Genomic DNA, 72,089 nt, shown 5'->3' with positions numbered 1-72,089 from the left:
ATACAGTGGTGGACCCAGCAGGGCAGTAGCTTGGACCATTGGTCAACTATGCTTATGGCCACCCTTGCCTCTCCCTTCCCATACACACTGACATGTATTAAAAAGCAAGGATCTGTGTCTTGACTTAGTAGCCAGGACCTGGGACCCCCATTCTGATACCCCTTGACCATTTCCTAAGCTCTGAGATTCTCTGAGTCATCATTTAGGGTTTTCCTAACAGAGTTCTTCCTGGGCTGTGTATCCTGCTTTTTTCTGTCTCCAGAGAAAAAATAGGGATCAAATGTTCTGGTTCTATAAAAGGATTTCTAGGACAAGGACCTGGTCTGCCTATGTGAATAAAAGGGAGAGGGACTGAGACAGCACACTGGATTCTTGGCCTCTGGTAGTCTGGAACTAGGGAGAGGGATTAGGTAGGCCCAGAGTCTGTGATCAGAATGAAAGCTGTGGTTGAAAGAGGCAGATGGAACATTTGCCAGACCAGACCACCGGTGATCATAGAAGTTGGGCTTGTCATTACAGAGGGAATACACAGAGACTGGGAGGGCGATGTCACATCCATATGTTCTGATCACTGCCCAGGCATCCTGACCTACCAAGGCATGCTCCCCTCCAGGTATCCCATGTGTTCCCCATCTTATCACCAAATAAATCCTCAGCTGCAGCCAGTGTCTTAAATTCTTTTAACCAGATAAAGCCTTTCATTTCATAATTAGAAAAGTATTAAGGTAATCCTTTAGTTCACTACACCGTGGTCAAATGACTGGCAACTAGGTATCTGTCCCTTCTCTGATTGGGAGTTCTTTAAGTGCAGAGACTGCGTCTTTTTACTTTTTCAATTTACAGCACCTAACAAAATGCCTGGTACAAAGTTGATTCTCCATAAATTTTTGTTGAATTGAATGGAATTAAATTGATGCAGATACTTCTGTGGGAGGTATAATAGCAACCAAGGTAGCATCACATGAAAGTGGATAAATGTCTGAGTGCAAAACTATGGACATTCAGATATCCTGAATCCAAATCTTAACTTTAGCACGTTTTACCTATGTGACTGAAGATGAATGCTTTAATCTTCCTGCATTTTAATTTTCTTATAAAATGAGGTCACAGCATCTGCTCTGAAAACTCAGCACTCCTATGAATTTCAAATGATTAAAAAAGGACTTTGAGAATGTAAAAGTGATGAATAAGGTTAGATATTTTAAAATTATTTTGTATGGACTTAGTGGTTAGTTTAAAGGCAGCCAGTGCTTGGAGCCAGGAGAAAGTATGGAGAGAGGGGTTTTAGGGACACCAAAGTCTACCTGGGCATGGGGGTATTTTAGGTCATGCAGCATTGAAATTGCCAGTTGCAGGAAATTGTGTATTGTTTTTAAAACTGTAACTTGACAAAACATGAAGTAATTCATGGCTCACATCTAAATAAGCAATTCCCCTGGCAGTTCTTAGGCTTTCTCTAAATAGCAATAAATACTATTCACTCAATGCATTGCTTTAATAGTAAAAGCCTAAAAACAACATAGCCACTGTTTTTATTGCTAAAGACAGGTGATTGACTGAAGTAATTTACCCTATTTTTACTTACTTTTATTCAATATATTTTAACATTTACTTGTACATATATGTGGCATACAATGTGTTGTTTCAATATATACACATACTACACAATGATTCACCTAGAATAGATAGCATACCACTTTTCCTCCTCATCTGTGCCCCCCCCCACCATGTCCCCAGCCTCTGGTAACCATTGTTCTACTCTCTACTTCATTGAGAACCACTTTGTTTTTTCCCTTCAGATTCCACATATGAGTGATATCATGCAGTGTTGGTCTTTTTGTGCCTGACTTCACTTAACATGATGATTTACAGTTCCATCCATGTTGCTGCAAATGATAGGATATCATTTTTTCAATAGCTGAGAAGTATTCCATTGTGTATATATACCAGAGTTTTTTAATCCATTCATCTGTTGATGGACATTTAGGTTGATTCCATCTCTTGGCTATTGTGAATAGTGCTGAGATGAACATGGTTGTGCAAGTATCTTTTTGATATATTGACTTCATTTCCTTTAGGTATATACACAGTAGTGAGATAGCTGGGTTGTAGGATAGATCTATTTTTAGTTCTCTGAGGAACTTCCATACTGTTTTCTACAGTGGCTGTACCAATTTACACTACCACCAGCAATGTAGGAGAGTTCCTTTTTCTCCTCATCCTTGCCAGCATTTGTTGTTTTTTATCTTCTTGATAATAGCCATTCTACGTGCAGTGAGATGATATCTTATTGTGGTTTTAATTTACTTTTCCCTGATGAGTAGTGATGTTGAACATATTTTCATTTGCCTGTTGGCCATTTGTATGTATCCTTTTGAGAAACGTCTGTCCAGGTACTTTACCCATTTTTAAAATTTATTTATTTTTTCCTATGTTCAATTTTTATTAATAAAAAAACACAAACATATTTTTTTGTATGAGGGCACTTCAAAAAGGTTGTGGAAAAATAGAATTATTGTGAAGTACCCTTATATTTGAGGATTTTCACCTTAATCTGAGTCAATATTTTATTTTATATTTTGCATATAATTATGTTTCATAAAGTCAAAAAAAGTTTTAAAAACCACATTCATCTCATAGTATGTTTGATTTTTGTTTGGTCTTTTACAGGATGGTTTTATTTACTATTATCTTATGATTCTCATCCCTATTTTTACTCTCCTAGGATACTATTCTATATCAGTCTATACTATTATTATTCTTTGCATAGTACTTTTTAAATTGGTTATGAATATTCATGAGATACAAAGCTGATCATCAGCACTCGTGCCCAAGATGTGATGGCCAGATCCATACTGGCAGCATGCCCATTACCACGGATTGCAATTATACCCCATGTCCCCCATCCAATTATCCCCAACCTTCCTTCCCATTCCCTCTTCCCCCACTCCACTTTGTATCCTGCTTTCTCCCTCTGGAAGTCCAGCACACCAGCGTGGTCTTTCTTTCCTTCCTTCTTTCTCTCTTAGCTCCCACTTATGAGTGAGTACATGTGGCATTTATCCCTCTGTGCTTTTCTTATTTCACTCAACATAAGTTTCTCCAAGCTCATCCATGTTATTGTGAATGGGAGAATTTCATTCTTTTTTATGACAGAGTAGTATTCCAAGGTGTATATATACCACAGTTTCCTTCTCCAGTCATCCATCGATGGACATCTAGGTTGGTTCCACATCTTGGCTATTATAAACAGAGCTGCGATGAACATGGGAGTGCAGGTATCCCTTTGACATGATGATTTCCATTCCTTTGGGTATATATCCAGAAGTGGGATTGATGGATCATATGGAAGATTAATCTGTAGTTGTTTGAGAAACCTCCATGCTGTTTCCATAGTGGTTGTACTAATTTACAGTCCTACCAAAAGTGTAGGAGAGTTCCCTTTTCTCCACAACCTTGCTAGCATTTGTTATTCACCATCTTTTTGATTATAGCCAGTCTAAATGGGGTGAGGTGGTATCTCAACGTGGTTTTAATTTGCATTTCCCTGATGACTACTGATGTTGAGCATTTTTTTCATGTACCTGTTGGCAATTTGTATGTCTTCCTTTGAAAAATGTCTATTCTGCTCCTTTGCCCATTTTTTAATTGGGTTATTTGGGTTTTTTTTTTTACTGTGTAATTGCTTGAGTTCCTTGTATATTATGGATTTTAATCCCTTGTCAGATGCATAGTTAGCAAAAATTTTCTCCCACTCTGTAGATTGTTGTTTCACTCCGTTGATTGTTTCCTTTGCTGTGCAGAAGATTTTAATTTGGTATAGTCTCATTTGTTTATTTTTTCTTTTGTTGCCTGTGCTTTCATGCTCATGTTCATAGATCTTGTGCCCAGACCTAGTTCCTGAAGTGTTTCACCTATATTTTCCCTTAGTAATTTTACAGTTTAAGTCTTTAATCCATTTTGAGTTGATTTTAGTATACGGTGAGAGATGCATTTCTTAGTTACATACTTCTGTATATGGATATCCAGTTTTCCCAGCACCACTTATTGAAGAGGCAGTCTTTTCCCCAATGTATGTTTTTGTTGCCTTTGTCAAATATCAGATGGCTGTAAGCCTGAGGAGTGATTTCTGGGTTCTCTGTTCTGCTCCACTGGTCTGAGTGTCTATTTTACGCCACTAGCATGATGTTTTGGTTACTATAGTTTTGTAGTATAATTTGAAGTCAGGTAGTGTTATTCCTCCAGCCTTGTTTTCTTTTATCTCAGGATTGCTTTGGCTATTTGGGGTTTTCTGTTGTTCCATATGAATGTCAAGATTGTTTTTTCCATTTCTGTGAAGAATGTCATTGGTATTTTGATGGGGATGGCATTGAATCTGTAGATTGCTTTGGGTAGTATAGACATGTTCACAATGTTAATTCTTCCAATCCAAGAGCATGTAATGTCTTTTCATCTTTTTGTATCTTTAATTTCTTTCATTAGTGGTTTGTAGTTCTTATTGTAGAGTTCTTTCACTTCCTGGGTTAAATTGATTACTAGGTATTTTATTTTTTTTATGACTGTTGTAAATGGGTTTACTTTCTTGGTTTCTCTTTCTGTTAGTTCATTATCAGAGAATACAAATGCAACTGATTTTGGGGTGTTTATTTTGTATCCTGCAACGTTACTGAAATGATTAAGCAACTCTAGGAGTTTTCTGATAGAGTCTTTAGGTTTTTCCATATATAGTATCATACCATCTGCAAATAGGGACAGTTTCACTTCATCTTTTCCAATCTGGATGCCCTTTATTTCTTTCTTTTGTCTGATTGCTCCGGCTAGTACCTCCAGTACTATGTTAAATAGAACTGGTGAGAGTAGGCATCCTTGTCTTGTTCCTGTTCTTCAGGGAAAAGCCTTCAGTTTTTGCCCATTCCAAATGATACTGGTGGTGGGCTTGTCATAGATGGCTTTTATTGTGTTGAGATATTTTCCTTCTATACCTAATTTGTTAAGAGTCTTTATCATGAAGGGATGTTGAATTTTGTCAAATGCTTTTCCAGCATCTATTGAGATAATCAAATGGGTTTTGTCCTTGAGTTTGTTGATGCGATGTATCACATTTATGGACTTTCATATGTTGAACCATCCTTGCATACCTGGGATGAATCCCACTTGGTCATAGTGTATAATTTTTTTAATATGTTGCTGTATTCTGATTGCTAATATTTTGTTGAGGATTTTAGCATCTAGGTTCATCAAGGATATTGGCCTATAATTTTCTTTTTTTGTTGTATCTTTATCTGGTTTTGGTATCAGAGTTATGTTGACCTCATAGAATGAGTTTGGAAGAGTAGCATCTGTTTCAATTTTTTGGAATAGTTTGAGCAGAATTGGCATTAATTCCTCTTTAAACGTTTGATAGAATTCAGCTGTAAAGCTATCTGGACCTAGTTTTTCTTTGCTGAAGATTGTTGATGACTGCTTCAATATCGTGGCTTGTTATTGGTCTGTTCAGGTTTTCTATCCCTTCTCAATTCAGTCTGGGTAGTTTGTATGTGTCCAGAAACTCATCCATAACTCCGAGGTTTTCATATTTGTTATCGTACAGTTGTTTATAATAGCCTTAATGATGATTCACATTTCTGTGATATTGGTTGTAATGTCTCCCTTTTCATTTCTGATTTTTGTAATTTGGTTCTTTTCTTCTTCCTCTTCTTCTTCCTCTTCTTCTTCTTCTTCTTCTTCTTCTTCTTCTTCTTCTTCTTCTTCTTCTTCTTCTTCTTCTTCTTCTTCCTCTTCCTCTTCCTCCTCCTCCTCCTCCTCCTCCTCCTTCTTCTTCTTTTTGTTAACCTAGCTAATGGTTTGTCTATTTTATTTATCTTCTTAAAAAACCAAGGTTTTGTTTTGTGACCTTTTCTATCATTTTTTGGGTCTCTATTTCATTTAGTTCTGCTCTGAACTTAATTATTTCTTTCCATCTACTACCTTTAGGATTGGATTGTTGTTGTTTTCTATTTCTTTGAGGTGTAGTGTTACGTTGCATATTTGAAGTCTTTCCATTCTTTTGATGTAAGCATTTATTGCAATAAATTTCCCTCTTAGTACTGCTTTTGCAGTGTCCCACAGGTTTTGGTATGATATGTCTTTATTTTCATTAGTTTCAAGAAATTTTTTGATTTCCTTTTTAATTTCTTCTTGGACCTATAGGTCATTCAGGAGCCTATTATTTAGTTTCTGTGTATTTGTATAGTTTCCAGAGTTTTGCTTTTTGTTTATTTCCAATTTTAGTCCATTGTTGTCTGAAAAGATAGTTGGAATGATTTCAATTTTAAAAAATTCTCTGAGACTAGTTTTGTGACCTGATATGTGGTCTATCCTGGAAAATGTTCCATGTGCTGATGAGAAGAAAGTATATTCTTTAGTTGTTGGATGAAATGTTCTGTATACATCTTCCAGGTCCAGTTGGTATAAAGTGTTTAGATCCTATGTCTCTTTGTTGATTTGTTGCCTGGAAGATCTGTCTCATACTGAAAGAGGGGAATTCAGGTCACCCTCAAGTGATGTATTAGGGCCTACTTATTTCTTTAGGTCTAAGAGTGTTTGTTTTATATATCTGGGTTCTCCAGTATTGGGTGCATACATATTTATGATTGTTATGTCTTCTAGCTGGATAGATTCTTTTATCATTATATAGTGGCCTTCTTAGTCTCTTTTTTTGTTTTTTGTTTTAAAGTCTATTTTATCTGATATAAGAATAGGTACTCCTGCTCATATTTGGCTTCCATTTGCATGGCATATGTTATCCATCCCTTCAATTTTAGTCTGCGTGTGTCTCTACAGGTGAGGTGGGTCTCTTGAAGGCAGCGTATCCTTGAGTCTAGCTTTTTAATCCAATCAATCAGTCTGTGTCTTTTGAATGGGGAGTTTAGTCCATTCACATTTAGGGTAGTTATTGACAAGTATTGTTTAATTCCTGTCATTTAATTGCTTTTAGTTTAGATGATTTAAATATCTTTTGATAATTACTTCCATTTTTATTCCTCCTCCTCAATGTTACCTGGAAATTTGAGGTGGCATGATTTTAGCTTCTTTCTCTTTCTCACTGGCATTTTTGTTTGAAAGCAGGTTTTGCTCTTTCTTGTGTATTTGTGACAGTGATCATCATTATTCAGATTCCAGATGAAGGACTTCTTTGAGAATTTCTTGTAGGGCTGGTTGTGTGGTGGTGAACTCTCACAATTTTTGTTCATGTGGGAAATACACTATTTCTCCATTATTTCTGAAGGAGAGCATTGTTGGGTAAAGAATTCTTCGCTGGAAATTTTTTTCTTTTAGTATTTTGAATATATCATTCCATTTTCTTCTGGCCTGTAGGGTTTCAGTTGAGAAGTCTGCCGTTAGTCTGATGTAAGTTCCCTTATAGGTGACCTGGTGCTTTTCTCTTGTTGCTTATAGAATTCTCTTTTGTCTTTGAGATTTGCAAATTTGACTATAATGTGTCTTGGAGAGGATCTTTTTGGACCTTTGAGCTTCCTGGATCTGATGGTCTGCATTTCTCCCTACACCTAAGAAGTTTTCTGTTACTATTTCTTTGAATAGGTTTTCAATACCTGTTCCTTTCCCCTCCACTTCTGGAATACCCACAATTTGGATGTTAGAGCCCTTGAGGTTGTCTGCTATCTGTCTTAGATTTTCTTCATTATTTTAAATTTTTTCCTTTTTTTTTTTGTCTGCCTGGGTTATTGCAAAAGACTGTTTTCGAGATCTGAAATACTTTCTTATGCTTGCTCTAGTCTGGTGCTCAAGCTCTCTGTTGTGTTTTTTATTTCATTGAGTGAATCTTTCATTTCTAGGAGTTCTGCTACACTCTTTTTTAAGGTATTAATCTCTTTGTAAATTTCCTCCTTCATATTCAGGGTATTTTTTTCTTGTTTCATTGTGTTCTCTAATTGAGTCTTCTTTTATCTCTTTGAGTTTTCTTAAGATCATTCCTCAGGATTCCTTTTTGGGCATTTCAGGGATTCCTTGTTCTATGGGGTCTGAAATTTGAGTATTACTGTAATCCTCCAGTGGTATCATTTCTTCTTGTTTGTTTGTAGTTCTAGTATTTTTTCATTAATGTTTGGTCATCTGGTAGAGGATTTGCTTCTTCTATTACTCTGGGGTTGGCTATGAGGATAAAGATTTCCTCTATTTGCAGGCTCTACTGGTGCCTCTTCTAATATCAATGTAGTCAAGTGAGCAGCCTGTAGAGCAGTCTGTAGAGTGGCACTATCTCCTACTGTGGTGGTGAACTCTCCTTGAGGTGACAGTAGGTGTGACAGTGGCTATATTAGACCACCTTGGCTCCTATTCCAGAATCTGTGGCCATAGACTGAGCCCCCAGTACCACGTGGGTCTTGGTTCACCTCTGCACCTGCTGGGCCTATGGGAGTTTCCCTCCGGGACCTAAGACTGAGCCCTGGCACCACATTGGTCTCCACTCACCTTGGAGGCTGCTACAGCTCTGGGTGCTTCCCTCTCAGGCTTCAGACTGAACCCCAGTGCCATGAGGGTCTCTGCTTGCCTCCTTTACCCATTCTTTAACTTAGTTATTTTTTTGTTACTGAGTTATTTAAGTTTCTTATATATTCAGAATATTAGCCCCTTGTCTGATGTGTGGTTAACAAATGCTTTGGGATCAACACCTGGGGTCCTAGACAGGAGCCAAGGGCAGCCACCTCTGCCTGGAAACAGGCAAGACAGCACACTAAAAACACCATTCCCACACAGGTGGCCCACCAAAGCCATCACCACAGCCATGGCTGATGAAAAAGCAGCTTGACATCACAACAGTAGGCACAATCACCATCCAGGCAGTCTGCCAGACACTCAACTGCATTGACACAAGGAGAGTCACAAGTGGAGACAAGAAAAAGAGAGGATGTCTGTCTCCTCAAAGCTCACTCCAGAGTAATAGAAGAAGCAACTGCTCTACCAGATGATCAGACGTCAATAGAAATACAAAAATCCAAGAAAATATGACATCCCCAAAAGAAGACAGCAATTCTCAAATAACAGACCCTGTAGAGCAGGAAACCCTTGAAATGACTGAAGAGGAATTCTTAGCAATACTCTTATGGAAACTCTCCGAGATACAAGAAGACTCAGACAACATAATGAAACAAGAAAAATAATCCAGGGCATGAAGGAACAAATTAACAGAGAGATTAATACCTTAAAAAAAGAATGTAGCAGAACTCATGGAACTGAAAGATTCACTCAATGAAATAAAAAGCACAACCAATAGCTTAAGCAGCAGGCAAGAAGAAGCAGAAGTAAGAATTTCTGTTCTTGACAGTTTTTTCAAAACAACCCAGGTGGATAAAAAAAAAAAGAAAGAAGGAAAAAAGAATTTTAAAAAATGAAGATAATCTAAGAGAGCTAGTGGGCAACCTTAAGCTCAGAAACATTCACATCACGTGTGTTGCAGAAGGGGAGGGGAAAGCAAAAGGCATGGAAAACCTATTCAATTTAGTATTAGTAGAAAACTTTCCAGGTATAGGGAGAGACATGGACCTTCAGATCCAGGAAGCTCAAAGATCTCCAAACAGATTCAACCCAAAAAGATCCTCTCCAAGACATGTTATACTCAAACTGGCAAAGCTGAAAGAAAGAATCTTAAAAGAAGGAAGAGAAAAGTGTCAAGTCATCTCTAAGGGAGCCCCTATCAGACTAACAGTAGACTTCTCAATAGAAACTGTACAGGCCAGAAAAAAATGGGATGATTTATTCAAAATATTAAGAAAAAAAACCCTGCCAGCCAAGAATACTATACCCAGCAAGGCTATCCTTTAGAAATGAGGAGAAAATAGTGTATTTTCTAGACGAACAGAAACTGCAGAAGTTCTCTACCAAACAACCAGCCCTGCAAGAAATTCTCAAGGAAGCCCTGCATCTAGAATCCAAAAAATGATTATTGCTGCCACAATATACACAAGAAAGAACAAAAATACAAATGAGGAAGAAAAGAAATAAAATCTTACACCACAAAATACCATAATGACAATGTAATAATGCCCCTACTTTACTTCTGATTTTAGTAATTTTAGTCTTCTATCTTTTTTTCTTGGTCAGTATAGATAAAGGTTTGCACATTTTGTTGATCTTTTTAAAGAATCGACTTTGGTTTTGTTAATTTTCTCTATTGTTTTTTTAATTCTCTATTTCATATGTTTCTGTTGTAATCTTTGTTATTTCCTACTTATATTTGCTTTAGTTTAGTTTGCTCTTCTTTTTATATTTTCTTAAGGAAGAAGTATACATTAAAAAAAAAACAACACAACAAACACTTTCTCCCATTCTGTAGGTTGTCTCTACTTTGTGGATAGTGTTCCTTGCTACAGAAGCCTTTTAGTTTGATGTAGTTCCATTTATGCATTTTTGCTTGAGTTGCCTGTGCCTTTGTGGTCTTGCTCAAAAAAGGGTTACCACGAGGCTTATAAAAGATGTTATATTTCTAACAAGTTATTTTAGATTAATAACAACTTTAACTTTGATATCTAAGAAAAAGAAAAAACAAAAGCCAACTCTGCACTTTGGTGTCATTCCCTCCATGACACTTTTTGACACTTTCTTGTTTCAAGATACATATTTTAATATTGACTTTCTCTTATATGGTTGTCTTATATGTTAGTGTCTTTTTAGGTTTGTCCTTTAGTCTTCATACTAACGATGTAAATGGCTTATCCACCACCCTTCCAACATTGGAGTATCCTGAGGTTGTCTGTGAATGCTTTACAAATGAGTTAAGTGCCTGCAAATGTTTTCTTGTTGCTCCTTAGTGTCATTTTCTTTCAGATGGAAGACATTTCTTTAGCATTTCTTGTAAGACAGGTCTAGTATTAATGAGTTCTCTTAGCTTTTGTTTGTCTGGGAAAGACTTTATTTATCATCTGTATTTGAAGGTTAGTTTTGCCGCATACAGAATTCTTGGTTGACAGTCTTTTTCCTTCAACACTCTGAATATATCCTCCCATTCTTTCCTGGCCTTTAGGATTTCTACTGAGAAATCCGCTGAGAGATGTATTGGGGCTCTGTTGAATGTTGTGTCTCTTTTCTCATGTTGCTTCTGGTGTTCTCTCTTTGTCCTTGGTTTTTATTAACTCGATTATGATGTACCTTGGGGTATTCCTGCTTGGATTGAATTTGACTGGTGACCTTTGAGCTTCCTATACCTGGATGCTGTCATTTTTCTCCATACTTGGGAATTTTCGGCCATTATTTTCTTGAATATGCTTTTTAAGTCTCTTCCTTTTTCCTCTCCTTTGGGTATGCCAATTATGTGGAGGTTATTTCTCTCGAAGGAGTCCCATATTTGCTGTACTTCTATTTCATTTTTTTCTTATTCTTTTTTCTGATTGGATAATTTCATGTGTTTTATTTTTGAGCTCAGTTATTTTTTCCTCTGTTTGATTAAGTCTGCTATTGGAGCTTTCTATCAAGTTTTTCAATTCAAATAATGTATTCTTTATTTCTAGAATTTCTTTTTTAAAAATTGGTTCTATTCCTTTGTCAAGTTTCTTATTCTGCTCCTGAATTATTTTCCAGATATCATTTAATGTTCTGTCTGTATTTTCTTGTGTCTCCCTGAACATCCTTAAGAGGGTTATTCTAAATTGTCTGTCAGACATTTCATAGATTTGCAGTTCTTCTGCATCCATTGTTGTTGCTTTGCTTCATTTGGTGGCAACATATTTCTCTGCTCTTTCTTGATCTTTGTGTCTTTTTGTTGATGCCTAGGCATTTGAGGAGACTGCTACTTGCTGCTGATTCTCTGGGGAAGCTTTTGGTACAGATCATTAATTACTTCTGGGTCAGGGCAGTGTGGAAATTCTGGTCCAGGACTGAGTCTTTCCTTCAGGTTGCACCCCCTGTAGTTCTATCACCCTGACTTATTTCCACTGAGACCAGCTGCCCAGGCTGCTCCCAATATTCCCCTGGTGGGCCAGCCTTTCTCCTGCACTTCAAATGCTTCCTGTGGGAAATGTCCCTTGCGATAATTCACCAGCCTCTCAGTGGCTCTTTTTTCTCCAGTTGGTTGCTGCACTTGCTCTTCTGTGGCCAGGGAAATCCTGCCATTGGTCTTTATGGCCTCTGGGTTGGTATGGTGCATTCCAAAGCCCTCCTCTCCCTGCAGACTCTAAGAAGGTTTACATGAAGTATGCCACTGGCTTTTTCCAGCTTCTATCCATGTGTAACAGGTAGTTCCAGCCTCCGTACCAGGCTGGCTCAGAACAATAGGTGCTATCTGTATACCCTCTCACTACTACCTCTCATGCCTTCATGAATTCCACAGGTCTCTCCTGCTCTTCCCCCAGCTCCAGTGGTTCCAGGTTGGCAGTCTTTGCTGTTTAATAGTTGCAAATTGGTTACTTATGGGAAGATGAGATGCTGGGAATTCTGTATCTGCTATCTTGATGACATCACTTTCCTTGAAGTAACCTACTCTTGTTTAGCCCTTTATTATTTACCAAATGTTTAAATGCACACTACTATTTTGATTCCTCAAAATTGCTTAGGAAAAGGAAAAGATCAAAGAGTTTTTGTGGCATCTCACCAGTTATTAATTCAGAGCTCTTAAAGAATTCTACAATAAAAAATTGGATTTTGGTTAAAAGCTTGAAGTCAAACAGACCTGGTTTAGTCCCAGGCCTTGCACATGCTAGCTGTGTGACCTTGGGTAAGTAAATAACTTATCTTAGACCCAGTTTCTAATTCTTCAAGGGAAGGCTTAAATATTACCCAAATATTTACTAGATAAATGCAGTAGCTCTGCATTCAGAATTCAAAGAGGGAAAAGGATCTTGAATTTGGTATGAACTCCAAGGACTTCCCTAAGCAGTGCTGATATTCACTGTAGGTGGAGTGAGGCATGTAAGGTTCTCAACACAGAGACGGTCATGTACTAAGCATCCAATAAATATTCACAATAAGCTTTACAAATTTGTCATTTACAAAGTTTTCATATATCTAATTCAGTCTTCCCAATAATGCCATAAAGTTTCACTTTACAGATGAAGAAACTAAAGCACAGGGATCTTATAGTTTGCTCTAGTTACACAGCCAGTCAAATGTCAGAGCTCATCTGTTCCTCTCAGTTATTGCCTCTCCCTGTCTGAGTAAGGGGAACTTGTCAACAGCAGTGGCCATTAAGAAAAAGGAGATGGAGGTGGAGATACAGCAATACAAATAATCTACTAAGGAATGAGAAGATAGAGCCTTCTGCCATAGGATGAGTAGAGTTACATAGCACAGACTCTAGGTTCTATATTCTCTTTTCTTCAGCTTCAGTGAGCAAATCTATGACCTGAGAATATTCCTAAGCCCTTTATAAATTTACAGAAACCATGATATTTAATCATTTGTGTCCAACATGAGTATTAGGATTAGAAATTAGAGAAAACAAATCCTATTGGTTAGTTATTTTGAGTAGAATTTAAGTATATTTATTTCCCATTATAGAAGTTTTATTATTATATTACCTAAAATTTAAAAATGATATAGGCCTATAATATTGGTGACAATATAGATGATTTTATTTTTCTGGCATAATCTCTATTATCACCCCAAAGCATTTGAGATCACCACCCCTTTTTTGTTTTTTACTGTGTGCAATTCTACCATGGTTTTAAACCCAGCTTTATACTCTTTGCAGGTGTTTTTGTACTGCAGTGACAGGAGAGGTTATCTTTGGTGGTCTGTGAGGAGATTGAGGTTCATGATAACATACTGATGTGCAAATACATAGGGAAAGTTAATTCAGGTATCAGAAGATGGGCATCAGGCACCTGCCATGAGGTGAAGAATAGTGGAAAGTGGCTGATTTGGAACTCAGTTCAGGATCACTCTTAGAGATAGGCACGAACTCCATCCACATAGGCTATAACGTGGTAAGATAAGAAACATGAACCCTGAATACAAGATGAGATGGGAATGAGAGGTTAAGAGGAAGAATATGAGGGAAAAGAAGTTATAGAATTTACTTTAATTCCTGAAAGAAAGGAAGATGTGAAGTAACCTTTAAGTCAACGAAAGTCATCAAGGAAGGAAGGAACACAGGATATTTAAAACATCCAAACAAAAATTGAAAAAATGCCAGGAGTAAAACAAAACCTCTCAATAACAACCCTAAATGTAAATGGATTAAATTCCCCACTCAAAAAACACAGATTGACTGATTGGATTAAAAAGCTAGACCCAACTACATGTTGTCTACAAGACACTCAACTCACCTATAAAGACACATAGAATAAAAGTGAAGGGATGGAAAAACATATACCATGCAAATGGAAACCAAAAATGAGCATGAGTAGCTATTTTTATATTGGATAAAATAGACTTTAAACCAAAAACAATAAAAAGAGACAAAGAAGGCCACTATATAATGCTTAAGGGGTATATCCAGTTAGAAGACATAGCAATCATAAATATGTATGCACCCAACACTAGAGCACACAGATATGTAAAGCATGCACTCTTACACCTAAAAAAAGAGATAGACCTTAATATGATAAGAGCTGGTGACCTGAACACCCCTTTGTCAGCACTGGACAGATCTTCCAGGCAACAAATCAACAAAGGAACACAGGATTTAAACTGTACCATAGACCAATTGGACCTGGCAGATATTCATAGAATATTTCATCCAACAACTACAGAATATGCATTCTTCTCATCAGCATATGGAACATTCTCCTGGACAGACTACATGTTAGGTCACAAAACAAATCTCGACAAATCTTTAAAAAGTGAAATAATTTCATTTATCTTTTCAGATCACAATGGATTAAAAACCCATAACAAGCAAAACCCTGGCAACTATACAAATACATGATAATTAAACAACATACTCTTGAATGACCTATGGGTCCGAACAGGGAATAAAAAAATTCTTGAAACAAATGAAAATAAAGACACATCATACGAAAACCTGTGCAAAACTGCAAAAGCAGTACTAAGAGAGAAGTTTATTACAATAAATACTTACATCAAAAGAATGGAAAGACTTCAAATAAACAGCCTAATGCTACACTTCTAAGAACTAGAATAAAAAGAACAAAACAATCCAAAAGTTAGTAGATGGAAATAAATAATTAAGATCAGAGGAGAACTAAATGAAATAGAGACCCAAAAAACAAAACAAAAGATCAATGAAACAAAAAGTTGGTTTTTTGAGGAGATAAACAAAATAGACAGACCATTAGCTAGGCTAACTAATAAAAAGTAGAGAAAAGACCCAAATAGCAAAAATAAGCAATGAAAAGGGAGACATTACAACCAATACCACAGAAATTCAAAGAATCAGTAGAGACTACTATAAGCAACTATATGTCAACAAATTTGAAAACCTGGAGGAAATGGACAAATTTCTGGACACATACAGACTACCAAGACTGAACCAAGAAGAAAGAAAAAACCTGAAAAGACCAATAAAAAACAATGAGACTGAAGCAATGATCAGCAGTCTCCCAACAAAGAAAAGCCGAGGAGCAGGTGATGTTACTGCTGATTTCTACCAAATCCTTCAAGAGGAATTAATACCAATTCTCTTCAAACTATCCCCCCAAATTGAAGCAGAGGCCATTCTCCCAAACTCATTCTATGAGTCCAGCATCACTCTGATACCAAAACCAGACAAATTTACAATAAAAGAAAGAAAACTATAGGCCAATATCTTTGATAAACACAGATGCAAAAATCCCCAGTCAAATATTAGCAAACAGAATACAGCAGCACATCAAAAAATTATACACCATGATCAAATGTGATTCATCCCAGGGATGAAAGGATGGTTCAACATATGCAGGTCAATAAATGTGATAAAGCACAACAGCAAAATCAAGGACAAAAACCATAGGATTATCTCAATAGATGCTGGAAAAGCATTTGACAAAATTCAACATCCCTTCATGATACTCTCAGTAAATTAGGTATAGAAAGTATCTCAACATAATAAAAGCCATATACAACAAACCCACTGCCATTATTATCCTGAATAAGACAAGGATGCCTGCTCTCACCACTCCTGTTTAACATAGTATTGGAGATACTAGCCAGAGCAATTGGAAAGAGAAAGAAATAAAGGACATCCAGATTGGAAAAAAGAAAACTGAACTGTCCCTGTTTGCCGATGGACATGACCCTATATATAGAAAAACCTAAAGACACACACACACACACACACACACACACACACACACACACACACAATCTTAGGACTGATAAATGATTTCAGTAAAGTTGCAGGATACAAAATCAACATGCAAAAATCAGTAGCATTTTAATAGTCCAATAACAAACTAACAGAAAAAGAAATCAAGAAAACAAGTCCATTTACAATAGTCACCAAAAAAATAAAATACCTAGGAATAAAGTTAACCAAGGAGTTCTCTACAATGAGAACAACAAACCATTGCAGAAGGAAATTAAATAGGACAAAAAAAGATGGAAAGACATTCCATCTTCTTAGATTGGAAGAATTAACATTGTGAAAATGTCCATACTACCCAAAGTGATCTACAGATGCACAGATTCGCTAGAACCCCCATCAAAATACCAATGATTTTTCACAGAAATAGAAAAAAAAAATCTTAACATTCTTATGGAATGACAAAGACCCCAAATAGCCAAAGCAGTCCTGAACAAAAAAAAAAAAAAAAAAGCCAGAGGCACACCACCTGACTTCAAATTATACTACAAAGCTATAGTAACCAAAACAGCATGATACTGGCATAAAAGCAGACACACAGACCAATGGAACAGAATAGAGAATCCCAAAATCAATCCACATATTTACAGCCAACTGATCTTTGACAAAGGCAACAAGAACATACATGAGAGAAAGACTGCCTCTTCAATAAATGGTGCTGGGAAAACTGGACATCCATATATAGAAGAATGAAATGATCTGTACCTCTCTCTGTACACCAAAACCTACTCAAAATAAGTTAAAGACTTAAATATAAGATCTGAAACTATAAAACTCCTAAAAGAAAACATAGGGAAAACACTTCAGGAAGTAGGACTGGGCAAAGACTTCATGAATAAGACCCCCAAAGCACAGGCAAAAAAGAAGAAATGAGCAAATGGGATTATATCAACTAAAAAGCTTCTGCACAGCAAAAGAAACAATCAACAGTGTGAAAAGACAACCTACAGAATTGGAGAAAGTATTTGCAAACTATGCATCTGACAAGGGATTCGTATACAGAATATACAAGGAACTCAAACAACTTAACAGTAAAAAAACAGAAAGAGAAATACTGCATGTCTTCACTCATAAGTAGGAGCTAAAAGAAAGAAAGAAAGAAAGAAAGAAAAGAAGGTACAACAATCACAGTAATTCATTGAACTTTCAAAAGGAGAGAACTGAACTGAGGCCACTAGAGGTGGGAAAGGGGGAGGTGGAGGGGTGTTAGCCAGAAATTGGTAAAAGGCCTCAAAAAATGATTACATTGTATGATGTTGAATATCCTGATTTGAGCATCACATATTGCACACAAGTATTGATATTCAACACTGTACCCCACAGATATGTACAATCAATTATGTTTTAATACAGAAAAAAATTAAAAATAAATAAAAGGAAAGCCATAGAAGACAGAAAAGACTTATGGTTAGGGAGGAAAGAATGCAGGTGTGGTCATTTGTTCACTTGCTCATTCCTTCATTCACCTACTGAGAATTTTTGAATACCCACTCTGTACTCAGCCCATCCCCAGGGACTTCTTTTTGGGAGAAAATGAAGGCACAGTCCCCACCTGCAGGGGAGGCATCTATCTGGAGAGGCAGTACAAACCCACTCAGTAACTGGAGAGCACTTAAACAGTAACCTGTGGATGAATTCAGCAAAACCTGGTATCTCTGCTGAGCAGCCACAAAGTGAAAAGATGGATGACAGTCAGGGGAGGATAAGTTTCAAATACGCTAATAATTTGCCGAAGGAGTCTGTGGAGTTCATGTAAACTAGATACTAAGCAAAACATCTGTTGTCAGTAGGTCTTTTGTTAGCTTTCCTCAATGATATAGACATGAGAAGATCGCTTGAGTTTTTCCCTTGTCCAGATTTAGTGACTTGTGACCAAATGAGTCCTAGCGTATAGACAGTTCTGGCAAACTTAGCTTCACCCAGTGAAGAAACCTCATTCCTTGCTCAGAAAGCCTGCTAGTTATGATTTAATGGATGTAACGCTAGCAGAAGGCCAGAAGTCTTTAAGATGCCTCTATTACGGGACCAGGAGCACAGAATTGTGAGGGCCACAGGCAGCTCCCTATGTTTGACTTCATCAGCAGAGATGGTTTCGTACATATCATTTGTAAGACCCTTTGTCAACACTAGGTTATGGTATTGAGAAGAAGAGTCAACAAGCCTAGAAATATGCATTGTTCAAATCAATAAAAACCTACTGAATTGAACTGAGGCAGAATAAGAGAGCTTCCAGGTGCCTTTTCCTCTCCAAATGACTTTTTCTGTGCCTAGTAACTGAATGCTTCAGTTGACATCATGCCAAGGTTTAACTGTTAGCCATATATTTTCTAGATAAATGACACTAGTTCCCCACTGGATTTCAGAGGGAAAAAGATCTTGAGTTTGGTATGGGGCCCTGAGGACCTTCTTAAATAGTGCTGACAAGTCTCCGGATGGGTTAAGAACATTCTTGATGTTAAGAACTGAGAAGTCTAGCCCCACAAGTGTGTGCACACACTACCAAATCTTATGAGAGCATTTGGTAACAATATATTTTGTTATGTTTTTAAGATGTCTTCTTGGGTGGCCAGAATATTAGCCATCAGCTGTAGGCTGGGATTGGGTGATAAAAACTCCATGGCTTTCATTCTGAAACAGAAATCAAAGTTAAAACAGAAATCAAAGTCAAATAGAATCTATTTCCCCTAGTCCGATCCCCTCCTTCTGTCCCCTACTTATATATTTTCATTGCCCTCAGGGTCACTAGACCTATTTACATCTCGTCTTAAAGGCCTTTGTATTCGAAGGTCTTTGCCTATCTGTATTCTATATTTTGGCATGAATGGTTCTAGATAATCTAATCTTATATTAGATTTGGACCTTCTTACAAATAAGGCCAGCTATCTCTCTGGTTCTTCAATGCTCTTTCAGGATCTTGGGGGAAATGGAACAATTCTGACATGAAGATTTCCCAGCTCCTTTCCCCATCACCAGCACATCCCTACCTACTGACTGAATGATTTGCAAGTAAGCTATGAAGAGAACTTCCCTGTCAGAGTCTTTTAACTATATATACAGATATTTTGCAAGAGCAGCACAACAGAAACAAGTTCAAAAGGACAGAGGAAAAATGCTCCAAATCTGTGGCAAGCAGGATTTCACTGAAATTTACAGGGTTCCTTGGATAAATCTTTGATTCATACACTGATTTCCCAACACTTTGAAACGATTTCAAGTGGTATTAAAAGTAATGAAAACTTTTCTCTGTAATGAAGAATTAAAAATATCTACTTATATAGACTTTGAAAAATGACTGTTGCTTAAGTTTGTTTTCTTAAGTTTAGTGCTTTTTTTTTTTAAATTGGGAGGATGGTTATAAGAAACGATGCATTCTCTCTCTCTCTTTCTCCTTCCCTCCCTCTCTTTTCTCAACTGCAAATGAAAAACACACTTTATGATTTAGCCAAAGGAAGTTAAGGATGGGTCTTTGGGGAAAGGAAGTAGTGCAACCGGTTATCATGTTAATCTTCCACTGTAAGAGTTGGGCTCAGAGCCAGATTTGCTGCTTATACAAATGAACAGAACTTGAATGGTTAAAAAAAAAAAATCCCCCCAGTCCTCAGATCTGGTGCCCGCCTGTAAGCCAGCTTGACATGTTTTCTAGTGTACATCTCCTTCACACATACTAAATACCTAAAGTGACTAGAGATAAAAGTTAGCTTATTAGATATGAAATTCCTCCTCATTTATTCCCCTTCAGTAAGTGTCTCTGTGTAACCATGAACATAAACCACCTCAAAATTCTGCTTCTGTGACAGTTCTTCTGGACAATTCTCCTCTTGGTCTCTGCCTCAATTCTCCTATCTGTTAATGGGAACAATAAAAGGCAAACTGAAGGTGGCATTAAGAATATGATATGATGATTTTATTGGCACGGAAGTAGGGATGTGGATTAAGTGGTGGGAAAAATGCTTCCCATTTTCTATTTGATTCTAGGCTTAGTCATTGGTTTGGGTGTTTTTGAAATTCCTCTTTCATCAGGTCTCAATTTCTTTCTTTGAATTGAGTTTGATAACTTAGCATAGTGATGATAGTATAAGAATACACTATTCTATGGTTGAATTATCCTAAGATTAAAGGAATGATTTTAAAAAAAGAGGGTTAATTGAGGAACTCTAGGAGAGGGTGTGGCATATTGAAGCAACAGTAGCCTGGGCATCTAGCATTCTAGTTTGTCTCTACCAGTAACTGCAGTGAGTCTTTAAGTAGGTCCCTCCAAGTAGATTTTCTCAAAATGACACAATAAAGTTGTAGCAAATGACCTCTAAGGTCCCTGAAAGATTCAATTGAATTGACATTATTCTGTCTTCCAGCTCTTGGTTCACCATAGCTTCATTCTTTGTTTCATTCAGCAAATATTAAATGTGTACTATGTGTCAGGCCTACTCTAGTGGGTGGGAATTCCACAGTGAACAAAACTGATCAAATTCCTCTTTTATGAAGCTTACAGTCTAATGTGAATAGACAGACAATTAGTGTAGAAACAAATACATGTATATGTCGGTGGTGAGAGATGTTATGAGGAAAATAGAGCACTTATATCTGAACAGAGACTGGCAGTGGTGGCGGAGGCAGAGCTTTCTTAGAGTGGGATCAGAGAAAGTCTTTTATAAGATGACATTTGGACAGTATCTTTAAGGAAGTGAGGGAGCAGGACCTGCAGATATCTGAGGGAAGAACAATCTAAGTGGGAGGAATAGTAGGTAAAAACATGCTAAGGTAGAAATATGCTTTATTTGCTCAAGGATTGGCAAAGACACCAGTGGCTGGATCAGAGTGAGTAAGAGAAAAAGTGACAGAAGGTGAGCTTGATAAAGGTGAAGCAACATTATTTATACATCTTCACATTAAAATTTTAAGCCAGTATAATTTTTCTGCTTTCTTTTTTCTATATGCTAACTTATTAATTGCAGAATAATTAACAGATGGTTTACCTAAGACAATTGTAATTAGTTGAAGTTCAAAAAGTTAAAAGTGGTGTGGTCTAGTGCCTGGGGAAGGCTAAGTACAGCTTGTGTTGTACAGTTATGTCTTGCCTTTGGTGAGTTAAGTATTTTAAGAATGGAAAAACGAGGTTCATAAATGTGAGTTAAACGTAGAAAGACATTTGAAAAGAGGAAAAGTAATTGATAATTTTCCTCTTTTATGTACCAAAATCAATCAAGAATAGGTAAAGTTCACAAGTTAAAATAATTTCCATGTATGAGTTTAAAGATGATTTATCATTCGGCTTTCTAAGAAACTCAACTCGTTTTGATGTCCAATAAAGGAAATAATTTGATAGTGAAAAAAAAAAAAAAAAAAAAGAAGGTGAGCTTGGAGAAATGTGCTGGGCTAGGGCAGATCAGTGCTTTTTCTAGTTTTTCCTCTGACTCAGATGGGTAGCCACTGGACAGTTTTGAGCAGAGGGGTGACAAGACTTTATGTACTTTTTAAAAGTGTCACTTGGCTGCGATGTTGAGAACAGACTGTAGCAGAGTAGTGAGACTAGTTAGGAAGCTCTATAAATAATTCAGACTAGAGATGATGGTGACATGGGTCAGGGTGGTAGTTGTGGAGGTGGTAAGAAGTGGTTGGATCCTGGATCTATTCTGAAAGTAGAGTCAACAGGATTTACTGATGGGTTGAAATACAGTATGTGAGAGAGAGAGGAGTCAGGGATGACTCCCATGTTTTTTTGTTTGGACAACCAGAAGATTGGGGTTGCTATTTTTGAGAGGCATAAGACCAGGATTTGGATTGAAGAAAATGAAAAGTTTGGTTTTAGGCATGTTAAGTTTGAGATGCCTAATTACATATCCAAGTGGAGATGTCAAGATGTTAGATATTCAAATCTGGAGTTAAGAAGAAAAGTTGAGGCTATCTATCTATCTATCTATCTATCTATCTATCTGTCTGTCTGTCTATCTATCGTCATTGTATTGAAGCCATGGGACTGGATGAGATCATCTAGGGCCTAGGCTAACAGTTCTTAACCTTGCTTGCATGTTAGAATCATTGCGGAAACTTAAAAAATGTATGAGATCAACTTTCTTTTAGCTTCCACACATGAATAAGAATAATGTGGTATTTATCTCTCTGTGCCTGCACATTGTATACCTGTATTCAAATACCACATTGTATCCATATATATGTACAGATACTATGAGTCAATTAAAAAAGTAACATTATTATTATTATTATTTTATTGTTTTTTTTGTTTTTAATAAGCTTAAAAAAATAACATTATTAAAAAAACTTACTGAAGCAAAAAAAGGTATGGATGACCAGGCCCCATCCTAGACCAATCAGACCATAAGTCTGGGGGTGGGTCCCAGGCACTGGGAGTTTTAAAAAACTCTCCAACTCATTCTAATATAAACCAGAGTTGAAAACCACTGTCCTACAGTGAATGTAAATGAGGAAAGGAAGAGTCCTGCTTCCTGTTCCCCTGCAGTGTTTGGAGATCAGGAAGCTGGGAGACAGCAGCAAAGGAGACTGAGTAGGAGCCAACAGTGAGGTAGCAGGAGAGCATTGTGTCCTGGAAGTCAAATGAAGAAACTGTTTCAAGATGGACAGAGTGATCATCTGTGTAGAATGTTACTCAGAGATTAAGATAAGGAAGGAAAAATGATCACTGAATTGAATAATGTGGAGGTCACTGGTGAACTTGATGGGAGCACTTTTGATGTTGTGGGAGTGAAGCCTGATTTTATTGTTTTAGAGGGAATGGGAGGAATGTATTGGAAACAATGAATAGGGGTACAGAGAAATGAAGTAGAAGCTGGTGGGGTGCTGAAGGCCCAAGGAAGCATTTTTTAAGATGAGAGATATTACAACATTTTTGAATAGTGCTGGTTAAGAGGGATGAAAACCAGATGATGCAGGAGAGAGAGGTGACAATTGCAAGAGTGGAGTCCCTGAGAAGTCCTGAGGGAGTAGGATCCACAGCACAGGTGAAGGGGTTGATCTTAGATGGGTTCATCCTTTCTGGCAGCAAAGAACATAGACTATGCAGATACAAATGTGGATAAACTGGTGGATTTAGCAGTGGGAATGTATAGAAATGTTGGGACTTTTGTACTTGGATGTTTGGAACATATTAGATTAGTAAGTTACATAAAGTCTTTAAAATATGGATGTTGTAGCCTTTGGAGGCATACAAATAGTCAGCAATGTCAGAGAAGCAGGCAGGCAGTAAAACAGTGCTACATTAATATCACAAATATTTAAATATCACGTTTTAGAAGAACCTTCAATAAATAGGAAATGTTTTTTAGCATATCCTTAAATGAATAAAACATTTCCCAATGGTATAAATAGTAATGCTCCAAGTTAAAAAATACTTACGTGTATTTACATGTAGAAAAAGATAGTACAATCTTATCTGTTCCATCTGGATAGTGGGACTGTAAGTAACTTTTCTTTTCTTCTTTGTACTTTTCAATATATTATTAGCTTTAGGTAATAATTGTGTACTTAGAAAAAACCCCCAAATTATACAAAGTAGAATATATTCAAAGCAAAAATACAAAAGTAGAATTATTGTTTCCACTTCAGAGTTGTTATTCACAATGGAAGTATAAATAACAAAATATAAAATCTGACTCTAAGAATTGGATTAAAATTTACAATGAACTCATGCCAAAAAGGAAGTCTACCCATAGATTCTAGTTTGGCTTATTCATGGAAAATACTTGATGACTAAACCAGTACCCTATTCAGTTATCTTTCATCTCGGAAAGGAATTATAACCAAATCTGCCATAAATCAAACTCTGGATTGTAATTGGGGATTGAACTTTTGTTTGTTCATTAATATAAAATCTTTGGTGTACTTGTTACCTTTGTTAACCCAGGACGTGTTTCTACTTCCTCCTACAACAATTTTGGGATTTTTCTGAGATGCTCTCTCCTACCTTCCTTTTAGCACCAATTACAGCACTGCTTCTGGACTAATTAAGTCACTACAAATAAGAGACTGAACCTTTTGATTTCATAGTCTTTGATAGTAAAGTGGAGCTAGCACCCTGAACTGACCTCCCTAGGTTATGTCATGAATTGAGGGTACATATATCATTCTGGCTAACTAGTTGTTGGATGTCACCTGCTTTTAGAGGCCTGATGCTCGTGAGCAATGAACAATTCTGCCCAGGACTGGGTCTAATTGATTCTACAATAGAATCCAAGTGAAGTACAAGAATGTACCATAGACATGAGAAGGCTTGGAGAACTATGTGTACAGAGAGACTTTTGCAGAACTGACTAGGAAAGAAGTACTTACTGGGGATAAAACATGACTATCTGCTTGGCACAGGATAAAGACGGAGAGAAGGAAGAGTAATGGTGACCTCCAAAAAAATGAATTATGTTCTTCTTTGTCCCTTCCACAGAATCAGAAAGGGTTACAGACCTGGTATCACAAATTAAAAAGTTTTAAATAGGCAGTTAACAGTTATGGCATAGTGCCATTGATCCTTCAAAGATGACACCTGTAATAAGTATTGACCAAGGGTCTGGAGACTGACTGGAGCCATCAGGGAGACAGCATTTTATGGATGACATCAAACAGAACAGCCAGGCAATGCCAAAGCCTGAATCAAGAATCAGCATGCACCCCCAAGAAAGAGTACAAGTTCAACTGGGTTTTTCTCATGGAGATATCTTAGAAAAATTAGTGCAAATTTTATGTTTGATACATAAGTACTATAGAAAATATTCTGTCACATATATGTATATGTATAGTATGTATATATTATAGAATATATTCTATAAATTCAGAGGGTTGAGCAAAAGGGAAGAATCTTGGAGATGTTGCTATCTCAGGATATTACTTGGTGAATTAAAGGGCTTGGGAGCAGTGAGCTCTGTACTTAGTGCAGTCATCGAAGTTGATTGTGGTGTATTGCTGCCAACACACCTCTCACACCAGCAAGTGCCAGGCACGGAGAGCACTGCTCCCTCAGACATTGACCCCATGTTAGGGAATATGCTGATGTGTTCTGTTTACTCCAGGAATGAACAAGGAGGCTAATGCCCCACTCCTTGAGGAGCAGCCCACGTACCATAAAGGTTTTATAGCTGTTCAAGACAGACTTCAGGTTCATTCTTTCCAGATTCATTCACAGGGAGGGAGAAAAAAGGGAGGGGATGGTAACAGTAGAGCAATGTTTAACTCAACAGATTCCAATGTCTCAGTGGTGAAGATGATCAACACCCCACCTCCCCACCCCGTTGGCTCCACAAACAGAAAACGTCAAGAGTAGGCAATCTGCCAGATGTTCCAGCCAGCAGCTGAACTGAAACAGACCTGCTCTGGGAAGGGAGGGAGAGAATTACAGCCAAGGAAACCTAAGAAGGAAAAAATGGCCAACTACCCCATGGCTTTGCTGCTGACCCATTTAAGTGTTTATTAAGGTACAAATTAGAATATAGTTGAAACATTATTATTATTACTATTAGTATAATTCTGTTAGTTTAAATTTATTATGCATCAGACACCAGATTAGGCATTTAAATGCACTTTCTCATCTCTTCCTCTCCTCCCTGTGATCTAGGTTCCATTATTATCTTTAGAAGAGGAAACTGGAGCTGAATAATTTGCTATTTAATGGAGGAGTCAGAATTTGAAGGCAGGTTTGTTAGATGTGATTAAAACTTGAGGCACGTGGTATCAAAAATCAGGGAACAATGTGCACACTGAAGTTGTTTTAAGTTGTAGGTCCTCAGGATGGAAAGAAGCCAATCTTTTGCCTATCATGTACTTTACAAAAATTATTTTATGTTTTCATATAAGGTAGATATTCATTTCCCTGTATTAAGATAGAATCCGGAAATAAATTAAGGTTTGCCTGTTCTCCAAATCTCCCTGTTTCCACGAGACCTTACTGAGAGGAAGAGGAGATGGAAGGAAATCTTCATTTCAGTGACGATGGTGGTGGGATGCATACCACAGAGGGGTCAGATTCACAGATAGTTCAAATCTCATTTGGAGCAATAGTTTCAATTTCCTCCCATGATTTCTTATGAGAAACACTGATTGATTTGAAGTTCACTTTCCCAGAAGCTACTGATAAATAATAAAAATCTTAAGATATGTAGAAAAGGAAGAATACAGAGGCTAGTTTGAATTTGCAATTTGCTTTACAGTTTACGAAGCACTTTTAAAACTTTGCAATAGTTCTGCCCCTCCAGTTTTATGATTTCTCAGTGTCCACTTTTACAGTGAGGATAGCCAACACCAATCCATAAATATTTATTATGCTGTGATTGTAGCAGCCACTACCATTTGTGTATCAGAGACTTTAACGGGCACTATCTTGTTGGTCCTGCACAACAACGCCAGGGAGTAGACAGCCTCTTTTGACCATAGAGAAAATTGAGCTTTCAAGTGTTTTGGTGGCTTGCCAAGGGCACAAAGTTAATAAGCCAGGACTTATCAACCTTGGCTAGTGTTCTTTATCCTACATGATACCAGTTTTCACCTTGAGGGTCAAAGCAAGAAGCTGGATAATCAGCCTCTTCATAATTCAGAGTTGGCTTGAGAAGTGAGACACTTAAACATAATGTTGATCTCTTTACCCACTTTTACATATCATGAAACAAAGGAAGAGAGCAAGTGACTTATTCTTGTTAATTCTTTCACTGAATTCTTATTTAAGTGTTGAATTTTTTTTTTCAATTTTCAATTCTTGGGTCCTAATGACGAGAGCATTTCCCTGCAGACATGTTTCAGCAACAAAAAGTGAAGAAAACATGGCAAATTAGAAAAGACAACCAAGAAAAAGGGAAGTAATAAAAGTGAATCAACACTGAAGGGACTAGAGAAAGGAATTACCATTTTTATGTTGCACAGGGTAAAAACCTGGGCACAGAGAGATGAGAGAACTTACCAAATGAGTGAAACACAGCTGAGGTTCTCGGACACTTTCCTCCCTGAATTGTCCTAAATTTAGCTTCAAAATAAGACCCCACATTTCTATCCATTTAAATGTGTACTTAGGGATAAGACTTATAAATCCCAATAAACTACCATTGTCCTTGTCCCTCTCCAAAGACATACATTTTAGTAACCTGTCTACTTCACTGTTTCTGAAGTCCCTGCTCCCACAGTGCCTATAGCTGGAAATACTTAGCCCCTTTGTGTAGGCTCAGTGCCATTCCAGATGCTTAAATCAGTTAGGATTTTGATAAAAGTGAATAAAAGACTCCTTGATTCATGGGTCCACATTGCCTTGTGGTTGGTTCGTCTAGCATTTGCTGTAATTTCTGGATATTAAAGCCAAACCCTCCCCCTATTCCTCAGCTCGCTAGATCCCCTCAGTGACCCTTGTATTGCCTTTTGTCAGTCACTGGCTTCTCAAAAATAAAACCAAACAAAACTGAGTTTATTCTTGTTGCAGTAAGGGAAAGCATTGCTTTGACAGAGTCTTAGTAGTGTCAGAACTTAGTAGGGCAAAGTTGGGATCTTTATGATGTTTCGGAGTCTGGTTTAAGATAGGTCTTTCAATCTTGGAGCTTGATTGGGATAGGATAAAGATCACGATGTAATAGTCTAGGAATGGAGGAGAGTCAGGCAAGGATTTTGAAGCCGGGGATTCGGAGTCTTGGGAATAAACTATCATTTGATGCTATCTATTGAGGATTTGAAACGTTTGATGTTCATTTAAATGGCTTTTTCGGGAAGTTCTCAAAATAAACAGTAAAGTTGTTTGCAACTTTTATCTTCCTGGGTAAGAATTCTTTGAAATAGTAAAGTCGTGTAAATGAATATTGGGGAATGGTAAAGTCATGCTGATATAGCTAGTAAGCTGTGTGAGTGTAGATAGTTTTGCTTCTCAGTGTCCCAACTGTGCTCATTGTTCAGCCTGAGCTGAAAGATAGACCATCAGCACCTGGGCATTTGATCATTCTGGTGTGGTTGCTTCACCCTCTATAAGTGTCAGTGTTTCTGTTCTTTCTGATGGATCATTTGATGAACATCACAAATAAGACACACGGCCGGTCCATTTGACAGTGGTTATACAGCTGCATTCAAGACTCTGGAGATCACACTTCTGAACCTTCTAATGCAGATCAGAGCTCTTTGTTCACTTCTTAGCCAGGAGCCAAGGGTGCCCAAATTAAACCAAGGAAATAGATTCTACCCCCAATCTGAAGAGCCCACAGAATCACACATGGATAATTAGCCAGGTTATCTAAATTTATTATTATTTATTTGCCCTCTTTTTATTTTTAATAATATTAAAAGGTCCCCGGGAGGTCTGCAAGGGTATAAGCATAACATTCTTCCCCTGAAATAGTACATGCTTCGCCTCAAAATCCAATATTATATCTAAAGAGGTTCTATTCAGATCTACCACCTGTCTGATTTAGTGATTCTCCCAGGCAAGGAGCTGTTTGCTTGCTTGTTTGTTTTTGAGTAAAAAACCAGTTTTACTTTAATCAAATTCCAGAATGAGGGTACACAGCTTCAAAAAGCATTGTTGCAGCAGAATATGTGAGGGCATGCATAAAACAATGTTTTAGAAAATACCAAAGAGATCAAACAAAACCCCAGCTTTGCCCTCTGCTTCCACTTGATACTGCTCCACACCAAGGGCCAGGAGGCAACTTTGTCTAGCTGACTTTGAGATTGTCGTAATGCTTCGTGAGTGTATCCAGGTGTCTGTTAAAGTACTCCACTCTGTGCTTGTGGGTTTTAGATGCTTTCTTCAGAATCCTTTCCAGGCCACACCACTTCTCTACCTCATTCTTTTTGCTTGTTCCCATTGCTCCCAGGAGTTTTGCTTTGTCTTTGTCCTTTTTTTCCTTCTTCCACTTGGTCACACCAAGCTCTGTGATGTCTTTAAGCTTCAAGGGCCCCTTTTGTCAGCACCACGCTCAGCCAGCGAGCTAACCGGCCATCCCTATATGGGATCCGAACCCGGGGCCTTGGTGTTCTCAACACCACACTCTCCTGAGTGAGCCACGGGCCGGCCCTCAAGGGCCCCTTTTGGACTGCTTGTAGGCCTCCACGGTGCCAGCCGGCAGTTCAGTAGGTAGACTGCCCCAGGCAAGGAGTTCTATAGCCGTGGTGGCATTGAATAACTCTTTGGCACTCTCTGAACCATAGCATGCAGGATTCTCACTATTTTTTGAGCCTCTTAAAAGTATGAAGTGAAGAATCATAAGGACAGAAGAAAATCCAAAATTCCCCCCAAGTGTTTGGCTCTGGTTCTCAAATCATGGCTCCGTTTTCTCCTTAAAATATGTTGAACAATTCCTAAGAGGGTAAACTGATATACCAAAATGATTCCTAGGCAATGTCACTATCTTCAGGACAGGTATCAATTTATGAAGGTACCAAGACCCTGTCCAATTTTCAGGTAGTAGCCAGAAGGCTTTTATGCTGCAAATCCAATATTAGTCATTGGTATTGGTGACTACCTATGAACTGTCTTTGGCCTAAACACTTCTGTAGGGTTGAAAAATGTGTTCTAACCATTTAGCACTACTCATCAAAAATTATCCAGTGCCAGGCAATTAAATTTGGAAAATTGAGAGACTTGGGTAGCTCTAAAGGAAAAGCGAAGTAGTGTGTCTTACTTGTGACATCAGGGAAAGTGACTCAGTCTCTAAAGATATTGCATCTCTTTCCGAGTTTTCTTCCAAGTTTTATTTACCTGAAAGTTCATTTACAAAATCTCCAGGCTTTAGGTCATAATAGTGTTGTTTAGGATGATGCTGAGGAAAGGCTACTCATACCTACTGATGATAATACTGAGTGTATATGAGTTTGCAGGAATAGTTGGCCGTGTCTGTTTGTGAAAGCATGGAGTCTAGAATCAGAGGTGAGAATCCTAGATCCTGGGCTGACCAATCACTAATTCCTAAAGAGAGAGTTACTGAACCCCAGATGGAATTGATCTCATTGTCATTAAAACCAATGACAACATCTTAGGTCATGAAAGATTGAGGATCTCTGGAAATTTTGCTAATTTGAATTTTAGCATTCTACTTGTTCTTTCTACCTTTCCTGATGATTCGGGCTGATATTGACGGTAAACTTTCTAAGTGGCAGAACTTTACAAACCTCTTCAATAATAGGCCTAGTGTATTAGGACTATTTCTATTGTTGTGTAACAAGTAACCCAAAACCAAGTGACTTAAAAATAACTGCATTTATTATCTCATAGTTTCCATGGGTCAGGAGTCTAAGGCATGGCTTTTCTGGGCTCTGTGCTTAGGGTTTCTCAAGGCTGAAATCAAGGTGTTGGCTGCACACTTATGTGAAGGCTCTACTGGGGAAGAGTCTGTTTCCAAGCTCACTTGATATTTTGGAAGAATTCCTTTCCTTGTGGTTGTAAGACTGAAGCCTACAGCTTCCTGACAGCTGTTGGCCAGAGGCAACCCTCCACTTCAACTGGCTACGTGCAGATCCTAGATGCTTCCCTTAGTTCCTTGCCATGGTGGCTTTCCATATATGGCTGCTTACTTCATGAAGCCAGGAAGTAGAGTCTATAGAGCAAGTCTGCTGGCAAGATGACTCATACATAACATTACATATTCACAGGAGTAACATCCCATCTTCTTTGTCATATTGTATTAGTTAGAAGCAAGTCACAGATCCTGACCACAGTGAAGGGGAGAAGATTACACAAAGGTGTAAACACCTAGAAGTGGAGATCATGGGGGCCAAATTGGAGTCTGTCCAATATACCCAGTGCAATGGGTGCTGTTGTTACTAGAGCAACAGATTGGAATTCCCTAAGTTGGTAATACAGCATCAAGTAATTATTATTATTTTTTTTTGTAATTGTTAGAGCTGTAGTTTTCCAGCAAGGAAAGGATTCAATTCATCCTAGGAATAAGCAAACAATAAGTAGGACACATTACAAACCCAATGCAAGGGTAGATGAATCCTTTTGAAGGTATTCAAAGGGACCTTGAGCTTTTGTCCAAGTACTACCTTTACAGTTTTCTCAGGATAATGCTGATGACAGGTGATATATGCACTAGCAACATCCTCAGATTTTTTAGTAAAGTTTCCTCACCTGAGTTTAGTTGGCCAGTTTGACCTTGTTAATTTTTTCTTGCAGTGGTGGGTAAGTTCATGTAAAATTTTTGAAAGGTTCCCTTTGAGGTTTTCCCGTACTTTTACACAGCCTTTCTTAGAGTGCCAGAGGTTATCCTCATGCAGTCTACATCTGGATTTCTCCCAGTACTACTTTTCTGACTTTGGAGCCAGTCACTGGCATTCTGTAAAAGCCTCTTTGAATTTCTTCAACAGAGCAATCTCTTGAATTATCATCAGGGCTAGGATTTACTGAGTGCTGCCTGTCTGGCATAAAAAGCTGCAGGGATTTGCCCTATTCTCCCTGTTATCCCCCACCTTTATAACAGCCATCTCAGGAAGCATGAGAACATGCAAAATCTTTAATTTTGCTGAGCAGTCTGAATTGGAATTCCTGTTGGTGTCAAGAACCCTTGTTTGCAAAATATTTCAAAATTACAGACTACCTTCCAAAACATACATGTCTACTATCAGTGGAAAATATCCTTTTATTTCTAAATAACTGATAAGCTCTGGTACGTGTAATAAGCCTTCCATCTGAACAGATTTTGCTCTGGTAAGGGATGATGTCCTTACCAGATATTTTGCTACATCATTATTAATATGTGACCCATCAATAAACAAGATTAAGTCTGAATTTTCTAAAGGGATTTCTTTTTTTTATTATTAACATATTCATCATTACAAATCAGAATCCTTTCCCATGCCCTCCATCCAACCCATCGTTCCCCAACCCCCTAAAGAGATTTCTAATAAACCTATTCAGGGCATAGATAGTTGGCAAACAGTGGTTGAATAGTCATGAATTTCATGTTTCAGGAAATAGAAGAAAAGTGTCAGGATTTTGAAGTACTATAATAATAAAAGGAAATATCTGAGAGAGAAAATAGGATTTCACACAGGGTAAGACTTCTTGCTGAGAAGTGTGTATTGTCAGTGAGCAGCAAAAACTATAGAGCACGAGGGCCCATCAAATTTAAAGGAGATTCTGAAACCAAGTTGGGAGATGCCTCTACTAGTTTGGCTGGGGCTGCTGTGGCTATTGACAAGGTGGGTCAGCTTTTGCCAAAGTACCAAGGGCTTGTCTAGATCTCTCATACACAAATAGAAAGAAGAGGTTGCTGGAGAGCTAATAATTCACAGAAGACCTGTTCATGTTTAGTTTCCCTGGGAGGGGTTGAGTTACTGAAAACTTTGTTAAGTCATATAGGGGAGCAGCAATTAGAAAATTTGAGAACCCATTACACTGGGGGCACTGAGACTGAAGACTCTTTTTAGTTGTGTCTGGCCTAGTAAAATTTTGAGTAGTGTGTAGCTGGTTAGAATTAAGGAATGTACTTCCTTGGGATAAATCATATCTCAGACAAGAGCGTAATTTTTAGTTTTTCTATAAAGGACAATGTAGTAAATATCTTAGACTTTGTGAGGCATAAAGTCTTTGTCACAATTATTCAACTCAGTTGTTATAATGTAGTAGTAATCATAGGCAATATATAGTGAATGGGTATGGCTGTGTTCCAATACAATTTTATTTACAAAAGTATGCAGTAGGTTGGATTTGGTTAGTGACTGTAGTTTGCCAATCCCTGTCCTAGATAGTGAAGTAACTTTGGCAGCATTTTGTCTTCACTTTGGAAACCTTATGCCTTTGCTGAGATTAAACAGTAAGTAGACAGATGAAGTTAGTCTTAGAGTTTACTTTATTTTAGAACACAAAGGATTATGCACATATTGCACAAAAGAACCACAGGGAAATTGAAAGTCCTTTCAATTGAGGATTTATAAAAAGTGGTAGGTGCATCAATATAACCCTGAGGCATAATAGTCTAGGTATACTGTTGATTTTCTTTAGAGAAGGCAAGCAAGTATTGACTATTTTAGTCTAAAAAGACACTGAAGATTGCAAAACAGATCTGCAACTGTAGAAGTAGTCTCAGGAGGCACTTAACTTAAAATAGTATTGGGGTTTGGTACTATAGGGAATCTTTGAATGACTATTTTATTTACGGTTCTGAGGTCCTGGTGAATCCATATCCTTGCCTATTGGGGTTTTAAAATGGGAGAATAGCCTGGAGGAGACGCTGGCCCCCATGTGCCCTGACCCATGCCGAAATGAGCCCAGCAGCAGCAGTGGCAGAACTGCATGGCTAGAAGTGGCCCCACCCCCCTCCTCGGACCCAGAGGGGAGTGCCAGCCCACGGGGTCTGACCTGCTGAGGTATGCCCAGCAGAACCACACAGCGCTAGTGGCTCATTTACAACCACAGATTCTGGAACAGGACCCAAGGTGGTTTAACATAACCACCACCACACCTACTGTCAGGCAAAGACAATTCACCACCACAGTAACAACTAGAACCACTCCATAGCCAACTTCAGTGTAATAGAAGAAGCAAACCCTCTACCAAATGACCAAATGTCAACAAAATTACTAGAAGTACAAACAAACAAGAAGAAATGACACCACCAAGAGAATACAGTAGTGCTCCAAAGTCAGACTCCACGGAATAGGGAATCCTTAAAATGTCTGAAAAAGAATTCAGAGCAATGATCTTAAGAAATAAGATCATTGAAATAAAGGAAGAGACTTCTTAGAGACTTAAGAAATAAAGGAAGACACAACTAAAGAACACAATGAAACAAGAAAAAATATCCAGAATATGAAGAAGGAAATCTACAAAGAGAGTAATACCTTAAATAAGAGTGTATCAGAACTTCTAGAAATGAAAGATTCACTCTGAAATAAAAAACACAACTGAGAGTTTGAGCAGAAGGGTAGAGAAAGCAGAAGAAAGAATTTCAGAGCTTGAAGATGGTCTTTTTGAAATAACTCAGGCAGACAAAAAAAGGAAAAAAAATTAAAAATAATGAGGAAAATCTAAGAGAGATTGCAGACAACCTCAACTGTTCTAACATCTGAATCATGGGCATTCCAGAAGGGGAGGAGAAAGGAAAAGACATTGAAAACATACTCAAGGAAATAGTAACTTAAAACTTCCCAGGTGTAGGGCGAGATACAGACCTTCAGATCCAGGAAGCTCAAAGATCCCCAAACAGATTCAATCCAAAAAGATCCTCCCCAAGGCACATTATAGTTAAATTTGCAAAGCTCCAAGACAAAGAGAGAATTCTACAAGCAGTAAAATAAAAGCATCAAGTCACTTATAGTGGAATCCCCATCCACCTAACAGTAGTCTTCTCAATGAAAACTCTACCAGGCCAGAAGAAAGTGGAATGATATATTCAGAATACTCAAAGAAAAAAATAGCCAGCCAAGAATACTTTACTCAGCAAGGCTCTCCTTCAGAAATGAGGGAGAAATAGTGTATTTCCCAGACAAACAAAAGTTGTGGGAGTTCACTAACACACAACCAGCCCTGCAAGAAATTCTCAAGGGAGTCATTCATCTAGAATCTGAATAATGGTGACCACTATCACAAATACACAAGAAAGATCAAAATCCACTGTTTAAACAAAAATGCCAGCAAGAGAGAGAAAGAAGCTAAATCATCACACCTTAAATTCCCAACTAACATTAAAGAAAAGAAATAAAAGGGGAAATAATGATCAAAAGATATTTAAACCAGATAAACAAGAAGCAGTTAAGTGAAAGGAATTAAACAACACCTGTCAGTAACTACCCTAAATGTGAATGGACTAAACTCCCCATTCAAAAGACATAGACTGATTGATTGGATTAAAAAGCTAGACCCAAGTATTTGCTGTCTTCAAGAGATCCACCTCACCAGTAGAGACACACATAGACTAAAACTGAAGGGATGGAAAAAGATCCCATGCAAATGGAAACCAAAACCGAGAAAGAGTAGCTATTCTTATATCAGACAAAGTAGACTTTAAAACAAAAAACATAAAAAGAGACAAAGAAGGCCACTATATAATGATAAAAGAATCTATCCAGCTAGAAGACATAACAGTCATAAAAATGTATGCACCCAATACTGGAGAACCCAGATATATAAAACAAACACTCTTAGACCTAAAGAAAGAAGTTGGCCCTAATATATTACTAGTGGGTGACCTGAACTCCCCTCTTTCAGTATGGGACAGATCTTCCAGGCAACAAATCAACAAAGAGACATAGGATTTGAACACTTTATATGGAAGATGTATACAGAACATTTCATCCAACAACTAAAGAATATACTTTCTTCTCATCAGCACATGGAACATTTTCCAGGATAGACCACATATCAGGTCACAAATCTAGTCTCAGAGAATTTTTAAAAATTGAAATCATTCCAACTATCTTTTCAGACAACAATGGACTAAAATTGGAAGTAAACAAAAAGCAAAACTCTGGAACCTATACAAATACACGGAAACTAAATAATAAGCTCCTGAATGACCTATAGGTCCAAGAAGAAATTAAACAAGACATCAAAAAATTTCGAGAAACTGATGAAAATAAAGATACATCATACCAAAGCCAGTAGGATACTGCAAAAGCCAGATTAAGAGGCAAATTTATTGCAATAAACGCTTATATCAAAAGAACAGAAAGCCTTCAAATAAACAACCTAACCTTACACCTCAAAGAACTAGAAAAACAATAACAATCCAACCCTAAAGGTAATAGATGGAAAGAAATAATTAAGATCAGAGCAGAACTAAATGAAATAGAGACCCAAAAAACAATAGAAAAGATCATAAAACAAAAAATTGGTTTTTTGAGAAGATAAGTAAAATAAACAAACTATTAGCTAGGTTAACAAAAAAAAAAAAAAAAAGAAGAAGAAGAAGAGGAGAGAAGAACCAAATTACAAAAATCAGAAATGAAAAGGGAGACATAACAACTGATACTAAAGAAACACAAAGAATCATTAGAGACTATTATAAACAATTGTATGACAACAAACACGAAAATCTGGAAGATATGGATGAGTTTCTGGACACATACAAACTACCAAGACCGAACCATGAAGAGATAGAAAACCTGAACAGACCAATAACAAGCAAGGAGATTGAAGCTGTAATTAGCAATCTTCCAACAAAGAAAAGTCCGGGTCTGGATGGTTTTACAGTTGAATTCTATCAAGCTTTTAAAGAGGAGTTAATACTAATTCTCCTCAAACTATTCCAAACCAATTGAAACAGACACTACTCTACCAAACTCATTCTATAAGGCCAACATAACTCTGATGCCAAAACCAGATTAAGACACAACAAAAAAAAATTATAGGCCAATATCCTTGATGAAACTAGATGCTAAAATCCTCAACAAAATATTAGCAATCAGAATACAGTAACATATTAAAAAAATTATATACTATGATCAAGTGGGATTCATCCCAGGTATGCAAGGATGGTTCAACATGTGAAAGTCAATAAATGTGATACATCACTTTAATGAACTCAAGGACAAAGACCATATGATTATCTCAATAGATGCTGAAAAAGCATTTGACAAAATTCAACATGCCTTCATGATAAAGACTCTCAATGAATTAGATATAGAAGGAAAATATCTCAAAGCAGTAAAAGCAATTTATGACAAGTCCACTGCTGGTATCATTCTGAATGCGCAAAAACCAAAGGCCTTTCCCTTAAGAACAGGAACAAGACAAGGATGCCCATGCTCACCACTTCTATTTAACATAGTACTGGAGGTACTAGCTAGAGCAATCAGGCAAGAGAAAGAAATAAAGGGAATCCAGATTGGAAAAGATGAAGTCAAACTTTCTCTATTTGCGGATGACCTGATACTATATGTAGAAAAACCTAAAGACTTTATCAAAAAACTCCTAGAGCTGGTTAATAATTTCTGTAATGTTGCAGGATACAAAATAAATGCCCCCAAATCAGTAGCATTTATATACTCAAATAATGAATCAACAGAAAGAGAAATAAAGAAAGTAAGCCCATTTACAATTGTCACAAAAATAAGATGCTTGGAGATCAATTTAATCAAGGAGATGAAAGACCTCTACAATGAGAACTGTAAACCACTTCTGAAAGAGATTAAAGAAGACACAAAAAGATGGAAAGACATTCCATACTCTTGGATTGGAAGAATTAACATTGTGAAAATGTCTATACTACTCAAAGTGATCTACAGATCCAATGCCATCCCCATCAAAGTACTGATGACATTCTTCACAGAAATGGAAAAAACAATCTTACCTTTAATACAGCAAAACAAAAGACCCCAAATAGCCAAAGCAATCCCAGGCAAAAATATAAATCTGGAGGTATAACACTACCTGACTTCAAATTATACTACAAAGCTATTGTAACCAAAACAGCATGGTACTGGTATAAAAATAGATGTTCAGACCAGTGGAGTAGAATTGAGAACCCAGAAATCACCTCTCAGGCTTATAGCAATCTGATATTGGACAAAGGCAAGAAAAATCTACATTGGGAAAAAGACTGCCTCTTCAACAAGTCCTGCTGGGAAAACTGGATATCCATATGCAGAAGAATGAAACTAGATATGCATCTCTCACCTTACACTAAAATCAACTCAAAATGGATTAAAAACTTAAGTATAAGACCTGAAACTGTAAAATTACTAAAGGAAAATATAGGTGAAACCCTTCAGTAATTAGGTCTGGGCACAGGCTTTATGAACATGAGCCTGAAAGCACAAGCAGCAAAAGAAAAAGTAAACAAATGGGATGATATCAAACTAAAAAGCTTCTGCACAGCAATGGAAACAATCAAGAGAGTGAAATGACAACCTACAGGATGGGAGAAAATTTTTGCTAACTATGCATCTCACAAGGGATTAATGTCCAGAATATACATAGAACTCAAGCAATTATACAATAAAAAACAAATAACCCAATCAAAAAACGGGCAAAGGAGCTGAGTGGACATTTTTCAAAGGAAGACGTACAAATGGGCAACAGATACATGAAAAAATGCTCAACATCGCTAGTCATCAGGGAAATGCAAATTAAAACCACATTGAGATACCACCTCACCCCGTTTAGACTGGCTATAATAAAAAAGATGGTGAATAACAAATGCTGGCAAGGGTGTGGAGAGAAGGGAGCACTCCTACACTGTTGGTGGGACTGTAAATTAGTACAACCACTGTGGAAAACAGTATGGAGGTTTCTCAAACAACTACAGATAGATCTTCCATATGATCCAGCAATCCTTCTTCAGGGTATATATACACAGAAGAATGGAAATCATCATGTGGAAGGAATAACTGCACTCCCATGTTCATCGCAGCTCTGTTTACAATAGCCAAGACATGGAACCAACCTAAATGTCCATCAATGGATGATTAAATAAGGAAAATGTGGTGTATATACACCATGGAATACTACTCTGCCATAAAAAAAGAATGAAATACTCCCATTTGTAACAACATGGATGAACCTGGAGAAACTTATGTTGAGTGAAATAAGCAAAGCACAGAGGGATAAATACTGCATGTGCTCACTCATATGTGGGAGCTAAGAGAGAAAGAAAGACCACAGTAGTGCATTGGTCTTGCAGAGGGAGAAAGCATTCCTTATGCTGCAAAGTGGAGTCAGGGGGTACAGGGGAAGAGCATGGAAGTTGGGGATAATCGAGTGGGGAACATGGGGTACAAATGCAATTTGTGGTAATGGGTATGCTGCCAGTATGAATCTGATCCTCACATCATGGGCATGAGGGGTGACAATTAGCTTTGCTATCTTATGAATATTTATAATAAAGAACAAATAAATAAATAAATAAAAGAAAAACTGGGAGAAGAGGAATTTTATAAGGCCCAAGGAAAGGTATGGTGAATTTTTTCTATACTAGGCTTTCTACAATTAGTTTTAGCCTTTCTTTAGCTTCTCATTTAAGAGGGTTTTGTGCAAATTTTTGGAGAAATGGGTTAAGATGGATCTTGGGCTGTGGGGGTAAGAAGGTCTAGATTGGATTTTGAGGAGCCTCCAATATTGTCAAGTGCTGGGTCCCTGAAAATATTACTAAGACAACTTGTAAATACTATAAGCACCGCACTCTCCCGAGTGAGCCACAGGCCAGAACTTGTAAATACTATAAAGCTGAGTTTTTTCCTAAGTAAGGGAGAGTACTACCTTATGAAGTTTTAGTAATATCTCAGAGGGTGGAAAAGCAAAATTGAAATATTTATGAGTGTTTGGAACCTGGTTTAAGGTGGGTCTTGCAATGTGAAGGTTTGATTAGGACTGGATAAGATTCACAACATGATAGTTTAGGACCGGTGGCCATGGAAAGGTGAGGATTTTAATGTGAGGGAATTCAAAGTGTCTTGAGAAGTAAATTATCATTTGATGCTATCTACTGTAGAGATGAACAACTTGATGTTCACTTAAATAATATGGTCATTGTGAGGCAGGTTCACTGTGCACTGATAGAACACCCACACACAACAAGTTACATGAAACAGATTTATCACTTACAGATAGGCAGCATGGAACATCAGAAGCTTAGGATTCATCTTGTGCTGGTCTCCCAAGGCTCAGGAAAGCTGCCTAGAGGCAATTGGGGTCTTGACTATCCATGCCCCACTTGCACTGCTGTTGAGGGATCCAGAAAAGTAGCCCACCCTAGGTTTTATGCCCTCGGGAATGTGACTTGCTAGGCTAAAGCACTGAAGGACATCCTATTTCTAGGAGGGACTGGAACAGAGCCTGAGCTGTTACAGCCTGTCCCTCCCTATCTCAGCATGTTGCATTTCCAGCACATTCTACAATAATTTCTGAGAACTACAAGTGAGAAAGGGGGAGGGGGAGGACAGCGTTGGTCCAAGGCCACCCAGAGAACTTTCCTGCAGTCATTTGAATGTTTATCTTCCTGGGCAAGAGTTTCCTGGAATAGTAAGGTCATGTTAATGTAATCGGTAAGCTGCGTGGGTATAGATGATTCCCATTTTCACTTTTCACGTTTGAATTCCTGGCTTGAATTCCTGTTATCCTTGTCCTTAAAGGACTTGGGTACTCCCAGGCTGCTAAGACTATATCCTTTCTTTTAGTCCATTCCTTGTTGTTGGCTCTCCATGGTTTTCCATAAGACCACACTTCCCACCTTCTACTTGGACCCATCCACAATCTATTTACTTGCTGTAACTTTGTTCTTTTTGGTTGCATTTCTTTGTCTTTGACCACCTGATTACAAAAACTTGTGCCAAAACCTCTGCTTGTAACCTTTCTCCAGACTCTGCAGCATGGTATAAGGTATTTGAGTCCGAGCTCTGTTATTTAGCAGCTGCATTGTACTTGCCCTCTGCCTCATTCTTCCTTTTGTTGTTCATAGTGGGACCTTCCATTATTTTCTGACTCACCTCAATACGTCTGTCTGGTCTCTAACTCATGGCCATCCCACACTTGATCAGCCTTGCCCCCAACAGAGTTTTGGCACAGAAACTGATGTTACGAACAAAATCTAAGCACTAGGAAAACCAGTATTGGTTCTTAAGCTTGCTACATTCCTGGCTGCCTAAGTCTGCTTGCTTCAGCTTCTTTGACTTTTCCCTGGAAAATTCTGTCTCCACTTTCCATGTAAGCTAAAACTCCCTTATGATATTCTTTAGCTGAAGATAGAAACATAGTTTGTCTTCACTAGGATGCATCTAAGAATCTTGGAAGTATTGGAAATACAAAATCCAGAAATGCACCCAATAGGGAAAAATGCACACTTATTTTCTATTATATTCATGGAAAAGCTGTGTTCTTCTACTTTTCCTACAGGACTTTTTCAACATAAAAACATTTCATTCTGTGCGCACTATTCCCATATTGAAAAACCAAGGTTTCAGCTCTCCAAATTGTTCACCTTTCTCACATGGGATGGATGGAGGGAACCAAGACAGTATCTACATAAAAATTGTTAAATTAACGGGCAGGGCTTTGCAAAATTATGAGGCAGCATCTTCAATGTGTTTTTAGGGCCTGCCTGCTCTATTATCCCCTGCAGTTGCTTCTGTTAGAATCCTCTCTCAGAAAATATTTTAAACTCATCTATAACAAGGTGCTCATGGTGGATACTAGCTGATAATGTGTTGTTTCCCATGGTATTTTTTTTTTTTTTTATCACAGCCTTCCTCGCCTGTGATGGAGAAAAGCCTAGCCAACTGATGAGTCCTTGTTTATCACAGAGGAAATCTGGAGTGCAATTATGCAGTACATGCTAACTCCCAGAAATTCACATTAGCTCCGTCCTGGCAGGAATTGAAACTTTCCCTCTGTCACAAGGAAGGGTTTTGAGTTGAGCTGATATTTTGGGTCTAGCTCCAAGTTCCTGGATAGCCTATAATGATAATTGAGAACAGGAAATATTGATAAGAAATAAATACTGACTAAGCAAATCATGGCAAACAGTTTTTCAGAATGTTGCAGCAGTTCTTTCTTCTCCCATAAGAGAAAGTATACATCCCATTTATTTACTTTGATGTGAAATATATTAATATCCATAGTGGTTTTGCAATTCAAATATCCCGATTCTTAGATCTTAATTTCAGGCCTGCTATTATCTGTGTGATCTTGAATCAGTCTGTGTTCCCTCTCTAAATCTCACTTAATTCCTCAGATTTAAAATTTTAATTACAAATTTGACTAGATAGGAGGGTGTTACTATAATTCAGGTAAGAAATGATGAGTTGGACAAGGGTAATGGTAGGGAGATGAAGACAGACCCTGAGAATCAGCCTTTTAGATGATTTTCCCAGATAGTTTTTATTCTGGCTGAAGCTTGAGATCCTTTATATAAAGATTTTTTTAGGTGTTAAAGTATTCAGAATTTCATATTTTCTCATTGGAGTAAACCTTTTATCTGTATAATATTTAGATAAAATATTATCTAAATATTTAGTACTAGTTGCTTTAAATTCCATGTTGTATAAGTGATGCTTTTATACCTGTTTTCTCTTTTTTAACATTAGCTTGCTATATCTTTTGTCATCTTTGTTTTTAATTTTTGTGTTATTTTGTTTTATGTGTATTACATCTACGTGATGAATAGCTGGATTTTGTTCTCCCTCAAGCCAATTGAGAAATTTAACATGCTCATATTTCTTGTGATTAATGATATATTTGGACTTTTCTCTGATATCTTACTTTGTTTTATCTTCCATGACATCATTCTCATTTTTCAAATCCTTCTCTTCCTTCCTCTTTCTATTTTTTTCTTTCTTTCCAGTTTTTTAAAAAATATTGATTACCTTTTCTTTGTTCTTTTTTTTTTTTAAAGCCTCTTCTGGTTTGGATGGTGAATATCCTATACCTATTCTTTTAGTAATTCCACTTAAATTTTAAAGCACATATTTAATTTATCTTATTATCTAGATATATGGAATTATTCAGTATTTATGTCAGCCTCTGAGCCTACCTTCCCTGCATTAAGACAAGAAATTGAGCATGCATTCAGTTTTCTCTCTTCCAATCTGGCTGCTACCTTTCATGTTGACATTGTGATGGTTAATTTTATGTTAACTTACTAGGCTAAGGATTGCCCAGAGAGTTGGTAAAACATTCCTGGCTATGTCTGTGAGATTAGCATTTTTTTGAAGCTTTTTTTATTGAAAGATAATTGGTAATACATATTTGTGGGGTACAGATTTGAATAACAATACATGTGTACAATATGTGCTGATCAAATCAGGATAATTAGCATACTCATGTTTATAAAACTTAATCAATCTTTGTGTTCCTTAACTAATTTTTCGCTAACCCCCCTCCTCCTCCCCTTTCCAACCTCTAATAACCATAGTTCTGTTCTCTTTTTTTGAAAGTTCAATGTATTATTGTGATTCATTCTTTCTTTCCTTCCTTCCTTCCTTCCTTTGTTTTAGCTCCCACTTATGAGTGAGAACATGCTGTATTTCACTTTCTGTGCCTGCCTTATTTCACTTAACATAATTTTCTCTAAGTTCATCCGTGTTGCTGCAAGTGGCAGAATTTCATTCTTTTTTATGGTGAGAAGTATTGTATTGAGTATATATACCACATTTTCCTTATCCAGTCATCTGTCCATGGACATTTAGGTTGATTCCCACTCTTGGCTATTGTAAATAGAGCTGCAATAAACATGGGAGTTCAGGTATCCCTTCAAAATGATGATTTCCATTCCTTTGGGGATACACCCAGCAGTGGGATTGCTGGATTGTATGGCAGTTCTATCTGTGTTACTTGAGGAAACTCCATACTGTTTTCCATAACAACAACTGCACTAACTTACAGTCCCACCAACAGTGTAGGGGGGTTCCCCTTTCTCTGCATTCTTGACAGCATTTGTTATTCTCTGTCTTTTGATAATAGCCAGTCTAACTGGGTTGAGATGATATCTCAGTGTGGTTTTGATTTGCATTTCCTTGATGCTGAGTGATGTTGAGCATTTTTTCATGTGTCTGTTGACCATTTGTATGTCTTCATATGAGTACCTCTCGCCATATACCAAAATCAACTCAAAATGGATTAAAGACTTAAATATAAGACCTGAAAATTTAAAACTCCTAAAAGAAAACATATGAGAAACACTTCAGGATATAGGACTGGGCAAAGACTTTATGAATGATACCCCAAAAGCACAGGCAACCAAAGAAAAAATAAATTAAGGGGATTATATCAAACTAAAAAGCTTCTGCACAGCAAAAGAAACAATTAACAGAGTGAAAAGACAATGTATAGAATGGGAGAAAATATTTGCAAAGTATGCATCCAGCAAGGGATTAATATCCAGAATATACAAGGAACTTAAACAACGCAACAGTAAGAAAACAACCCAATTAAAACATGGGCAAAGGAGCTGAGATTAGCATTTTAATTGGTAGAATGCATAAAGAAGAAAGCCATCACCAGTGCAGGTGGGCATCATCCAATCCACTGAAGGCTTGAATAGAACAAAAAGATGAAGAAAAGGTAAATGTGCCTTCTCTTTGAGCTGGGACATCCTTCCTCTTTTGCCCTCAGACATCGGCACTCTTGGTTTTTGGGCCTTGAAACTTGGACCAGAATTTATATTATCAGCCCTCCTAGTCCTCAGGAGTTTGGACTTCGACCAAATTGCACCACTGACTTTTCTTGTTTTACAGCTTGCAGATGGTAGATTGTGGGATTATTCATCCTCCATCATTGTGTGATCCAATTCCTATAAGGACTCTCTCTCTCTCTCCACAAACACACACATACACATACATACGTGCGCATGTATACACACGAGAGTACTTAAAAAAGTTCATGGACTAGAGGTGGGAGAGAGGAGTTAGGGAGAAATTGGTTCTTGCACACAAAGAGTGATTACATTTTGTAACGACAAATATGCTAATTATCCTGATTTGATCATGACATATTATGTTTCCATTAAAAAAAGAAAAAATAAATAAGTAAAAGGTATGTATGATGATAAATCTGAATATGTGGTAATCTCAATATATAGAAATAAAAAAGTTCATGGAAAAATAAAATTATGAGATAATGCTAATTTTTCCATAAACCTTCTGAAGTACCCTTATACCTATGCCCTATTGGTTCTGTTTGTCTGGAGAACCTTAAATAACACAGATACTTCACAAGATTTTTGGTTATAGACTATTAGTAATTTTATGTACCAACAATTATTTAGATAATTGTGAAATATACTGATTTTGTTGACCACTTTTTAACTTTTATTTTTGGAATCATTTTTTATTTTTATGGAGTATATAATTAATTATTTCAGAGAAATGTGTAATAAGCTTTTGAGTATTTGTATGCATATACATTTTTAATTTTACATTCCCAGTTCAATATTAATTTTGCTGGGTATAAGATTCTAGGTCCAAATTTCTTTTAAAACTTCTCAAAGCAATATTATTTTTTACAGGACCTAGTCTCTGATAATAATAAAATAAAATAAATGAACAACAAAAATATGATTAAAAACTTAATTGCCTGAAATTTAACATATGCTCTTTCAATTAACCCTTGGATCAAAGAGGTAATCAAAACTGCAATTTCAAACTAATTAAGACATAGTATAAAGGAGAACACTTCATACCAGAATCTATGTTTAACAGATAAAGCTAAACTCAGAGGAAATCTTATAGCTTTAAATATCTTAACTATTAATGAAACAAGACTGAAAACAAAGGAGGCAGTTGGCAGTAGAATTGGATTTGGGAAGGGAGGGTAACAGAAATGCATTTAAGCCAGCATCTTCACTGCTGCTAACACTTTCACTGTTACTTTGAATATTTGAAACTTTGATCATTTTGAATTTATGTGGGTTCAAGGTATCAGGACAGATCCAACTTCATCCTCCCCCTCCTCCCCAATATATAACCAGTGGCCTCAATAACATTTATTGCATAATCCATTTTTTCCTCTCTGATATGTAATTCCATTTTAATCATAAAATGAATTTTCAAATGAATTTTGGTCTATTTTTGCACCATCATTCTGTTCTAATCAACTGGCATAGTGCCTGGCTGTTTTAATTACTATAGCTTTGTAATGTATTTTGACATCTTATAGAACAAAGCCCCTTTTAATTATTTTTATAATTCATTATTTTTATTTATTTTTTTGAAGTTTTTAAAATTATCTTTTTCATTGTACATGTTTATGGGGTACTGTCTGTTTTTACACTACATGCATATATAGTATAATGATCTAATCAGAATAGTTAGCATATCCATCACCTAAACATTTATCATTTCTTTATGGTTATAACATTCAAGACCCTCTTTTCTGGCTATCTTGAAATATACAATGCAATATTATTAGCTATTGTAACCCTAGGGTATCAGAACTTATTCTTCCTAGCTAACTGTAACTTTGTAACTTTGTACCAGTCTACCGACCTTTCCCAGGTCCCTCCTCCCCACTCCCTTTCCCTGCCTCTGGTAACCACTGTTATATTCTCTGTTTTTCTCTCTTTTTAAAATTTATTTTTTCTTAATTGACCCATGATAATTGTATATATTTATGGAGTACAATATATTTGGGTACATTCATACTGCATGCAATGATCGTATTAAGGTGCTCAGTATGTCCATCACCTCAAACATTTATCACCTCATGTTAGGAACATTCAACATCATCTCAAGTAACTATTCAAAGATACACAGTAGTTTGTTGGTAACTGTATTCTCCTTATATTGCTACAGAACACTGGATCCCATTCTTTTTATCTCTCTACTATTTTGAATCTCCTGACCACCATCTCCCCATACCCCCTTCCCGTTCCTTCCACCAGTCTCTAATAATCACTATTCTTCTCTCTTCTTCTATGAGATCTACTTTTTTAGCCTTCACATATGAGCGAGAACATGTGGTATTTCTCTCTCTGTGCCTGGCTTATTTCACTTAACATAATTTTCTTCAAGTTCCAGAAAGTCCCTTATCATTTTTAGTTCTTATATTTTGTTGCTCTTTGTCACATCTTTAATCTTTTAGAAGGATTTAAAATAAATTTTCAAGTTCCAGAAGAAAACCAATTGAGAATTTGAATGGAATTGACTTCTGGTTTCTGCTCCAAAATGTAAAGAGTTTGAGTGTCATTACTTTCATCATCACAACAGGAAAAAAGCTGAACAAACTGAAAATCAACAACTATTTTTAGATACATTAAAGAATTAAAGTTGCAAGGCACACCAATGCTCCCAAAAAAATGGACAGAGAAGAAAATACAGAGAATCACAGCTTACTGGGAACAGAAGCTTCTGGAGCCAGGAACTTAAAGTGAAATGATGACTTGCTGGAGACTAAATGTGGACTAGCTTGAGAGTTAAAGACTTAATGGGAAGCTTCCTTCATGCTCACACATTTTCATGAAATGTACCTCCAAAGGCCCATAAGATTCTCTCTCAGAGAAGGCTAGAGAAAAATCCCCTCCTGTTTCCAACAACCGAAGAGGAGAGGCAACCATTTTGAAATATGCCCAGACCAAAAGTAGCCATTTAAAAGTAAGCTGGAATATTCTGTTCCCTTTCTGCTCTGAAAGCAATTTCCTTTTCCAGAGTCTAAACAATGTGGGGGAAGGGAAATACCAAACTCCAGTCTCTGCTAACCTTCCTATCTCACCTGAAGCTCAGAAGACTTGTGAAGATCACAGCCCAGGGGCACAGGTCCACTAAACAATTGAGACCTAATTATAGGATTATAGAATGCTCCCCCACTCCCACACACCTATCACCATGCCAAAAAGACTCCTGTATAATAACAGAGGATTATAGCTGAAAGGTCTGAAAGGCTCAGACTCTATTTAAGAAGGAATTTCTAGGGAAGCCCCAAAACAACTGGAGAGAGAAAAACAAGTACATTAGAGGAAACTGAAGCCTCAGACACTTATTGCTACAGGAAACAATAAACAAAGTGTAACTTCTAGCTCGATAAATATAAACCCTCACAGTAAAGACCTGTTTACCTCAGTTCCTATCAACCAATACATCCTGTCTGTCTGGCCACAAAATTTAGAAGGCATGCTAATAGGCAAGAGAAAACACAGTCTGAAGAGACAAAGGAAGCAACAGAGCCAGAATCAGATATGGCATAAATTTTGGAATTATCAGACCAGAAGTTTAAAATAACTATAATTAATATGCTATGGCTCTAAAAGTGGGAAATATGTAAGAACAGATAGGTAATGTAAACAGAGATATGAAAACTCTAAGAAATAATAAAAAGGAAATGATAGAAATAAAAAACATAATAATAAAAATAAAGAATGCCTCTGCTGAGCTTACTAGTAGACCAAACACAGCAGAATCAATGAGCTTGAAAATAGTTTCAATGGAAACTTCCCAACTAAAAATCAAAGAGAAAGAAGAATAATAACGATGATGATAATAATCAAAGAAACCCAGAACAGAATATTCAAGAACTGCAGGACAATCATAAAAGATAATGTGCATAACGAGAATACCAAAAAGAGAAGAAAGAAAGAAGAAATATTTGAAGTAATAATGGCTGAAAATTTTCCATAATTAGCGACACCAAATCACAAATGCAGAAAGCTCAGAGAACACTAAGCAGGATAAATACCCCCAAATTTATGCATATGCATATCATATTCAACCTGCAGAGAATCTAAGACAAAGAGAAAAATCTTGAAAGAAAACCAGATGGAAAAAAATCTTACAGAGGAACAAGGAAAAAAACATATCAGACTTCTCTTCATAAACCATGCAAGCAAGAGAGTGGAAAGAAATATTTAAAGTCTTCAAAGAAAAAAACCCCATGAAACTAGAATTCTGTATCCAGTGAAATTATCCTTGAAAAGTCAAGAAGAAATAGACTCTCTCAGACAGACAAAAATTGAGGGAATTTGTTGCCAGTAGACCTATCCTTTCTTGCAAGAAATGTTAGAAGATGTTCTTCAGAGAGAAGGAAAATTATGTAGGTCAGAAACTTGATTTTGCATAAAGAAAGGAAGAGGGCTAGAGAACAAATAAATGAAGGTAAAATAAAACTTTCTATTTTTTATTCTTAATTGAGCTAATAGAGAACTGATAAAAATAATAATATCCACAATGTATTGGGTGATTATAGCTTATGAACAAGTGAAATGAATGACAGGAATGTTATAAGGACTGAGAGGGAGGAATTGGGGATGCGCTGTTGTAATTTACCTACACTACGCATGAAGTGGTATGGTGTTATTTGAAAGTGGACTTTGATTAGTTTAAGTGTATACTGCAATCTAAGGCAACTACTGAAAACACTAGAAAATACTTATAATTGACCTGTTAACAGAGGAGAGAAAATGAATCATATAAAATGTTCAGTTCAAACCAGGGGAAACAGAAAAAGAGGGAAAGATTAAAAAAGAAACAACAAGTACAACAAATAGAACACAGTTACAGATATGATGATCTTTATCCAAGTATATCATCACTTCAAATGTAAATGGCCTAAACACATCAATTAAAAAATAGAGATTGATAGGGTGGGTAAAAAAACAAGACCCAACTATATGTTGTCTACAAGAAACTTATTTTAAATATTAAAAATTTAAAATTAATATTTAGTCATTAGGTTTCTTCATTCTGTTTCTGGTACTTACTTTTTAAAGTTTTTTTCCTAAATTTTTAGATCTTATGTTGCTACTCTGAATGTATAATAAGAGTCTTGATTGCAAATAACATAAAACATCTTAAACAACTTTAGCAAAATATGCAACTTATTATTAGACTATAAGAATATCTATGGAATTCAAGGATGGAAATACAGGAATATTTTGTAAATATAAACTTGCTGCTCAAACTACCCTTTCTTCTTCTTTCATTTCCACTTCTTTCTGCCTCTGATCATTATTTCCATTCTCTCTGTGAACCCAATTTCTCTTATTCTCCATTCCACAGGATAGAAAATGTGGCTGTTGACAGTACCTTAATTTACATATTATGTCTGTCTGTGTCTCAGTTCCAAATTCTCAAAGATGTAACCTGGACTCATCAAGATTGGATTAGGTATCCAGCACCTAATTCAATTACCTGTAACCAAGGGCACAAGGTCACATGGCACAAAATTGTGGCTGGAAGACTACTGTTTGATCATGTGGATAGTAGAGGCCGTTTTTCAGAATTTGAGAGTCTGGGCAGACAAACCAATCGGGGGTCCAATATTAAACACAGTGTTTCTTTCCATTAAATTTTCAAAGCTATACTTATACTTATTTTCACAGTTTTTGGGAATAGGGATGCCTGAGAGCTCTCTTGATGGTCATAAGAAGTTATGACTCACCCTTCAAAAAGCGGAAAGCATTCTCTCCACCTAGCGTTCAAGCCTTTACAATTATGGGGCAAAAGAAATTACTAGGCATGTATGGCCTGCTCTGAACACATCTATCTGTAGACAGCCCTGCATGATTTGAAGACTTAGGCCCATGTTCCTTTGGTTTTTTGAGAAAGGAAGGGAATATTTTGCATTTGGGGGATTAAAAAGCAAAGTGACTCAACTCCTGCATAAGTCTCTGGGACTGGACAGTGGGCCAGGGGCCATGAGTTCCATTGTGGAGGGGACTGAGCCAGCTCTACATAGTGCCTCTGGGAGCACTGGAGACTTGGAGGAGAATGCAGAGCCTGGAAAACTAGTGAGGGGTGCCCAGGTTGCAGGATAGTGAAAATGATTTTGAGGGGCCTCTTTTTGGAGGAGCATGGTGATCTTTGAGAAGCTGTCTGTAGATCAAGGGCACATGCAAATCCTTTACAGGGAAGATGAACAATGTTAGACAGGTGAGGAGGTCCAGTGTTCTGTAAAAACATTGGAAGATAGACACCAGGGTTCTTTCTCACTTTGGAGGACAAGTTTGGCGGACCTTCTCTGTAGTACAAGCATGCAGGGTTCTGGGATTGTTTAGGAGAGACTAGGGAGCCTTAAGAACGTGATGCTAGACTTGCGAATCTGGTTTGTGGACATTTGAGCTAATTCTAAAATAATTTTGAGAAATAAAGAAATATTCTGTGCATTGAAGATTATACCTGTTAAATTTGTATGGAATAAAGGTATTTTTGTGTGTGTTATATTACTGTAAATCTGGTGTCCTACTTCCCTTCCATTTTCTTTCACAAAGGATGGACTCTGCTAATCTATGAAGCAATCAAAAATCTAAGGTCTTTCTTTCACAGATCTGTTCAGCATCTCCAGCATTCAAGGGCTCCCCATGGCTGGAATTGCTTACAGGTGATTCTAAGTCCTAGTCCTAACGTATGTATCTCTCTTCTCTGCTGGAGGCATGGAAGACTCGGGGATAAGACAAAGCCCCTTCCTTCGCCTATTACTTTGTTCCTAGTGGACTCCAGAGGATATATTGGTTACACGTGCATGTATGTGTGTGTGGTTGTTCGTTTTATGGCATTTCCCCTTTCTATAACACAGAAGTGTTTCTGATAGACCCAGTACACGAACAGCACAGAAATAGATGGGCACCAAGCGTGGAGGACTCAATGTTTAGAGAATATCCATGAGATATATATTTGTAAGGAAGCCCCAGGAAAAGGGACTCAGAAGGGAAAAACAGGAAGGCTGGAGATAAACCCAAAAGTAGGATTCTAAAGAGCCCGCAGAGATAGTAAGTAACAGATACAGAGTAGAATGGGCCAAACGAATGTGGTAGAAATATTCACTATGTATAGAAATTGGCTTGAGAACTATTCTTCACACAAACATAGCAAAATTAAACAGAATTATTGCTCGATAAAGTCTTTAGCTTTTATTTAGTATTATACCTTGATTATGTGGTAATAAATGCTACCATAGAACTTGGAAATGAAGCTCTTGGGGGAGTATATCTGCTAGGATTTTCTTCAGCTGCAAGTATCAGAAAACCTTACTTTAGTGGTTTAAAAAAATGGAAGCAATTTTTCTCACATACTAGAGGGTTCCAGCTAGGTAAAGTATTGACAGTGGTTCAGCAACTGATGCTGTCAGGACTAGGGTCCTGTTGATTGTCTTGGCCTTTCCCTAATGGTCATAAAATGTCCCCAGCTAGGAGGAAGGGGAAAAGGACTGTGTGAGGCTGTTCTGCTTATCAGAGAAAGAAAAAGTCTTAAGGTGATTGTGTTTAGCAAGGTTTCCTTAGAAGACAGAGACTTTTGGCAAAGTGTAAGTGCTAATGCTTTATGCAGAGGTAGTGAGAGTGAGGTAAAGGAGGAGTAAAGAAGGAAGCAAATGAAACTTGTTGTATTTCCACACCAGTCACTGCCTCTCTGCATGAGGCACTAAGAGACACAAACGTTGTTTAAACAAGTCTGCCCTTTTGGCCATGTGAGATGTTGCCAGACAGGCTACCACAGAAAAACTATGCCTTAGAACAGCCCATAGATGGAGCAATGTAAAGAGAATTTATCTTCTGGGTTTCTCCCAGTTTCTGTCTCTCATGAGTTTAAGTTCTTCCCCTAGCTCTTTCTGGGTTGTGGTACCTGGGCCCCTTAACCACTACTAGGAAAGCCAAATTCCATGTCTTGAAATGTGTACTTCCTTTGAGTTTGAGAGTGATAGGAGGAGCCAGAGGCAAGGGATGTAGGATTTGGGCAGTAGAACTTCACACAGCGTGGAGTTCATCGCCACAGAAACAGTTGAGATGGAGCAAGAGGCTGAGGGCCTAGGGGCAGGTGATGCTGACAGAATGTGAGAAAACATACAAGGTTTATCTAATGCAGTATATTAACAGACTTCTAGTTATAGCTTATTAGCCAGATCTGTGTCACATGGCCACCCCTGGCTGAACCTAAGGTAGGAGTGGGAGTAGCTTGCCTGGATCTGAGCACATGGGTGACCCTTCAAAATCTGGGTTTGGATGGCAAAGATGATGGGGGAATATATATTGGGCAAATAACAGTAGACATGCCGTACAGAGATTTTTGTTATATACAACAGTAACCAACTCTCTTAAATTAAGGGAAAGAAAATTTGTTGGAAGAATATCAGTAGTTTTTAGGAAGGTTTGATAGGAAGGCTGAAGAACCAGATTCCTGCTTATTTGAAAAAAAGCAAGAAGTATAAAAACCCAAGTAGCCAGAACCACTTCCAAAGTCAAGCCACATTTATGGAATGGCTACGGTGTTGTTGCTGCCATCCTTGGACCCTAGATATTGTCACTGAAGCTGCTGCCACTGGATGCTGTATGCTGCCATCTTTATCGGTGGAATGAATGAATTGCTTATTTACAGATATTTCTTCAGATTCAAATTCCCAGGCAAGAACATCCGGTTATTTGAGCTAAGTGCTCATGCTGTCACTGGAGGAGTCAGGGAGAAAAATTATCTGGCACTCTCAGTTTCCATGGAGGTGAAAAAGACCATGGCTCCCACCAAGACACGCAATTGCAAATTCTCCAGACTTACTAAGGGATTCAGGTGCTGGACAACCAAAAGAAATAGGCGAATTACTACCACTGGTGACCATTGGCTACCCAGCATCTCCTTACGTGCTACCCAAACTCTTCCCTCAAAATGTTCCTGGCAAATATAATGCAATTCCCTCTCAAACAACCCAAAGTATACTCACTCTGTTCTCAAAGTGAAGCATCCAAAAGTCTCACCAGTTACTGCATTCATCTATGAGGGTACTTCATAAAGGTCATGGAAAAATAGAATTAAAAGATAATATAAATCTTTCCATAAACTTTCTGAAGTACCCTCATACAAGGGCAGGATCTTTGTCTACTAGCCGTTCCTCCTCAGGTCTAACACAATACTGTCTCGATAGTCTGTGCCAAACGGGCTAGATCATCAATTTAGCCACCAAGCACACACCTTATGTATGAGACACCTCTTTTGGGTCCCTTTGTAACCTCTCAATTTCCCCTGTTTCAGAAGCCCTGGCCATTCACCTTGCCTTACTGCTGCCACAGCAGCAAACCGTGGGTGGGGTCAGAGCGACTTCACGTGAACGTAACCCACCAGGGAGCAGCGGCCTGTAGAATAGATCTACAAGGTTCCTGAGCAGGGGTGAATGACTTGGCTTATTGGCCAGAGGCCTGGAAGGAATGAGAATAGATGATGGGGCAAATAGAGAAAGAGGATGTAGATGGACCCATGAAAGTGGCCATAATCATGTAGATCTTTACTAGTATGTCTCACATCAAAACACCCAAACAGCACTCATACAGAGGAGGCTCTCAACCTTGAAACCATTCATAATCTTTCTCCTTTTCTTGCATCCCACTTCCAATCCACTTGGAAATCTTAATGGGTCTACCTTCAAATTATATCTACAATCCAACCAACTCTCATACCTCCCTGGACTACCCGGGTCCAAGCAAACGTAATTTCTCCTCTGGATTATTGAAATAGACTCCTAAATGGTTTTAGTGACCCTAAATTTGCCATTCTCCTTCATTTTATTCTTCAATACAATGAACAGATTGAGTTTCATATAAGTCAGACCTTGCTATTCTTATGTTCAAAATCCTCCAATAGCTTCATGTTTCATTCAAAGTACAAGCTAAGAGTCTCACAAAGCCCCTACAAGGCCCTGCACTCTTTGGCTCCCTGTCTCCCTCTCCCTCATCTCCAACTCGCTAGTGAATTCACTCTGCTCTAGCCATGCTGGCCATTTTGCTGCTCCTCCAACATGCCAGCCCAGTTTCTACACCTGGGTCTCTTCATGGCCTTTTTCTCTACTGAAGGTATCCTTATGGTTCACTTTCTCACCTCATTCAAGCCTTGGTCAAATGTCACTTTTGCAGTCAAGCCAAGCCTGAACTTACTGTTGAAAATTTCAGTCCCTGCCAATACACCAACACTCCTTATCCCTTGACCTGCTGTATTTTTTTCCCCATAGTTGTTAACACCCTCCATGTAATTTACATATTTATAGTGTTTATTGTCCACCTGCCCACACTACAATGTAAGCTCCATTTTTCTGTTTTGACATTACTGGATCCTTGGCATTTAGTGCTTGGTCCATAGTAGATGTTCAGTAAGTGTTTGCTGAATGGATGAGTGTACTTGAGTGGGGTTGTAAGCTTCCAGCAATCCACTTTTTTGCTAGTGCCAGCATATTGTGTGAACCTCCTGTCAACCAAGCTCAGTCAGCTGCTCATAGAGAAGTCATCAGTGAGCACAGCATAGCCTGGGTTGTGGAAGGCATGGCCCGAGAAGGTCCTTTGAAAGGGAGATGAGTGTGCTGCTACTCTCTAGCCTTCATTTGAAAACTAATAATGTGTTACTGTAGAATCAGGGGAGTAGATAGTAAATGGGGAAACTGAGGCCCTGGGAAGTTAAGAGACATGCCTAAGGTTACATAGCTATTCAGTAGCAGAACTACCACTAACTAACTACTTTTCCTAAACAAAACATCCATGTACTTCCTTTTGTTAAATCAAGATAAAAATGAAAATCATTTTACAAATACATTATTAGTGGGCCCACCATGTGGGTGGACATTTAAAAATTCTCCAAGTGCCTAATATTTTTGCCTGTCTAGTTTCAAAGAAGGTTCTACATTTCCGTCATTCTGAGTGGTATGACACCATCAGGATGGCCATGGCAGCTAAAAAAAACACAGAAAACACGTAGCATGGAAAAAGACTCAGTCACAGCAAAGGCTGAATTTCCTTATCAGCATGAATCTAAGAACCCAGTGAGCTCCCCGAAATATATGTTGATGATGATGCTGTGAGTCATTGCATGACTCACAGCTCACTGACCGCTACAGAACAGAAACATGAGGAATAATTTACTGCCTAGGCCAAAAGGACTTGAAAGAACTTTCCCACCCACCGAATGAGTGATATATCAAATTAGGGATAAGGCGCCATGCCTTTCTTCTTCTTGGAGTGGATTAGTTCTCCCTCTTCATGCCTCTCCTCCAGAGACACAGGGCCAGATAAGCCTCTAGTTTTGCTAATAATCTTCTCCCAGTGAACCGTTCTATTCCTGTACCTGCCTCCCTGGGCTCATTCTGCAAAGAAATGTAACCCATAAGAGTGCCTCAGCACAAAAAAATGTACTTCATCACTCCCAGAGCAAGATGGCTTCTTGGATCAATGCTTTATTCCTTCCCTCCCTTGACCATGACACTAAACAGACCCATAATAAACCGTCCTCAACTGCACAAGTAAGAAAATTATTCTCAGGGCCAAGACATTTTGTGGTCCAAAACTGTTTCTCTCTTTTACTTATAAGAATTGAGGACCCAAAGACCACAATTTGGGAGCATACAGAAGATTAGTGGAAATGTTCATTTTTCTAAAGGAATAAAGTGTTTTATTCCTCAACACCTTCTCAGTGGAGCTGCTGTTTTACTCACATGATCTGGGTGGATGGGTTGGTGCTATTGTTTCTGCTTTATCCTGGAGGGTCCTGAGGAGGCTGAGAGACTTTGCCTGAGGTCACAAGGCAAGTCCTTCACAGGAACTGGGAATGCCCACTCTGAGGTTCCTCTCTCCGCTCAGGCTGTGCCTGACACTTGCCCAAGCCACCATACAGGGCTTAATACACCAGTCCACATAGTGATACTGACATAGGCCTTCTGGTGGCAGGAGGCTGTGTGACATCTGGATTTTCTCTCATTCGGAGGACAACACTATTAAAATAATCTCTTATATCCACTAGGAGTCCCCTGCTTTTGGAGTGATAGGTGTTCTTGTAAGGGAACATCCCAGGGGACAGTGTGCTTCCCTCGCCCCTTTTGTTCTTTTTATATAAAGCTCTCAGTGGCACTGAGAAGGCATATTCTGTCTGGGATCTCCAGTGCTGCTCCGGGATCATCTCATTAGAAATAAAGTGTGGTGGTCAATAGCAGGGCACCCTGATTCTGCCTGATGCAGGAGCCATCCTGGCTTGTTGGCATACCCGAGATTGTTGGATGATTCTGCAGATGAGAAATAACTGGGTCAGTATTTTCTTGGGGAGAAAAGTACACACTAACAATAGAAAGGAAAACTGCTGCTGTGGTAAGGCAAGCCCTGGAGCAGGTGGCCAGTATTTCTCCCTTCACTGGGATTTTTTTGCCATTCTCATCACTCCTTAAATAAAAGTTAAATAAAAAAAGTTAAATTTCTACTTTATGTTGTGTATTAAGCTAGGCTTGGAGATACAGAGATAAATACTGCCTGAAATAGAACAAGAAGAACCAGAGAGCTGAGAAGCGTCTATATTTATTGAGAGTAGGTTGAGCAAGGGAAACTAAAACAAAGTTCAAGACTGAAGGGCAGAAGGAAGATCAAGAGTTGAGAGCTAGGACACTTGTCAGGGTTGGAGCTGAGGTTTCTGAGGTTTGCCTGTCTGGCTTAGATCAGTACATACACTTTCCTAAGGGAACATCAAATAGTATTTTCACTATTGTCAGCTTGATAGGACTCAGTTTTTTTCTTTTTTCTACTTTTTAAAAATATTATTTTTTTTAAGTTGATAAATTGATAGAACTCACTTCTAAGTGAGAACATTTTATTCATAGTTTAAATATGCTAATGTACCCGATACTAGTCAATCTAAACTATTGACTGACTGTTCAACTTAAAAGTTCATCATTTATGAAAAAGCATGATGTCAGAGATTTGCTTCAAAGTAATTCAATAGGAGAAATAGACGGAGTATTGATGAGGGAAGACAGGACATGAATTGAAATTGTTTTAAGTTGGGTGATGGGTACATGAGGGTTTGGTATTTTATCATATCTGCTCAGCCAGATATATGCTTAGTAGTAGTGCTTATTCCTTTAAAAAGAGGTCCCAAGCATATCTGATTCAGTATGGAAGTTTGAAAAGAACCAAATCTAGTTCTGCCATGATCTTGTTGTATGACATTTGACAAATTCTTAACTATTGTAGGCCTCTGTGTTCATTGCAGATGGTGATTAGTTAGTTATCATTGAATGCCTTGAGGACTTCAGGGAAAAAAAATGTGTTGTTCTAGAGAAATGTCCTAATCACCAATGAAATTTGAATTTTATTTCACCTTGCTTTATCTGTAGACAAAATAAATCATGTCATAAGTACATAAATTTGGTCACCGCATTAGATATTTAATGTTTATTTTTAGAAAAAAGTGAGGCTGGAAAACATATATACATATTTGTGTGTGTGTGTGTGTGTGTGTGTGTGTGTGTGGCCCAGAGAGAGATGGGAACAGGAATAAAAATGTAAACTTCAACTTTAAGAAGAATCCCCAAAACATTAGTAACTTGAGAGATATTGAAGAGTGACTTGGTGCAGATTTTATGCACATAGTCTACCTAGAAGTAGTTTTTTAATCAACTAGACCAAGTCATCCAGGAAAGTTATGAAAATGGTTAGCAGTCCCTCAGGAAAATTTCCACAAACAGATAGCAAAGAGATTTTAGGGGACTTGCTAAATGAGTGTTGAAGCACAGAACAACTAATTAAAGGGTTGAATGTTAAAAAGAGGATAGTTGAACCCCAAAAATCTTTGCACTGAGTAACCTAAAGTTAAAAGAGTGAGTTTGACTTCTGAGAAAAGATAGTGAATTAAACATGTGCTTATATTTACTCCTTCCCCAAATCCCATTAAATGGCAATAGAGGAATTTTTTTAAAGGCCAAATCCACAAGAACAGAAAGAATGGAAGAGAGACAACAAGATGAAATACTGGAATCAGGAAAGCAGATGGGGATGAGCAACATTCTTAGCAGAACTTAGAAAAGGGAATCCTAAATCAGCAGTGGGGAAAACACAAATCCACCTGATTTACACAGAAGAATCCCCAAAGACTCAAGGACTGGCAGTGCTAGATTCTTTGGAAGTAGAGCAGAAAGTGGAGATTGAAAAAGAAGCTTGGCTGAAAGTCTGTCTAAGAACTATACAGATATCAGATTGCCTTCCACAATCTGAAGAGCTACCTGATGGCCAGCCATTCCTTCACCCTGGAAAAAGAATATCCTCTAAAAGGGATAAGTGGAGGGAACTTCAGGCTCAGTTGAGGATGGAGGTACTGAACAGAAAACATGGAATTTGGATAATATTTCATCCTAAGCCAGCTGTCTTCCTTCATTCAGATCTCAGAATATTGGCCTTTGTGTGCCAAAGAGGAACCACCCAATTAATGACAAATGGACCAAAGATGAGCTGTCATCACAAGGTCCTGCCTAAAGTACAGATTCATGAGCAAAATAAATACTATTGTTGTGCCAATCCAATAATTTTTGAAGTGATTTGTTACGCAGCAATAGAAAACTTGAACACAGAGACTCTGCAGGAAGAAGAAATTTTCAAAATTCAAAATAAACTCTTTTTCTGGCCAAGATGAAGTAACGGGACCTGGATTTATCCTCTTGCCTGAAATAGCTGAAAATCTGGACAAAATATATTAAACAATGATTCTTAAGATATTTAGCATTAGGCAATGAAAGACATTGTTCCCTGAGAATACGGAGACAAGTTTGATGAACCCTACAACTGCCCCAGATTACTACCTGAAGAAAGTTTCCAGGCTGTGTCCTAGGGAGAAGAAACCTAGGCAGAGCCTGGTGGTCTCCTTAAACTGAGGAGACAGAGCTGAAAAATCAAAGGAGATCTAAGAGGCTAGAGTTTGCAGGACAGAATACTGGAGAGAAGAGACGAGAGAGAGAGAGAGAGAATGCGAAAGAGCTATAAATATATGAGAAGATATGTCCCCTCAGCTTAGGATTCAGCTGAGTACTGATCAGTGTATCAGTGAGGAAATTACTCGAGGCCAGGGGGAAAAACACCCAAAAAGATTAAAACAAACAATCTTCAGAACTCACAAAAGGCACAGGAATAGTAACTGTACCCCCAGCCAGAGTGGAATAGCTCATAATTCATAGGATATCTGGTAGAGTATGAAGGAGGGTTTTCCTTCAATAGTAGTGAAAAATTAGCCCTAGGATAAATGCTCCTCTGGTGTCATCTAGTAAAGTTTAAAAGCACAATCTAAAAGGATTAACATGTTTCTAAGTATCTTAACTGCATCCCAGAATGAAGCCCAAAATATTTATAGGAATGCAACAATGGTTAGCACCAGGAAGCTAATATTCATCATGTGTAGCCTGCAATAAAAAATTAGTAGGCACGCAAAGAAGCAGGAAAATATGATCCTTTTTTTTTTTTTTTTTTTAAGATGACCGGTAAGGGGATCTTAACCCTTGACTTGGTGTTGTCAGCACCACGCTCAGCCAGTGAGCGAACCGGCCATCCGTATATGGGATCCGAACCCGTGGCCTTGGTGTTATCAGCACCGCACTCTCCCGAGTGAGCCACGGGCCAGCCCGAAAATATTATCCTTAATGAGGAGAAAAGTGAACCAACCAAAACTGACCCAGGAGATAAAATTAGTAGACTAGGTCTTTAAAATAATAACTATATGCTATATGTTCAAGAAGCTAGATGAAAGATTGAACAAGTTAAGTAGAGACATAGAAGACACAAAAAAGACCAAAATTGAATGTCTAAGGATGAAAACTACACTTTTGTGGATAAAAAAAATACAGTATGGGATTAATGTATATTAGAAATTACAGAATAAAGGAGTAGTGAAATTAAATACATCACAATAGAAACTATCCAAAGTGAAACACACAGAGAAAAAAGACTGAAAAGAATAAGCAGAAAACCAGTGAGCTGTTGGACAACCTCAAGCAGCCTAATATGCATGTAATTTAAGTCCCTGATGGGAATGGGAAATGGAAGAAAAAATATTTGAAAAAATAATGGTTGAAAAATTTCCAAATTTGATGAAAATCATAAACTGCAGATCCAGGAAGATAAATGAATCCCAAGCAAGAAAAACATGAAGAAATGACTCCATTTGCACATTATGATCAAATTAATTAAAACCAGTGATATAGAAACAAATCTTAAAAGTAGCCAGAGAAAAAAGACATATTATGTGCAGAAAAACAAAGATAAACAGTAAGAGAAAATTTCTTGTCATGAACGATGAAATCTAAATCACAATGGAGAAAATCTTTAAAGTACTGAAAGCAAAATTGTCAACTTGCAGCTCTTTATACAGCAAAACTATCTTTCAAAAAATACATATAAAAACTAAAAGAATTCATTACCATCAGACCTGCAAAATAAGAAACGTTAAAGGAAGTCTTTTAAGAAGAAGAAAAAATGGTGCTAGATGGAAATCCTGATCTAAACAAAACAAGAAAGAGCACCAGACATAGTAAATATGCAAGTAGAGAAAAATAATTTTTCTTATTATTTGGATCACTTTAGAAGATAATTAAATTATTCAAGGCAAAAATAAAAACAACCAAAAAAATAAAAAATAAAAAAATAAAAAATAAAAACAACCTATTGTGAGACTTACTATACATAGAATTAAAATGTAAGACAACAGCATAAAGGCATGGAAGAAAGTAATGTAAGTATACAGTTGTAAGGTTCTTATACTATATATGGAGTGGTATAGTATCACTTTAAGGCAGGCAAAAATATCAAAATATGTATTTTATAACCCCTAAACAAATCACTAAACTAAATAATAAAGAGTCATGGCTAATTAGGGAAAAAAGATGCAAAATGGAAAAGAAACAACAAAAAAATACTCATTCCAAAAGAGGAAAAAGGAACCAAAGACCAGATGGGGGAAAAAAAGTAGCAAAAAGGACAACTCGTAGTTCTACCATGTTTAAACTCAACCAAATAAAAATATATGTTTATATATGCAAATTTATTCTTATAAAATATATGTTTACATATGAGGGTACTTCAAAAAATTCATGGAAAAATGAATAAAAAGATAATGTGAATCTTTCTACAAATTTTTTAAGTACCCTTGTGTATATAAAATACACACAAATTATGTTTAAACCCAATCATATAAAAATCACATTAAATGTAAATAGTTTAAACACCAATTAAAAGCAGACATTGTCAGACTGGATAAAAAAGCAAGAGCCCTAAGATCAGGAGCAAGAAAAAAATGTCTGCTTTCGTCACTTCTATTAAACATTGTAATGAATGTTCTAGGCAGGGAAATTAGGCAGTAAAAAGAAATAAAAAACATCCAGATTGGACAGGAGGAAGTAAAGCTATTTCTATTTGCAGATGACATAATCTAGCATATAAATAATCATAAAGAATTCCTCCAAACTACTAGATCTTATACATGAGTTTAGCAGAGTTGAAGAATGCAAGATCAATATACAAAAATCAATTGCATTTCTATACTGTAGCAAGTGACAATCCAAAAATAAAATTATAAAAACAATTCCATGTATAGTAACTTCAAAAATAATTAAATACTTAGGAATAAATTACTGAAAAGTCCAAAAATTTTATTCTGAAAACTACAAAACATGGTTGAAAGAAACTAAGGAAAACCTAGATAAATGGAAAGCTATCCCATGTTCATGGTGTAGACTTAATATTGTCAAGATGGCAATACTTGCCAAAGTTATCTGCAGATTCAAGGCAATCTTTATCAAAATTTTGCTGCTTATTTTGTTGTTGCAAAATTTGACAAAAAAAAAAAAAAAACTTATGGAAACAAGGGAGCCCAAATAGCCAAAACAATCTTGAAAATGAAGAACAAAATAGTAGGACTCACATTTTTCAATTTCAAAACATTACAAAGCTACAGTAATCAAGACAGTGAGTACTGACATGATGATAGAAGTATAAATCAATGAAGTAGAAATGATAATTTGCAATCAATAGATTTTTGACAAGGATGCCAAGACCATTCAATAGGAAAGAATAGTCTTTTCCACAAATGCTAGAATAACTGGATATCCACATGTGAAAGACAGAAATTAAACCCCAACCTCACACCACAAACCACAACTCAAAATGGATTAAGCATCTAAATGTATGATGTAAAACTATGAAACTTTTAGAAGAGAATATGAGGGTAAATATTCATGACTTTGAATTAGGCAATGGTTTCTATGACACCAAAAGTACAAGCAACAAAAGAAGAAAGCTAAATTGGACTTTATTGAAATTTAAAAAATATTTCAGTTGCAAAGGACACCATCAAGAAAGTGAAAAGAACCGACAGAATGAGAGAAAATATCTGCAAACCATACATCTAATAAGGGACTTGTATTCAGAATATGTAAAGAATTCTTACAAATTACCGATAAAAATACAACCTAACTAAAAATGGGAGGATTTGAATGAACATTTCTTCAAAAATATACAAATGGCCAATAAGCATATAAATAGATGCTCAACATTGTTAGTCATCAGAGGAATATAGATCAAAGCTATAATGAGATGCCATTTCATATCTGCTAGGATGGCTATAATAAAAAAGACAGACAATAACAAGCGTTGACAAAATGTAGAAGAATTGGAACTCTTGTATGTTGCTGGTGGGAATGTAAAATGGTATGGCTGCTATGGAAAACAGTTTGACAGTTTCTCAAAAAGTTCAACAAAGAGTTACCATATGACCCAGCGATTCCACTCCTAGGTATCTACACAAGAGAAATGAAAACGTACATCCACACAGAAACATATCCAAGTATTCATAGCAGCATTATTCATAGTAGTCAAAAAGTGAAAACAACATGAATATCTTTCAACTGACAAACTGATAAACAAAATATGCTATATCCATACAACAGAGCATTATTCAGCCATAAAAAGAAATCAAGTGCTGATACATGCTACAGCATGGACAAACCTTGAAAACATTAGGCTAAGTGAAAAAAATCCAGATACAGAAACTTATATATTTTATGATTTCATTTATATGAAATGTCCAGAAAAGACAAATTCATAGACACAGAAGTATATTAGTGGTTGCCTTGGTCAGCTGTAGGAGCAGAAATGGGAAGTGACTGATAATGTGCATAGGGTTTCTTTTGGGGTGACAAAAATGTTTTAAAATAAGACTATGGAGATGTTTGCTCAGTTTTGTAAATATACTGAAAACATTGGACTGTACACATTTAATGAGTAAATTTTATGGTATGGAAATTATATCTCATAAAGCTGTTAAAAATAAGCAAGTAAAAAGTGGAGTGAAAGTACATTGTAATCTTGTCTCCCAAAGATGATCAAATATTTTAGAAAATATTTATTGGACATTTTCTTTGCATTTATCACAATATATACATATTTTATAATTATTATTTTAGAAAGGGATCATACTACAGATACTGTTCCAGCATTTTGAAAATCTTCTTATTACGCAATGAGCATTTTTTTCATATGGTATACACAGATCTCAGTATTTATAAAGGCCACAGATTAAAGACCATTGTATTGATTTCAGAGTTTATTTAAACATTTATTTTGTGATGAACATTTAGGTGATTTCTAATTATTTCCTATTCAAACAAAACTCCAGTGAGTATCTTTATATGTTTATCTTTGAGCAATTGTATATTTCCATGGGATGGTTTCCTTAAGCTTAGATTGCCTTAAAAGTTATTTTTATGAGAAAACAGGAGAAGCTTATTAGGTGCTGCTAGCCACATAACAAACTGAAAGTTCTCCACATTTACATTTAACTGTTAAATCCCATCCATTCTCTGAAGTTTTTCTTTGGATACATAAATTACTCTTTGGGAAAGGGGAGGGACTTTTCCATTTTCACTCTTAGAGAATGTATCAATAATTAAATACATTCACCATATATTATCTGACTAACTATTTACATTTTGGGAATAGCTACTTAAAAAAAAAAAAAAAAATGCTAGTCCATATAGTTAAACCTGAAAGCCAAGATAATTAGTCATGTTTTTTTTCTTCTTCTTTTTTTCTTTTCAGGTTACAAAGTATGCTTTATTCAATTAAAGTTCAGATAAAATAGTATACATACACTGCAAATTTAATCTGTCCCTAGGCATTAATAACTTGTATATCCAAACCTCGTACAGTTGATTTTTGTTAGTAACTGCCTAAAAATTAATTTAAAAATGGTAACCATACTTGTTCTTTAAAGGAAAAGAGCAACACTGAAAGCCACATGTAGGTTGGTGACGGAGTTTGCATGTGTTGTCCCCTCCACAACTCATGTGGAAATTTGATCTCCAATGTGGCAGTGTTGGAAACTGATTGCGTCATGGGGGCGGATCCCTCATGAATGGATTAATGCTCTCCCTGGGGCAGGGGGGAGTAATGAGTGAGTTCTCGCTCTATTAGTTCCCGCGAGAGCTCCGTTGCTTAAAAAGACCCTGGGACCTTCTCTCTCTTGCTTCCTGCTGCCATGTGATCTGCTTGTACCCGCCGGCTGCCTGCCACTTTCCGTCATGAGTAGAAGCAGCCTGAGGCCTGTGCCAGACGCAGCTGTCCCAGAATCGTAAGCCACATAAACCTCTTTTCCTTATAAATTACCCAGTCTCAGGTATTCCTGTTATAGCAACACAAAATGGACTAAAACAGTTGGTCCTTACAACGTTACATATATGTGAACACATTGAAAGAATTTCCATTTTAATTAATTTGCTAAGGGCTAATAAATAGCTAATTTGTACCTATGTCCTAAGTTAAAATAGATATAATAGAAAATAGATGACATCACACATTATTTACATATTGAAATATAACTCTGTACCCCACAAACACTTGTAATTAATAGATTTCAATTAAAAAAAACAAAATAAAACAAACAAACAAAACACCAAGCATTGGATAAATGGTTCAGAAACATCAACATAAAACCTAATAAGACAATGATACATCATTCCTAATTCAGAATTAACTGAAATAAAGCAGCACACAGTGCATCTTTTTTAAAAAAATAGAGGATAATGTACAATTTAGGTTATTTCTATTATATAATTAATAATGCCCATATATATGCACATATATTGTACACACACACATGGAGAAATCTTTTTTCTTTTTTAAAGATTTTATTGGTTATGAATATTCATGGAGTACAAAGCTGACCATTACCACTTCTGCCAAAAATGTGATGGCCAGGTCAATACTATCGGCATGCCTATTACCACAAATTGTGATTATTCCCTGTGACCCCACCCAATCAATCCCCAACTTCCCTCCGCCTACCCCCTCCCCTAAACCACTCTGCAACCCTAGGTATGCTCTCTCCCACTGCAAGTCCAGCACTTCACTGTGTTCTTCTTTCCTTCCTTCTTTCTCTCTTAGCTCCCTCTTATGAGTGAGGAAATGCAGTATTTCCCCCTCTGGGCCTGGCTTATTTCACTCAACATAATTATTTCCAAGCTCATCCACATTGCTTCAAATGGCAGAATTTCATTCTTTTTTATGGCAGAGTAGTATTCCATGGTGTATACATACCACATTTTCCTTACTCATTTGTTCATCAATGGACATTTATGTTGGTTCCATATCTTGGCTATTGTAAACAGCTGTGATGAACATGGGAGTGCAGGTTTCCCTTCAACATGATGATTTCCATTCCTTTGGATATATGCCCTTTTTTTTTTTTTTTTTTTTTGCTCAGCATTGTTTTGACTATTTGGGGTCTTTTTTTGTTCCATATGAATTTTAGGATTGTTTTTTCTATTTCTGAGAAGAATGTCATTGGTATTTTGATGGGGATTGCATTGAATCTGTAGATCACTTTAGCTAGCATGGACATTTTCACAATGTTAATTCTTCCAATCCAAGAGCATGGAATGCCTTTCCATCTTTTCATGTCTTCTTTAATTTCTTTCAGGAGTGGTTTATAGTTCTCACTGTAGAGATCTTTCACCTCCTTGGTTAAATTGATTCTCAGGTTTTTGTTTTTGTTTTGTTTGGGGTTTTTTTTGGCAACTATTGCAAATGGGCTTACTTTATTGATTTCTATTTCTGTTAGCTCATTATTGGAGAATATAAACACAACTGATTTTTGGTGTTGATTTTGTATCTTTTAACATTACTGAAATTATTAACCATCTCTAAAAGTTTTCTGATAGAGTCTTTAGGTTTTTCTCTACATAGAATCATGTCATCTGCAAATAGGGACATTTGACTTTGTCTTTTCCCATCTATATGCCCTTTATTTCTTTCTCTTGTCTGATTGCTCTGGCCAGTACCTCCAGTACTATGCTAAATAGTAGTGGTGAAAATGGGCATCCTTGTCTTATTCCTGTTCTTAAGGGAAAAGCCTTCAGTTTTACCCCATTCAGGATGATAGTGGTGTGGGCTTGTTGTAGATGGCTTTTATTGTGTTGAGATACTTTCCTTCTTTACCTAATTCATAGAATGGATGTTGAATTTTGTCAGGTGCTTGTTCTGCATCTATTGAGATAATCATATGGTTTTTTCCCTTGATTTTGTTGATGCGATGTATCACATTTATTGACTTTCATATGTTGAACCAGCCTTGCATTTCTGGGATGATCCCTCTTGATCATGGTGTATATATATTTTTTGATGTGATACTGTATTCTGATTGCTAGTATTTTATTGAAGATTTTTGTATCTGTGTTCATCAGAGATATTGGTCTGTAGTTTTCTTTTTTTGTTGTATTTTTGTCTGGTTTTGGCATCAAGGTGAGGCTGGCCTCATAGAATGAATTTAGGAGAGTGGCTTTTGTTTTAATTTTTTGGAATTGTTTGAAGGCAATTGGTATTAATTCCTCTTGAAAGGTTTTGTAGAATTCAGCAGTAAAGCCATGCAGTCCTGGGCTTTTCTTTGTTGGAAGACTACTGATTACTGCTTCAATTGTGTTGCTTATTATTAGTTTGCTCAGGTTTTCTATATTTTCTTGGTTCAGTCTTGGTAGTTTGTACGTTTGTATTTCCTCCAGGTTTTCAAATTTGTTGGCATATAGTTGTTTGTAATAGTCTCTAGTGATTTTTTTTTTATTTGTGTTGAATCAGCTGTAATGTCTCCTTTTTAATTTCTGATTTTTGTTATTTGGATCTTCCTCCCTCCCTCCCTCCCTTCCTCCCTCCCTCCCTCTCTCCCTCCTTCCTTCCTTCTTTTCTTTTGTTAACCTAGCTAATGATTTGTCTGTTTTGTTTATCTTCTCAAAAAACTAACTTTTTGTTTCACTGATCTTTTGTATTGTTTTGGGGGGCCTCTATATTATTTAGTTCTGCTCTAATCTTAATTATTTCTTTCTGTCTACTAACTTTGGGATTGGGTTTTTCTTGTTTTTCTAGTTCTTTTAGGTATAGAGTTAGGTTGTTTACTTGAAATCTTTCTATTTTTTCAATGTAATCATTTATTGTTATAACCTTTCCTCTTAGCATTGCTTTTGCAGTATCCCACAGATTTTGATATGATGTGTGTTTATTTTTGTTGTTTTCTAGAAATATTTTGAATTACTATGTACTTTCTTCTTGGACTCATAGGTCATTCAAGAACCTGTTATGTAATTTCCATGTATTTGTATAGAGTCCTGAGCTTCACTTGTTACTAATTTCTTGTTTTAATCCATTGTGATCTGAAAAGATAGTTGAGAAGATTTCGATTTTTTAAAAGTTATTGAGGCTTGATTTGTTACCTAACATGTCGTCTGTACTGGAGAAAGTTCTGTTTGCTTATGAGAAGAATGTATATTCTGTAGCTGTTGGATGAAATGTTTTACTGGTATCTACCAAGTCCTACTGGTCTAAAGTGTAGTTTGTATCTTGTGTTTCTCTGTTGATTGTTGCCTGGATGATCTGTCCAATGATAAGAGGAGGGTGTTCATATCCCCCACTATTATTGTATTGGGGTCTATCTCTTTCTTTAGGTCTAATAGTGTTTGCTTTATATATAATCTGGGTGCTCCAGTGTTGGGTTCATATGTATTAATGATCATTAAATCTTCTTGTTGGATTGATTCCTTTATTATGTAGTGGTCTTCTTTGTCTTTTTTTATGGTTTTTGATTTAAAGTCTATTTTATCCAATATAAGAATAGCTACTCCTTCTCATTTTTGGTTTCCATTTGTACAGTATATCTTTTTCTAGCACTTCACTATTTGTGTGCATCTTTACTGGTGAGATGACAGCACATAGTTGGGTTTTGCCTTTTGATCTAATCTATCAGTCTGTGTCTTTTGAGTGAGGAGTTTAATCTATTTACATTTAGGGTTATTATTTAGAGGTATTGTCTTATTCCTGGCATTTTGTGGCTTTTTGTTTAGATGTTTTGAGTATCATTTGTTCCTTTCTTCTCCCTTGGTTGTTGGTCTTCCACATTTGTGGGATTTTTTTCTTTTCTTTTCCCTTTTTTTTTTGAGCAGGTAAGGCTTAGTTTCTTTTGTCCTTCTCATTTGCATTTGTGTTTTACTGGTTGGTTTTGTTCTTACTTGTGTATTTGTGGTAGTGATTATTCTTTTTTAGGTTCCAGATGTAGGACTCCCTTGAGAATTTCTTGCAGGGCTGGTTATACGGTGATGAACTTACACAGGTTTTACGTGGGAAATACACTATTTCTCCCTCATTTCTGAAGGATAGCCTTGCTGGATATAGTATTCTTGACTGGCAGGTTTCTCTTCTAGTATTTTGAATATATCATCCCATTTTCTTCTTGACTGTAGAGTTTCAGTTGAGAACTCTGCCATTAGTCTGATGGCAGGTCCCTTATAAGTGACTTGATGCTTTTCTCTTGCTGCTTTTAGTATTCTCTCTTTGTCTTTGAGCTTTGGCATTTTGACTATAATGTGTCTTGGTGAGGATCTTTATGGACTGAAACTATCTGGGGATATTTGAGCTTCCTGGATCTGAATGTCTGTATATTTCCCTATATCTGGGAAGTCTCCATTATTATTTCTTTGAATAAACTTCAAATGCCTTTACTTTTATCCTCCTCTTCAGGAACACTCATGATTCAGATGTTTGTGTGCTTAAGGCTGTCTTCTAGCTCCCTTAGTGATTCTTCATTTTTTAACCTCTTTTTTCATTTTTCTTTTCTGCCTGAGTTATTTCATAAAGACCAACTTTGAGTTTGGATATTCTCTCTTCTGCTTGTTCTAATCTGCTGCTTAAGCTCTTGGTTGTGTTTCTTATCATTGAATGCATCCTTCAGTTCCAGGAGTTCTGCTACAATCTTTTTTAAGGTATTAATTGCTTTGTAAATTTCATCCTTCATATCCTGAATATTTTTTCTCATTTCATTGTGTTGTCTTACAGAGTCCTCTTTTATCTCATTGAGTTTCCTTAAGATAGTTACTCAGAATTTCTTTTCAGTCATTTCAAGGGTTTCCTTTTCTTTAGGGTCTGGTACTCGAGAGTTACTGAATTCCTTTGGTGGTATCACATTTTCTTGGATTTTCATATTTCTAGTATCTTTGTGTTGATTTTTGGTCAACTGATAGATCATTTGCTTCTTCTTTTACTCTGAAGTGGACTTTGAGGAGAAAGACTTCTTCCTCTTTTTCCAGGTTCACCCAGTGACTCTCCTTGTGTCAATGAAGTCAAATGTGTAGTAGGGCGTCTGCACAGTGGTCATGGATGTTATTAAGTCAGCTGCAACAGTATTATCTGTGGTGTTGGCTATTGTGGAACTCTTTTGTGGAAGCTGTGTGAAGCCTCATCGTGGTGGCATTGTTTGCGGGGTCCTGCCTTCTGCATGGGCAGGGTGGGCCTGGGTGGTCACTGACCTGTTCCCCTTCCTACCTGGGTATCTCCCCAATTGAGGGTAGTTTGGTATGGGGTTCTGCCTCCTGCATTGGTGGAGTAGGGGTCTGGCAGGTGGCTGGCCTATTCTCCTGCCTTCTTGGGTGCCTTTCCCATTGGCTGCAGTGTGGTGTGGGGTCCTGACTTCTGCATGGATGGGGCAATGGTCTGGTGGGTGGCTAGCCTGTTCTCCTGACTGCCTGGGTGACTCCCCCATCATCAGTGGCATAGCATGGGGTCCTGCCTTCCACACAGGTGTGGCAGGGGTCAGCTTGGTCCAGAAATTTTAACGAACAGAAATTTTGATGGCATTCTTAGAACATCATTACAGCATTTATTTAATGGTCTCCCATTTTTAATTAGACTAAGTTTACATTTTGAATATACTGATTTAGATCTCTTCCTGCTTACCAAGGAACAAAGAATAGACTTATCCATATTCAGCAGAATAGAGAAATTTATATAAAAATGTGAAAAAAGTGAAACTGACTATGCTTATTTAAAGAGGGAGCAAAGGGTAGTAGATCTTCCAAGTTGAGCCACTATAAAAGATGCCTTTCAAGAAAACCGTAGACAAATGCTAAGATGCTTAATCTTAAACTGCAGTATTTATCTGTAGTTTTTATATTTTTATGCTACTTTATTAACCAAAGCACTTGAATATTTTCTTTTAAATTACTTATATTCATGTTTAGAGTTATTTTAACTCTGAGTATTTTAGTTCTATTATAAAATGTTAAATCTAGAAGCAGAAAAGTTAGAAAACATGTTCTTCTGATAATGATCCAGAAAACTTCAACTTAGTATATTAATAACACATGTCTATTCTGTTGTATATAATTCTGTCATGAAATTCTTGAAAAGGGGAATGACTCTCAGGAGAGAGAGTTGAGCTATTGCCTGGGAAGGTATGCATTTCACCTGTTCTCCAGTTAAGTTATGGGTTTCATTCAACCAGAGCAAATGATGACACACTTTCTGTCTTCTCATCGTGTCACTCTTCAGGTTGTCTCAAGTGGAAAAATCAGTCTCACTTTTTAATGATTGTGTAGAAGTTTGACTTTGGCATAGATTAAAATTTCACCAGATCTCAGCTATGACAATTAGTATTCCTCCAGTTTGAAAGTTGCAGAGGTTCTGACATACACCTCTAAGACAGGATGTAGACTCTTTCTAGTCAACTTTCAAAGTTGTCTGATCAGAATTATGGATATTCAAGTTGAATAGAACCTTAGACATAATCTGGTTCAAAGCTATCATCATGTATATTAAATCACTGAAGTGGAGGAGATGATGGGATGTGTTCCAGGTCAAATGGATTAGCGGTTGAGATAGGATTGGAATCTAGGGTGTTTTTAACAATTTTATTCCCAGTCTTTTTGATTTTTCTTTTACGAAGGCTTGAAAATGAACTAGATGAACTTTCAAGTTTCTTTCCAGCACTGGGATTCTATGGAGTAGATTACAGTTGAGGAATATTTATAAACTTGCCCTTGTTTCATTTGTGGTAAATTTCTGAAAAAATGCAATTGTTTTCTTTTAATTCTATAAAATTAAAATCAGTGAGCTGGAGCATGCCATTGTAAGGATAATGTTAGTTCTAGGATGTGAACTGTACTGTATACATTTGATCCTGTATTTTTGAAAAGATATCAGGGAACTAAATATTGTGGGTGAGTTTGTCTTTGGAGAGACTAGCTTACTCACGGAAAACAAAGAGTATTACTATTACTTGAGAAACTGGGAAAATAATATCAGTCTTTTGCATCCTGACTATTTCATGGGGCATGAGTGCATAGTTAAATAGCACTGGGTCCAGGTTCAGAGACATAGCATAGGTCATTAGGGAAACAACATTGTCAATGACATCACTTCATGGCTTACATTAATAATGGTCATCTAATTAGTTAATGTCATCTCCAGCAACACTGGCATGATGGTCCTGGGTTATATTGGTAGGA

Source organism: Cynocephalus volans, chromosome 13 (genome assembly GCF_027409185.1).
Source record: "Cynocephalus volans isolate mCynVol1 chromosome 13, mCynVol1.pri, whole genome shotgun sequence".
In the NCBI taxonomy this organism is placed as follows: domain Eukaryota; kingdom Metazoa; phylum Chordata; class Mammalia; order Dermoptera; family Cynocephalidae; genus Cynocephalus; species Cynocephalus volans.
The sequence above is the reverse complement of the archived record's forward strand: the minus strand, read 5'-3'. Positions refer to the sequence as shown.